The 72,089-nt window shown below is 40.7% G+C and overlaps 1 protein-coding gene across 1 annotated transcript; it reads right to left on the bottom strand.

Moving 5' to 3' along the window:
• Nucleotides 1-15,126: 15,126 nt before the first annotated feature.
• Nucleotides 15,127-71,572, bottom strand: LOC108714595 (guanine nucleotide-binding protein G(i) subunit alpha-2). The gene is made up of 9 exons (XM_018258962.2): nt 71,230-71,572; nt 32,840-32,882; nt 31,182-31,323; nt 28,211-28,371; nt 21,062-21,190; nt 19,668-19,797; nt 17,898-18,051; nt 17,558-17,755; nt 15,127-15,747 (listed from the first exon to the last, which is right to left on the bottom strand). Exons 1-8 carry the CDS (start codon nt 71,345-71,347, stop codon nt 17,565-17,567), a joined length of 1,068 nt encoding a protein of 355 aa, XP_018114451.1. The 5' UTR covers nt 71,348-71,572; the 3' UTR covers nt 15,127-15,747; nt 17,558-17,564.
• Between the last annotated feature and the right edge of the window lie 517 nt (nt 71,573-72,089).

The raw sequence follows: 72,089 nt of genomic DNA, 5'->3' as shown, positions 1-72,089 counted from the left end.
GCACAAAGTAAACTCTACTGGTATTTAGAGAATAGAGCTGGAACCTGTGCATCTCAGCTGTTGCCAAGCTCCTCTCATCCCCTCTTTAGGGGTGGCAAGTAGCAGAGGCTGCTCTGGGTTGACTTTGCACTAAGAGGGGACTTTGCACTAAGTACAAAGATTTTGGCAGCATGATGCAACCTACAACAGTATATATATGGGGTTATTGAAGGATGAGCAGTAGGAGCCCTAACTGGTCTCATCTGACCATAAAAATCCCTACCACATTGCAAATTCATATCATTAGTTTGGCTTTTTAAATATTTTTTGACACCCTTATGTTTTACAGGTGACTTGATTGTGGCAAGGATATTAACCAGGTCACTTGGTTCCACTTGGAGTTTTACACGTATCACTTTTTTTTAAGGAATGAGTAAAAGACCATCTTCTTTGACCTGAGTGCCATATTGGAGTGTTTTGGCATAGGTGCAGGAGTGATTGAACTTCTCAGTGAAGTTACTGATTTCTCTCTTTATTCCCACCCACTTCTTGTGATTTCATCTCATGTTATATGTCATGGAGCAGGGGTCCCAAAACTTTTTTTCCCACAAACCACATTTAAATATGTAACACCCTTTTGGCAACCCCCCAGGTGCCAAGGTTGAACATTCTTACCAAACACCATTGCAGATCATGAGTCCCCTTTGCAAGGTGAAAGGGCACTGGCAAATTCTTCTCTGGCAGTGCCTCCACCTAATGGGATTCTGGAATGCACCTGCGGGTGGCCCCATTTGGAAAAACATTCAACAGACACTTTGCTTTATAAAAATATCAACTTTAAAATAATGAAAGTGCGGATTAAAGGGTAATTGAAACTGTTATAGTACAATTATGCATTCAAATAGCATGACCCACTACCCTGGGAACCCTGTAACAGTCCAGTCCTGGCCCTCCATACCAGGCAAAGTCCTGCACTATTCCATTGGTGAATACAGAGTCTCAGTCCCTTATCCCCAATGAGCACAATTGGTCCCAGGTAGTGCTAGTGCCCAAATATCTCCCCTCACTGGACCAGGTACTTACTCCCACGTGGCACGCATCAAAAAAGCCTGTGTCCCAAACTGAAAACATGCTGGATCCTCTCTTTTTCTACATTCTCCTGGGCACCACTCATCCTGGGGATTCACACAGATAGGTAGGCTCATCCAGAGCTGGAGCAGGCATCCACAGAGATGAAATCCATTCCATGAAGCACATGCAGCTTGCTTTATCCTCCAAACATAGCTCCCAGCACTGTCCATAGCGCAAGCACACTGTTGCTAAATCCGTAGCTGAACTGTAGCTCCCAGCATTGTCTATAGTTCGAGCATCAGAGTCCAGATTTGGGAATCAGGAGCTTCAGACCCTCCTGGTCTAGCTCCCAGGCATGGGGCTGCCACACCCCAGCCTCAGAGGCCTCCTGCCTCTGCATCTTGACGGCTGAAATCACTCTCTACTAGGTGAAGTATTACCCAACAGTAAGACAGTAATGGCTCTCCTGTTTATAGTAAAGTGGTGCAGCAGTGACACCTAGTGACATCCTCTGGTATCTGCCATGCTGCACAGGCACAAGGGCTCTTGCCCCTGCCAAAACTCTAGGAAACCCTGTAGCTCAAGTCCAAGCAGGGAATTTCCAGACATGTGGTTTCAGACTGTGGGGATTAACTTCTACGGGTCCCTACAAATATAAATACATGCATGAAAACAGTTCCTGGGGCTGTCAGAAATGGGATGTGATTGGCTACTGGTAGCCCCTGTGTGGACTGGCAGCATATAGGAGACTCTGTTTGGCAGTACATCTGGTTTTTATGCAACCAAAACTGAACTGTTATTATATTTACAACAAAAATTAAAATACCATTTATAGTTATTAAAAATACGTCATTTCTTATAGAATGAAAATTTATTTAAAAATATAGCCATACAAACTGACCACATTAGGCTGATCCCATCAATTTTGGCTCTAGGCAATCAATTAGATCACACAGGAGTAGGGTTGCCAACTTTTCTGGAAAAAAATACCGACCTTCCTATATTCTTGCCATTTTTTCTTGTTAATAACATTGGCATCAAGCATCATTTTTACCAGCCAGGCTGGTAAAATACCGGTCAGGTGGCAACCCTACATGGGAGCCTGGACTGCTCCCATGGACATCTGCAATCCTCACCCAAGGGTTTTTTCCAGGCAAACTGATATGTGAGCCGTGTGTCATTTTGGTCACACACCCAGGTCAGTATTTATAGACTTGATCACCGGGGCCGCACCAATAAGGCTTGTTAAGAAACTAGCCTCAGGCTGTTAAAAAGATCCCGCTGCCTGGTAACTTTAAGAGCCGAATTTCTGTTTTTCAAACTGGAAGACCTACAACTGATTAAGCAGTTTTGAGCGCTGATAAGAGAAAAGCAATCCTTTTGAGGTGTTTTTATTATCCATATTTGATCATGGGTACCCATATGATGGCTGAGCTGCTCCACTGTGATAAATATAGCTGACGGCAAGCTGCATTACAAATTATAAAGATTGGTACAGACCGCCTTTATGTGATCTATTTTGCTAGAACACATTAGCCAACTCTCTAATGTAGAAATGCTATCTCAGGTTGGGTTGTGTTTGCTTTCCCTTGTTTCCTTTAGTCTGAAGTTCTGAACCCAGTAGAAAAAAAGACATGTCTGTTTACTTGTTACGATTTCTTGGGGGATATCAGTTTCCTTTTATCTCTAGTGGAAGGAAGATTTTATCGGGAAACATTCACTCTCCAAGTGTTGTTTACCCAGTTGAAACTGCTTTTTCCGGAACCTCATGTAAGATGACTTGTACAATTTTCTTGTTACAAAGAATCCTGGTGCATTCACAGTTGGGCCTGTGTATTTCCACCTGTATTGATGCCTTTCATTAAAGGTACGTGTCCAAACCCAAACCCTGCACATCTGTGTGGTCGCCATTGCATCTGCCCTGCCTCTTCTGCTGAATTGTGTGCAAGTGCAACACTGGGGAATCCTGGAGCTAATTCCACCCTGAACATGTCGGCAAATCCCAGGTTCCGACAATGACTTGCATAGCAGACACAGCACACTTGCATCAAAAGAATCACATGCAAACTTCATTTTAACTCTGGGAATATTAACTGCAACTTGCACTTGCGTGCACTTGTATTCATTTTGACCATTGGGTGCAAGTTGGTGATGTGTGGGTCAGAAAAAAACTCAACCGGCACCTGACCCTAACAAAACCCTAACCCACATCTGACACTAACCCACAAAATGTTGCCATTGTAGGACTCCTTGCCAAACCTGTACCCACATCTTCTCTCTCTGTACGATATTTCTGTGTGTCTCTGGTTCCAAGACAGGGAATCTTTGGGAGCAGTGGGGGAGTGTACTTCCCCAGTCTGACCTGCAACCAACCCTAAGGCTAAGGCCACACTAGGCGATAGCGCCGCGATTTGACTCGCGGTGACTTTTCGCCGCGACTTTTAAGCCGCAATCGCTGGGGAAACTTTTGTGCTGGCGTCTATGGGGAATCGCGAAAAATCGCCAGCGTAAAAACACACGCGGCGATCTTTTTTCTATTGTCGCTCGAAATCGCCTAGCGAGGCAATTTCGAGCGACAGTAGAGAAAAGATCGCCGCGTGTGTTTTTACGCTGGCGATTTTTCGCGATTCCCCATAGACGCCAGCGCAAAAGTTTCCCCAGCGATTGCGGCTTAAAAGTCGTGGCGAAAAGTCGCCGCGAGTCAAATCGCGGCGCTATCGCCTAGTGTGGCCTTAGCCTTAACCTCGAATTGATTGGGTTTGGAGCACAAACCACCGATAAAAACCCAAAAATCATGAAGGCTATAAACATCTTCAAATGGTTCAAGGGACCTTTGCCATTGATTTCTACATGACCTTGACAGGTTTTAGTGGGTGTATTTTCGTATTTAAACTTTTTGCAGCTTCGAGGCATAATAAATCTTGAAAGATTCGAGTTTCTTTTTATGCTGAAAAATTTAAATATTTACTGAAACTACCCTCAAAAAAACTAAAATTTTTCAGGAAACACACAACTCGACCTTTGATAAACAGCCTCCCAATCTCTGCATTATCTGAATGATTGGTTTCACTTTGGAAACTGTAGAAATGTGTTTGAATGGAACCCTCTTTGTAGAAGAATCTGTGAACTGTTTGGTTCAAGTAACCTGAAAGAGGTGGTGTCTCTAAGTGGCTTTATGATGGCATTGTGTTTGCTCACAGCAGTTTCACATTACGCTTTGTCTTGGATTCCTATTGTTGTAGTAACGAAGATCGTAAGTCACTGTCTGAATACTTTGGTTAAATGCTAATCATCTGAATTTAATTGTTATCATTGGGGATATACAAGGCTTTGAGTGTTCCAGTGGAACTGAGACTCAGCCAGTGCAATGTGAAGCTCAATATCCGGGCAAAATATTGTATCAACGTGTATAACTGAGTCATCTCAAAAGATCATAGAAATGTATTAGACAGACAAAGAAAACAGTGTTAAGCACATCCTTTTAATTAAACTGCCGGACCCAGATTTGTGGGAAGGACACAAAGACCCAGGTCTAGGGTGGCAGAATTCTAGGGCTTTGCACTCCATGTTTGCAGCTCAACTTGACCAGCAGTGATGGATTATTCAAATAGCTACACAATCTCCTGCCATACCCAACTGCTGGTTGTTGGGTATGAAGCTGAAAGGGGGGTGGGGTGAACAGGGAAGTATGTACAGTTGGGTAACGGGGAGTAGTGTGGGGAGTGTGCAGTGGTGTTGTATTTTTGTGTACAGTAGCCTGGTGGGTTGTAGTTCCACTACAATGTAATGGGAGAGCTTCCATTTAGCAAAGGCCCTGACCCTGTGTGTAAGTCGCAGTGTGGCCCATGCTTATATCGTTAGCTGGTCACTTTAACCAATGGTGGTCAAAATTGCCCAAATAGGTGCTACATCAGTTAAAAAATTCAGCTAGGCCCAAACAGGCTGGATCAGCCAAGTACCACTGTCTGTGCATGTGCACCACTGCTGGGCTCAGCATTAAAGATACCTAGATACCTTTAAAAAAAAATTATTTTTTGAAATATCAAGGCAGCTATCTAGCAGTAGGTGCCAGTGGCCATTCAGAGTCTTGGCGCGATCCGCACCACGGTTTTTAAAAAACACTGACCGCCTCGTAAATACACTAGCGTCAGGTGCCATTACCTAAGCTTGAAACCGCTAACGTATTTACGCAGTGGTCGGCTTTTTTAAAAATAACGTGGAAAAACCGAAAAAAATTGGTGGTACCCTAGAAGGGGAGGCATGTGGAAAGTGTAGCCTAGGGGCCTCTCATGACCTTAATCAGCCACTGTTTATAAGGATATAATTTAAAGGATATTCATGGCTCTTGTGTATTATAATGTAATTTAGTACTTTACATGCTTACTTGTTTTATGTACGATACTATAGACTGCCATCATACATCATACATCATACAATACTCATAGGCTGGCTTTGATAGAACTAGAATGAATACATTTGTTTCCCTGTACTGATCCTGGCATAAAAAATATTAGCATTACATTTACTCTTCTTGAGTGTTACTGAACTGAAACGGCTTCATAAGAAATTCTTTGTAAGTTTCTTGCCTTTCATAGAACTGGTAAGAAGAAAAATGGTGCCAAAAATCAGAACAATTAATGAAGATAATATTACAGGTATGGGAATCCGGAAATCTAGGGACCTGGGAATTTCCCAATCGGGTTTTTTCCCCCGTAATTTGTATCACCATACCTTAAGGCCACTAAAAACATATAAAGGAAATATAAACCTTTACAATAAATGAATGTAAAAGTCATCAGAGTGCTCTTCTAAGCACTTTTGCAATTTGCAGTTATTCTTATTTTGAAGATAACAAAACAAATAATGTAAAATTGTTCAAAGCTCCCTTCTAAGCATTTTAGTCTAACCTTACCTTATTTACCTTACTTTATTTACTAGATATTTGCCATTTACACACGAATGTAATACATTTAAAAACAATAGCGCCGCCTGCTGTTCATTTGGGCCTGGTCGGACACTTTCTACAAAATGAAATTAGTGAGAAAAGTAAAGCCTTGTGATGTCGATATGGTCAGAATATTGAGTTAATGAGAAGAGTCAAGTCTCTCTGGTCAGTTCTAAGCAGAGCAACATTAGGGAGGTTATTTACTAAGCTCTGAATGCCTGAAAAATTCTTTGTGTTATAATAGGCTTAAAAAAAAAATCACGAATTTTTCGGAAATGTATTAAACCCCGAGGGCTAAAAAGCCCGAATATAAAACCACGGCATCTCAAACCTGTCGCGCTTGCATAAAAGTCAATGGGAACAGTCATTGATTTTTGGTTGTGTCAGGGGTTTCGGGCAAATTGTGAAATTTTGAGCTTTTCCTGCAAAGGTAATTTTCGGGAAAATGTAATAATAAATAAGCGTGGAAAACCCGAGCGGGTTAGATTGGAGTTTGTAGCAGCCGATATTGAGATCAATTTGGACCTTGATAAATAACCCCCTAGGTTTCTACCTACTGTGTCCAGTCAACTGAGATGAACAGCAGATGGCGCTGTTGTTGCAAATTCACAACACAAACAGTGTAAAAACTGATATCCCTTGAAAACTGGGGGGGGGGAAAGCAATTTTACATTTTATTGTAAAGCCACTCTTTTACATTTTCTATAACCACCCACACATAAAACTCTAAATAAATCGCAGCCTTTTATGTATTTTACACTAAGGGAACTCAAACAACACAACACATGTGTATTACATGTTCAGAAGGGAAGCAAGAGCCCCCATAATAGTCACTACATTGTTTTATAATCAGTCTAATGTAATCGGTATCAGTAACAAGGCAATAATCAGTTTCATGTCTGATCTGTGATTCTTTGGCATAGACTAGTGCAGAGTGACCCCTGCTGGCTATGATATCAAAATATAACTATGATACAGAAATACATCAACTATATACAGGAAGGTAAAATATGAACAGGCGTGGGATCCATTATCCGGAAACCCGTTATCCAGAGAGCTACGAATTACAGAAACGCCGTCTCCCATAGACTCCATTTTATCCAAATAATTTAAATGTTTAAAAATTATTTCCTTTTTCTCTGTAATAATAAAACAGTACCTTGTACTTGATCCCAACTAAGATATAATTAATCCTTATTAAAAGCAAAACCAGCCTATTGGGTTTATTTAATGTTTACCTGATTTTCTAGAAGACAAGATATGAAGATCCAAATTATGGAAGGATCCTGGAAAACCCCAGGTCCTGAGCATTCTCATAACAGGTCCCATACCTGTATTATCCTTTATATGGTCGCAATCCCTCTGACGCTCATGTATTTAATGGGGAGAGATCGCAGAAAGACAAGTTATTATTCTTATTGAGGTGGTCATTCATCTGGCTATATAGACAAACTAGGGATAAATTATTCCATATAGACGCGCTGCCGGGCCCCCCTCCGTACACCCGGAACCGCTTGAGCTGCCGGGGAGGCCCTGAGGGGGTGCAGGCCCTGGCCCAATCGCACCCCCTGCTTCCCCGGTAGTTACGCCACTGTGCCTTTCTTAAAGGAACAGTAACACCAAAAGGTGAAAGTGTTTTAAAGTAATGTAAATATCACGTGATGTTGCCCTGCACTGGTAAAACTGATGTGTTTGCTTCAGAAACACGACTATAGTTCATATAAACAAGCTGCTGTGTAGCAATGGTGGAAATTTAAAAAAGGCTATATGGCACAGGATAAATAGTGGATAACAGATACCACCATTATGTTCTACAGAGCTTATCTGCTGTGTAACCGGAGCCTTTTCTCCTTTGACTGGCTGCCCCCATTGCTACACAGAAGCTTATTTATATAAACAATAGTAGTGTTCATGAAGCAAACACAGCAGTTTTACCAGTGCAGTGCAACACAGCACTATATTTTTATTACTTTAAAACACTTTAATTTTTTGATGTTACTGTTCCTTTAACATTGTCCCGTCCTGTCCCTATAACATTATTGTGGACCACACTGTTTCTAAAGATGTGGGAAACTTTATTTTTATTGGTTTAAATTATTTTTGTAACAATGAAAAAACGTCTATATGGCACAGGTTAAATAGTGGATAACAGATAACACCATTATGTTCTACAGAGCTTATCTTCTGTGTAACCTGAACCTTTTCTCCTTTGAATGGCTGCCCCCATTGCTATACAGCAGCTTTTTTATATAAACAATTGTAGCATTTCTGAAGCAAACACAGCAGTTTTAGTAATGCAGGGCAACACAGTATTATATTTTTATTACTTTAAAACACTTTTTTTTTTAATATTACTGTTCCTTTAAACTGCATTGTGTTCTCCAATGCATTGTATGCATTTGCAGCACATCGCTGCGACATATGCTGGCGCCATATAAATAAATATTAATAATAATTGTATACGTCTGCCTAAATGAAACACTCTGCAAATCCAGCCCATCAGCAGCCGTATGTATAACATGTAGCTCGGAAACCATTGTGAAGTTATTGTATAAGAATTGTGTAACATGTAATTCCTTCCCTCTTTATCAAACGACACTGGTTCCCAAGTGTACTAAACTTATACTGTTCTGTTCCTATATACTGTAGGAGATGGCCCGTTAATGTGTACACTTTGTTAATCCTGCCATAATCCCAGTTATTTTTGTGTTTGGGGAGGCTAATTGAAGTCATTTTCAACACAGATTCCTTTATACTATCCCAGGGTCAGTTCCACATATAATAACCCAGAACACAATGCAGGAGAAATGCAGTGGCAGTGAAATGTGTAATATCTCAGAACATGACAAGTGAAATGCAGTGCCAGTTCCGTGTGTAATGTCTGTAGGATGAAGGGCAGGATAAAGACAGGGCTTCATTATCCCTGGAGACACTTCAGGATAACTACAGATCAATAAATGTGTAATATGTGTCCAGGAACTCTGTAGTCCACTCCCTCAGCCGGTTTTGGTTGATCCGTTCCCCTTTGGATGTAGCAGTAATTGTATTTTGTAAGTGAACCAGCACTAAAAAAGCTCAGGGATAGACAGAGAATAATAAGGTAATAATATAAAGTGTAGTAGTTTTTATTCTATAAAACACCCTTCTGTGGGGTCATGCTCATTAAGGGAAGCAGTGGCGGAACTACCGGGGGAGCCAGGGCCCGCACCCCCTCAGGGCCCCCCGGCAGTCCGTTCGCCTCTGAAAACGCGGCCAAATGCGGCCGTATGGAGGGGACGGGGCCCGGCTGCGCATCATGCACCAGGGCCCGGCCCGCCCCCCCTCTAGGATCGCTACTGAAGGGAAGTGCTCTTTTCCTTCACCTACAGGGTCGATTTATCCTTTAAAGGAGAACTAAACCCCCCGCGTTGTTAAGTCCCCAGTGGCCCCCTCCCTGCCTCTTACCCCAGAATTCTGTTCCCTTTTGAAATAGCACATGCAGTGAGCGCAGCGGATCTCACGGGCGCCATTTTCTTCTCTTCGGTAATCTTTGTGTCTTTGGCAATTCCCGTCTCATTCCGAGCATGCGCAGTTGTCGCGAACCGGAAGATTTCTCCCACCGCACATGCGCCATTATGCCGCTCACTTCACGAAGATTGCGTCCGTGAGCTCCGCTGCGCTCACTCTGCATGCGCGGTCACTATTTCAAGAGGGGACAGAATTCTGGGGTAAGACTGTGCAGGGGGAGACAGGAAAGGGGGCCAACGGAGGGAGGCCAGTGGGGATTTAACATTGCAAGGGTTTAGTTCTCCTTTAACCAATTGTTTAAAAACAGTGACACCTCCTAGGGTTTGAAAGTGGATACTCACAAACGTTTAAAAATCTATTAGTGTTAATATAAACTTGCTCCACAGTTGCAGGATAACTACAGTGCCAGCTTCATGTTTAATACCTCCACCATGTTTGTGAAGTGGTGTTTGTTTGGGGAGGCTAACCTTCCAAAGTCCCCATTAAAATCCACTCATACATAATTCTGGCATATGCATGGCCCAAAAGCTCTGCACCACTATCCAAAGCAAAATCCTCTTTATCCCTGCTATCCCATCATGCTATCCATTCTAAGTGAATGAACACAGACCAGTCAATCCACACGGTCTCCTTTTTCGCTTGTTTTAAAGGAGAACTAAACCCTAAAAATGAATATGGCTAAAAATGCCATATTTTATACACTGAACTTATTGCATCAACCTAAAGCTTCAGCTTGTCAATAGCAGCAATGATCCAGGATTTCAAACTTGTCACAGGGGGTCACCATCTTGGAAAGTGTCTGTGACACTCACATGCTCAGTGGGCTCTGAGCAGCTGTTGAGAAGCTAAACTTAGGGGTTGTAGCAAATTATCAAGCAGAAAATGGGGTTGGTCTGTAATATAAGATGATGCTACAGGGCTGATTATTAAATTCTGATGCTAATTGCACTGGTTTCTGTGCTGCCATGTAGTAATTATCTGTATTAATTACTATTCATCCTTATATTGTGACATTTCTATTCTATGTGTACTGTATATTGTGAGTGGGTCCCTAAGCTCAGTAAGTGACAGCAACACAGAGCATGTGCAGTGAATCAGAAGAAAAGAAGATGGGGAGCTACTGGGGCATCTTTGGAGACACAGATCTTTACTGCTAAAGGGCTGTGGTTGCCTTGGGCTGGTACAGAAGCACAAAACATAATGTACAACATTTCTAGCTACTTCTTTAGTTAAGTTTTAGTTCTTAAAAAGCAGAATTCCCCCCCGCCCACTCCCAACCAATCGGGAACACCACTAAAACATCGGGACATATATTCTTTTATAGAACAAAAATATATGCCACAAGGGGAAGCTTGGCAGCTCCAGCTTTATATGCAGATATTTAATTGGACACTTTGGGGGTTATTTACTATACCTCAAATTTATCTTTTTGAGTCAAAAATTCAAATTTTTTCCGAGATTTATTATACTCCAATGCTGCAAAAGCCCAAATCTGAAAAACCACCATCTCAGACCTGTTGAGGTCCTGTATAAGTCAAAGGGAGAGGCACCAATTTTAATTTGAAGTTATCGTGGTTTGCGCTGGGTTTAGCCCTGTAATGTGAAGAAAAAAATTGAGCGATAAGAGAAAAAAAGTCAGAAAAAGTTGTACTATTCAAGTTTTCACTCAATTTTATTGGGTTTTTATCCTGATTCTATTGATTTGAGTTTATAATTAATAAATAAGGTCAAATCAGGCATGGGAGTTTGGTCATGGTTTTTTTAATAAAATAATGAGATAAATTCAGAGTTTAGTAAATAACCCCCTTTGTGTAAAATAAATGATTCACTTTTATGCCCCTTAGTTCTAGTGTTAAAATCAAAGTCAGCGACTCGGTTAGATTTCCCGAATGCTCGGAATTACGGGATGGTTGTCTCCAATAGACTCCATTTTATCCAAATACTCCAAATTTTTTTAAAAAAAATCCTATTTCATTGTAATAATAAATAGTACCTTGTACTTGTTTCCAAGTAAGATATAATGAATTCTTATTAGAGACAAAGCAATCCTTTTGGGTTTATTTAATGTTTCCATGATTTTTTTTAGTAGACTTAAGGTATGAAGATAATGAAGATCCAAATGACAGAAATATCGGTTATCTGGAAAAGCCCAGTTCCCGAGCATTCTGGATAACAGGTCCGATACCTATACAGGTGCCATTGCAGTGTTGATAATTAAAAGGTGAAACAATGAAGCTGTAGAGATGAGGAATCCCACTGTCATGTTCTCCAGGGTGTGGGCGGAGGAAAAGGAACGACGGACAAGTAAAAACACACAGTCACAGAACCAGAGGCAATTTCTACATTTTATTATTTAAATTGTGAACCATTTTAGAGAAAAAAGAACTAGTGAGAAAAGATACAGGCTGCGGTCCTCGCGAGGGAGTTAAAAAGCAGTTTACATGAGGCGCCACCCATCACAACAGGACAAAGGCTAAGCTTTTTTCCCACCGACCTAATCTGGGAATGATTGGCTTAACAAAGGCAAGTCTACCTGCTGTTCCTCTGCCTCGGCGGGCACTGTTCCCATGGATATGTATCACCTTTGCTCTGTTTAATCTACATGTTCCCTGGGTGTGTGTGTGTTTTATTTCTCAAGCTCCCTGAACCACCCCCCCCCAAAAAAAATCCATAGGATGTCTCACAATACAATGTAAGAGTTAAAAGGGGCTCTGCGTCCTTGTTGATACCTTAAGGGGTAAATTTATCAAAGAGTGAAGTTCCGCCACTAGAGTGAAATTCCGCAGCTCTCCATTGATTTCTATGGGATTTTGAAAGGCGTATTTATCAATGGGTGAAAGTGAAAGTTCATCCTTTGATAAATACGCCTATAAAAATCCCATAGAAATGAATGGAGAGTGGCGGAATTTCACTCTAGTGGCGGAACTTCACTATTAACTTCACTCTTTGATAAATATACCCCTTAGGGTCAGGGCACACGCTCAGATTCGGGGAGATTAGTCGCCCAGCGACAAATCTCCTCTTCTTCGCGGTGACTAATCTCCCGAACTGCCTCCAGCCGGATAGAATGTAAATCCCAGACGGGATGGCACTAGGAGTGCTTCGTTTTCCAAAGTCACCCTGCAGTTTCCTCATAAGGCAATTTCGTGCCACTTCTGAAACGAAGCGCTCCAAGTGCTATCCCGCCAGTGATTTACATTCTAGCCGGTGGGAGGCAATTCGGGGAGATTAGTCGCCTGAAGAAGAGGAGATTTGTCGCTGGGCGACTAATCTCCCGAATCCGAGCGCGTGCCCTGACCCTAAAGCATGTAATAGGCATTAGTTTAATACATTCTATTTTTTTTTTAGGTTTGCAATAAGCTAATGATAACTGTAAGAAAAAGCCATAAACAAAAGACAGTCGATGGAGCAAAGATCAGTTAAAGCTCCCTAGTGAGTTCTACTCTGTCTGCCTAAGGCTATTTCGCATGGACGGGATAATTAGACAAAGTATATAAATATACAATTAACACAATTAAATGTGCCACTTACACTGCCTGAGATTTGCTGCTGTGCTTATTAGGTGTGTGTACCACGGAGCTCTATGGTATTTGGTCTTTGACTAGCGCTGGCAGTTGGTATATACTCTTTGTCTTTATAGAAGACACAGTCCATGTATTAATCTGGCATCGGGAGAGATGTTAGGAACAGAACATGCCAGAATAATTACAGCTAAATCAGGCACTGAATGCATGTGCTTTTATAGAGATCAATACAAATCAGTATATATGAGAATTTGTTGCAGGGAGCTACCGCTTTAAGAAATTATAAATCAAACCTATTGGGCCTATGTTGTTGCCATACATTATGCAGACTTTCTCTGCAGGACAAACTATCCAATGATGGGAAAGGTAAAGGCCTGTGGGCTATTTTGGATGGGTGAGGACCACGGACCTGCCATTGCCCCCCCCCCTCGCCAATATCTTTCATTTGGGACCTGCCAAATCAAATGGGGTTTTCTCACTTGAAGGAAGGGGTTGGGGGACAGTAAGCGGGGCTCAACGTTACATTTTCATTGTTACAAAAATAATTTAAACCAATAAAAATAAAGTTTCCCACATCTTTAGAAACAGTGCGGTCCACGATAATGTTACAGGGACAGGACGGGACAATGTTAAAGGAACAGTAACATCAAAAAATTTAAGTGTTTTAACGTAATACAAATATAATGCAGTGTTGCCCTGCACTGGTAAAACTGCTGTGTTTGCTTCAGAACCACTACTATTGTTTATATAAATAAGCTGCTGTGTAGCAATGGGGCAGCGATTCAAAGGAGAAAAGGCTCAGGTTACACAGTGGATAGCAGATAAGCTCTGTAGAACATAATGGTGTTATCTGTTATCCACTATTTAACCTGTGCCATATAGTCTTTTTTAAATTTCCACCATTGCTACACAGCAGCTTGTTTATATGAACTATAGTAGTGTTTCTGAAGCAAACACATCAGTTTTACCAGTGCAGAGCAACACTACATGATATTTTCATTACTTTAAAGCTAATTTTTTTGGCGTTACTGTTCCTTTAACTCCTTTGCTGCCACAAAATCACAGCAGTTTATGTTGGCAGGCGGAAGTGCTTATGGGAGAGGATAGAATGAGAGTGTGGAGCCATGGGGTATTTAGAGGCTGCAGAAGAACGGAGATGGGAGAATAAGTAGGAAAGAAAGAGGAGTAGGAGAAGAAGAAAGGGTTAATAAAGAGTGTAATATTAATGAGTTTCTGTACTGAGCTAAAGTTACAATAATTAATAAAACAAAATATAAAAACACACAGATCAGCCAAAGGCACAAAAAGCTACCGGTGGAAACCTTCTGGGGGGACCTTTCACATCCCCCCCCCCACTTTCCCAGGTAGAAGGTTCCACCCCCAGCTAATTATTCTAGTTATCATGGTTTCCTTATTAATAACTATGAAGATTTTCATTCATCCAGGTCATGGTATATCTAGTAAAAGTAATTCTAAAACAACTGGACTTGCTGATGTTTCACTACTCATCCGAGCAGCTTCTTCAGTTCAATGTTGAACGGAAGAAGCTGCTCGGATGGGTAGTGAAACGTCTTCAATGGTTTCACGGCAAGTCCAGTTGTTTCAGAATTACTTTTACTAGATTTCCTTACTCATATTTTTTTCTCTCTCGGAAAAGGAATGTGAATCAGAAGGAAAAGGTTTAACCCTTTGTTGCCGGTAATGAACCTTTTCCTGCTCTTTCATGTAGCATTAGGGCAAAAACAAAAATGGAATGCTGCAGACAAAAGACGCTGAGCTGGAGTCTACCCGGGTGGTCAGTAATTAAAGGGATACTGTCATGGGAAAACATTTTTTTTCAAAACGCATGAGTTAATAGTGCTGCTCCAGCAGATGTCTGCACTGAAATCCAATTCACATGACTGGGGGCAGCTGGGAAACGGACAATATGTCTAGCCCCATGTCAGATTTCAAAATTTAATTTAAAAGTATCTGCTCTTTTGAAAAATGGATTTCAGTGCAGAATTCTGCTGAAACAGCACTATTAACTGATACATTTTGAAAAAACATGTTTTCCCATGACAGTATCCCTTTAAGTAGAATGTTATGAAGGTAGGAATGCTGGTGGCCAAAGGCTTTATTGTACTGGACTACTGAAGGTCCAACAAGCAAGCCATAGCTATAGAATCAGACGGGGGGATCCTTTGCCGCTGGTTGGTCCTGCAGATGAAGTCTTTGTAACCAAGGAGCTAGTAATCACCATTAACCACTTGCATGCACGCGCACACACGTGCATCACAAATCAGAGGCTGGTGCTTTTATATACGCAACATGAACTTGTCCAAAACAGCCCTTGGTTTAAAGGGTGCGGGTATCCAGAACGGACACTTGAATTGCCCACCCGGTAAATAGCATTGACTGCTGGGATTCAGGAATGATTCAGGATGGACTTGGACTTCCTCAAAGACACAGGAAGCTTCCGCCGAAATGCTTTCCCCCCTGGTGGCACCGGAAATGTTCCAGGTTTATAAAAAGTGAAAACTGGTAAGAACTGTACACTGTCCAGCACACGGCCTGAGAAGCACAGCTTTTGAAAGAGTATTGCTCCATTCAGCACACTTTGATCCAGCAGGAGAAAGGTAAAATTACAAAATGCAACAAACTTGGGATAAAAACTGTAAAATCCACAGACGCCTGGAAGGTGCTTCCCTCCCCCAATATGCACACATCACTGGCTCAGCCCTGCGGAGACAGAAAATGGTGATTATAAGCACAACGCTGATTAGAATCCCACACCTTGAGGGTTAATCCTAACAGTGTTTTGGGGTTTTTCTACATGGAGTGTGTATTAACCCTTTCTTGGTGAGGGCTTTCCATAACAAAAGATAAATTCAAATTGTCTGAATGTTGTTTAAATTATTTTTAGTTACAATTTTAGGGGTTGTTCCTTAAAGGGTTTGTTCGCCTTTAAATTAACTTTTAGTATGACAGAGAGAGCCATATTCTGAGACAATTTGCAATTGGTTATCATTTTATATTATTTGTGGTTTTTGAGTCATTTATCTTTTTATTTAGCAGCTCTCCAGTTTCAGCAAGTTTCAGAGTCAAAAATACCCTAGCAACCATGCAATGATTTGAACAAGAGATTGCAATATGAATAGGAGAGGATCTGAATTGAAAGATGAGTAATAAAAAGAATTTTGTAACATTATAGAGCATTTGTTAGATGGGGTCAGTGACCCCCACTTGAAAGCTGGAAAGAATCAGAAGAAGAAGAAGGCAAATCATTCAAAAAGTATAACAGATAAAAAATGAAGGCCAGTTGCTAAGTTGCTTAGAGTCATTCTATAACATAGTAAAAGTTAACTTAAAGGTGAACCACCCCTTTAAGTAACTTTTTGTTAGGGATGCACCGAATCCAGGATTCGTTTCGGGATTCGGCCTTTTTCAGCAGGCTTCAGATTCAGCTGAATCCTTCTACCCAGCCGAACTGAATCAAAATCCTAATTTGCATATGCAAATTAGGGGTGGGGAGGGAAACTTTGAGACTTTTTGTCACAAATCAAGGAAGTAAAAATGTTTTTCCTTACCCACCCCTAATTTGCTCAGTGCATCCCTACTTTTTGTATAGTGTAGTCAGAAATATTCTAAGTCCATCTGCAATTGGCTTTTGCATCATTTAATTTCCAAGCCTGATAACTGCAGAATAAAAACATGTCAACTGGTTGCTAGGGCATAATTACCCATTCAACCATGCAGCAGTTTGGAAGATGAATAGGAGCAGGCCCGAAAAGCAATAAAATGTAAGAAGAACAATGAAATTAAGCCTGGAATTAAGTCAAGATGTTTTTGTTGCCAGGGTCAGTTGGCCCATCTTTAAATTATTAACAGTTCATGTAGAGGCAAAGTTCCTGTTTAAAAGAGTAAGTTCACTTTTGAATCATAGTTTTAGGATGGCCTGTTCCTAGCAATTAGTTTTAATTTTTTACACATGATTTGCATTCCTCTTCTGCTTTTTTTCTGCTAGCAGTTTGGTTGTTGCAAACTTGCAGAGTTGCTAATGGAAAAAAACCACAAAAATAAAAGACCAACTGCTAATTGTCTAAACACGTGTGCCAGTCAGTCCTATTGGTATATATTAGAGATGCACTGGATCCACTATTTTGGATTCAGCCGAACCCCCGAATCCTTTGCAAAAAAGATTCGACCGAATCCCGAATCAAATTTGCATATGCAAATTAGGGGTGGGAAGGGGAAAACATTTTTTACTTCCTTGTTTTGTGACAAAAAGTCACGCAATTTCCCTCCCCACCCCTAATTTGCATATGCAAATTAGTATTCGGATCGACCAGGCAGAAGGATTCAGCCGAATCCGAATCCTGCTGAAAAAAGCCGAATTCTGCCCGAATCCCAAACCAAATCCTGGATTTGGTGCATCCTTAGTATATATATATATATATATATATATATATATATATATATATATATATATATATATATATATATATACTATATATAGTACTATACTATATATATGCCTAGTATAAAATACCTGTTCGTTAGAAGAGGCCACAGTCCTTCAGGTTGTTCTTGATGATAACGTCCGTCACAGCATCAAAGACAAACTGTACATTTTTTGTGTCGGTGGCACACGTGAAATGTGTATAGATCTCCTTTGTGTCACGTCTCTTGTTTAAATCCTCAAACTTAGTCTGGATGTAACTAGCAGCCTCATCGTACTGATTGGCACCTGAAGGGGATACAGAAAAAAAAAAGGAGTGAGGAACAAAGCATGAAAGATGGGAGGAGGAAATCAGAGTAGTAACAGAGAGAAATGTAATAAATGAAAGGAAAGAGCATCATATTGTTGAGAGCAAACCCCAACCACTCACCAGAGTACTCAGGGAAGCAGATACTGAGAGGGCTGTGGGGGATCTTCTCCTCAAAGAGATCCTTTTTGTTGAGGAAGAGGATGATGGAAGTCTCAGTGAACCATTTGTTGTTACAGATGCTGTCAAATAATTTCATGCTCTCGTGCATCCGATTCTGGAAGGCGAAAGTGCATGGGATTAGTATCAAACAATAAATGTAATTCTAAGTTATTTAAAATGTATTTGCTATTAGGAGCAGTGTTTGCTTATCCATTTTTCCACTCCTGCCTCTGACTTCTTAAACAACGTTGCAAAAGTCAGCTCCTGCAGCAGATAGATACAGATAGGTCTGGTAATCTTGTGCTACATTGTCAGAACCCGCTGCCGGGCGGGGAACAGAAAAGGACAGACGGATGATGGTTTTACCGAAAATGACATTTACAAATAAATGTTGCAATTAATTTGTATTGGAGAGTTGCTGAAAATGTTATGTTCTTTCTGTAGGCACAATTTTATTTTTGGGTTAACAACTTTAAAAACCAGTGATAGCCAAAAAACTTCGGCAGACCTATTAGAAATAAATATGTTAAGTACAGACAAGCTGGACAGTTTATAGATTTAAAGCAGATATTCCAATACAAAAAAGTGGGTTTTCTCTTTTATTTTTACATCAATAATGACAATATTGTCATGTTGTTGCAGCCATATAGCATGGGATTATATGCCTATGGTGTCATATTCCAACAGCTCCACCTTCCAGCCACTGCCAACAGGAGCACAGCAGCTTGTTTTATTGTGCAATGACTTCTCTGCTCCTTATGCCGCCATAACAGTCAATGCATAACATCTGAACGAAAGTCATGAAGTGTTCCAGATGCACCATGTGAATAATACTTGCAATTGGAATCCAAGGGGATACCTGTGCCCCACCCATGTGCCACCCCTTGTATTGAAATCGGTGTGTCAGACAGTGGCAGGCACAAAAGAGCAGGGGCAAGGTGAATGTGGAGTTTGTGGACACTAAACATGGTGCTCTGTACCAGTTTTTTGCACTTTCCCCAAACTCCAATCAATAAGCCTTCAAGTTTAAAGGGATACTGTCATGGGAAAAAATGTTTTTTTTTCAAAATGCATCAGTTATAAGTGCTGCTCCAGACTTCTGCACCGAAATCCGTTACTCAAAAGAGCAAACAGATTTTTTTATATTTAATTTTGAAATCTGACATGGGGCTAGACATATTGTCATGTGACTTGTGCTCTGATAAACTTTAGTCAATCTTTACTGCTGTACTGCAAGTTGGAATATCACCCCTCCCTTTCCCCCCAGCAGCCCATCAGTAGAACAATGGGAAGGTAACCGATAGCAGTTCCCTAACACAAGATCACAGCAGCCTGGTAGAACAATGCTCAGTAGTAAAATCCATGTCCCACTATGACACATTCAGTTACATTGAGTAGGAGAAACAACAGCCTGCCAGAAAGCAGTTCCGTCCAAAAGTGCTGGCTCTTTCTGAAAGCACATGACCAGGCAAAATAACCTGAGATGGCGCCTACACACCAATATTACAACTAAAAAAAAAATACACTTGTTGGTTCAGGAATTAAATTTTATATAATACAGTGAATTATTTGCAGTGTAAATAGTGTAATTTAAAAATAAAAACTACATCATAAAAACCATGACAGAATCCCTTTAATGTTATAACATATGACTGCTACATGCTATAGAGGATTTGGACACAAAAAAGTAAGGCAAACCTATAACGTAAAGACCACAAAATGTATTCTTACCATTTCTTCATCCTCTGCCAACACCAGGTCGTAGGCACTGAGCGCCACACAAAAAATAATTGCAGTCACTCCCTCAAAGCAGTGGATCCATTTCTTTCGCTCAGATCGCTGTCCCCCCACATCAAACATTCTGGAAAGATCAAAGAGAGTCTGCTCCAATTTTTGTGCAATTATTTCCTAACAAAGTTTCTTCCTTAGGAATTGACATAACCAATGAGAGTGACATCACATTTCACTACTTAGGCAAAGACGGTGCAGCGGACTTGCACAGAGGATCTACAAGGCTGGAGAATTTGTTTTTAAGGAATATGGATTTATGGTATGGGAGTCCCAGTTACCCAGGTAGAGCTTAGAAAGGGATCAGAAGGAGATGGAGAAAAGGAAAACCCAGATTATAAAAAAGATAAGGTGTTATCAATGAATTTGCATCTGTGACCAGTGAACCACATAGTAGCAGTCTTAAACTGGCCATAGACGCAAAGATCCGATCGAGGATTCGTACGATTTTCGGACCGTGTGTGGAGAGTCCTGACATTTTTCGTCCGGCGGAGATCGGTCGTTTGGTTGATCGGACAGGTTAAAAGTCGGCTGCTGATAATTTCTCTGCGTGTATTGCCGATCGTACGATCTTCAGAGGGAGACTGTTACCAGCCTTTGTCGGACATAACTTTCGTACGATTGCTGTCAGGGGCAGAACATCGGCTGATCTGTTCTTTTATTATTTTATTTGATCTGAATGCTTTGTGGCAGGTCAGGAGATGGGGAAGTCAGATCGTTCAAGAATTCGAACAATCAAATCTTTGCATCTATGGCCAGCCTTAGGGTCATGCAGAAACTCTTTCTGCTGAAAAACACAAGCCTAGAATCAGTTCCACACGCCTAGAATCAGTTCCTGGTGCAGGCAAGGTAGGGGGCTGCTATGTAACCTGGGACTTGTCTCCTTTTTTTCCAGTTTGAATGGCTGCCCCCATGGCAACTTGTTTATATAAACTATAGTTGTCTTCCTGGAGCAACCACACAGCTTTTACCAGTGCAGAACAACAGTATATTATATGTTAATTACTTAAAACACTTTAATTTTTTGGTGTTACTGTTCCTTTCATTTTAGGATTATGTTCAAGAGCTGCCAAGATGATCACAGTTCATCTTCCATAAAATATGCTATTTTTAACAGCAATAAATGTTAACACCATCAGTCAGATGGCACCTATAGAACATAATGTCCAGTAACAACCCTAGGGTTTACTTATTATTTTACCACCAGGGACCAAGCTCCTGAGGCTACAGGCAGTAGTATAGTATGTTCCTTACAGTCATTGGAGTGTGAGTTTCTCACAATTTAATTTCCCCCACAAAGAGTATGAATTGTTCAGATAAGCACTGAATCTACATACTTGAAGTGCAGGTCTTTGAAGGTGAAGTGCGTCTCCACAATTCCAGTAGTTTTCACCCGTGTCCTCAGAACATCTTGCTGAGTGGGAACATAATCAGACCGAGCAATGCGCTCCAGATCGTTGAGATAACTATGGTGGGAAGAAAATTAAATTTGGTTATACAATCAATAAGCACCGAGAGAAGCCCATACAAGCATATACGAGTAGGAGTTTTTAGGACCGTACTTCATTCTACTAGTTTTGCGGATCCATTTTTCCATATTAAGCTTTTCGACCAAATCTTTGCCTGATTTAGCTCCCCGCATTCTGGGACAAATTGGGCTGATCCAAACTTTTGGCATCGGGGCCAACAATTTGATAATAATAATGGGCACATTGCAGGTCTGTCAGGAGAGGACCTTATCAAAGCACCAATACAATCCCCATTCAACTTGATTTTTAAACCTGCCCAACGCGATATTTGGCGGATTTCTGGCAAGCTTAAGGTTGGCCATACAGATCCTGATTGAATGGGTATGTTTATGGTGGCCCAGTGGTCCCTACCAACATCCATGTACTAAGGCTGTAGGTCAGATTGAGAGGAATCTGCAGGTACCAGTCCAGGCCCCAACTTGTTTGGGGTTCAACTGAGAAAACTAGTTGCATCTGGCAGTGTATGGTGCTTCGGCAGATAAAAAAAAGTTAAGAGGAACCAAAATAATATTCTGATTGTTCTGGCTGCCCTCCTATTGGAACAATAGCCTGTGTATTAGCCTACCAGGTTCTTTGGGAAGGGCTATATCAACACGTACATGTAACAAAACAGGCAAATGGTTTGCTAAGGAGGGCAGTTTGGTTACAAGCAATGAGTACTGGTAGCTGCACTGGTACTCATCCACTTGTATGGCTAGATATATATATACTTTCTAATAAAATCAGGATGAATCAAGGGGATACACCAACCCATTTACACAAATCTGATCCCAATTCATTGAGAAACCTGGTTATTTGGTTCCAAACACAAGGGTAGATGTGGGCCAACCTTAATCCTTTTAAAGGAGAACTAAAGCTTAACTAAAGAAGTAGGCTATAAATATTGTACATTATGTTTTGGGGTTCTTTACCAGCCCAAGGCAACCATAACCCTTTAGCATTGAAGATCTGTGTCTCCAAAGATGCCCCCGTAGCTCCCCATCTTCTTTTCTGCTGATTCACTGCACATGCTCTGTACATGCTCTGTACTGCTGTCACTTACTGAGTTTAGGGGCCCACTCACAATATACAGTACTCATAGAATATAAATGTCACAATATAAGGCTGATTAGTAATTAATACAGATAATTAATTAGTCAGTGCAGAAACCAGTGCAAATAGCATCAAAATTTAATAATCAGCCCTGTAGCATCAGCTTATATTACAGGCCAACCTCATTTTCGGCTTGATAATTAGTGACGACCCCTAAGCTTAGTTTCTCAACAGCTGCTCAGAGCCCACTGAGCATGTGAGTGTCACAGACACTTTCCAAGATGGTGACCCCCTGTGACAAGTTTGAAGTCCTGGATCATTGCTGCTATTGAGAAACAAACTTTAGGCTGGTGCAATAAATTCAGCAAATACAGTAGAATATGGCATCTTTAGCCATATTCATTTTTAGGGTTTAGTTCTCCTTTAACCTTCCAGTCAAGGATCATTCCTGACCCACATTTCTAATTTTTAAACATTTTACTAGTTCTAAACAAAGTCAACAAGCCCTGTTCGGTTTGAATGATGGAGCTATGTATGTTTCAGTTACAAAGGCAAATGCAATGTGCATATTGGATAATGTAGGTGCTGGTGTGAGAAGCCTCAGTAAATAATGCAATTATACACACAAGCACTAGAATACTGTATGTAAACAATTAAGGAAATAATTAGAGCAATGTTCTCTGGGGCCATCACTGCCTAACAAGGTCCTGACTGTACAGTCCCTAAGCAGGTGAATCTGCAGGTACCAGTCCAGGCCCCAACCTGTTTGGCATTCAACTGGGAATACAATTTGCATCAGAGTATCAAAGTCCCCAATGAGCCAATCACTTACTACCGTGCTAATTAATATTGATTTACCCTTGTTAGGGGTTCTAATGAGGGAATTATGCAGCTGCTATCTGACTTTCTCACAAATGAAGCTGGAAAAAAAATGTTGTTAAGTACTTAGCGCATTAATTTACAAACGAGACCTTGGGGATCATCTGAGCACTATTACCAGCTGCCTAAAACTCTCCTATAGTTCTAAGGTTTCCTGTAAACTGGCATTTAAAGAGCTCTGGATGTAGGGGTTTAAGAGCTGACCACGTACATAACTGGATATTAGGCAACCATTTGGCTTTATCTGCTTGTGTATTAGCGGCTTTAGGTTGCACAAGTGTTGGCAGTTGCCAAAAATTATTTGCAAAATCCCCAATGGCTCTAGAGGGGGAATCAAGCAAGAGCACAGCCATTACAACATCAGCTCTTATGAGTAAGGGTCCAAAAGTTAAAAGCCATGGGGTTCAGAGTGATTCGCCATTCATCAATATTCCTCCTATCGTACAGAATGATAATTTAAAGGAGCTACTCAGTATACAGGAATGGAAACCAGTTATCCAGAAAGGCCGTCTCCCATAGACTCAATTTTATCCACATAATCTAATTTTTTAAAAGTGATTTCCTTTTGCTCTGTAATAATAAAACAGTACCTTGTACTTGATCCCAACTAAGATCCTGATTGGAAGCCTATTGGGGTTATTTCAAATTTACAAGAAGCCAGAAACAGAATATTTCCCACGGCACATGGTCTTTATCAAGTTACTGTCTCCTCTACATGTTGCTAAATTGGAGTATTTGTGTGGATCATCCCTGAAAGCACTGATTGTTATCACAAGGAAAGCAAGTAGCGGAAGACAATGAACCACAACACAAATAAAGACTAGCACTTCTAGAGAAGTATTTGCTTACATTTATGCCAGGGTTATTGACTTCTGTTATGGACCAAAGAATAGGTCGCCTATTCAAAAGGATTACTGCAATCTGATATTTTCCCTAACAAATTAACAAATACAAACCCACATTCTTGATCCTATAATAAAAAAGGTAATAAATTATGATACATGCTAAAAATTTGAGAGGTATGACAGTAAATAGCCACCAGAGGGTGCTGTAACAAAGTAGCTGGTAAACCACTACCCCAGGTCCCAAGCATTCTGGATAACAGGTCCCATACCTGTATTCTGAATTACAAGCACTCTAAATAAATGCTATGGGTGAGCTTTTGTACCCTGCTAGTGCTCTAACACTTGCATCCACCGTGCCTGTAAATAACTCTGAATAGTGATAACCCTTTCAAATAATACAGAATTAAACAGAATATTTCCCACTGCACATGGTCTTTATTAATCAAGTTACCGCCTCCTCTACATGTTGCCAAGTTGGAGTACTTGAGGCAGCAAAGAATATAATTGCAAGTGATTTATGAGCAAGTGATTTCATTGGCTTAACAAAGGTAATTGTAGAAACATAAACTGAGATTTTACAACAGGTAGAAAAAGGGCAAGTGTGAGTATTTTTCCATGCTGCTGTACTCTGTTTATAACTCACAGAAAGTATGCAAAAATATATATTCCATTGCATCAATGGGGGGGGGGGGAATTTGCAAATTTACATTGAGTTGATTTTTTTATATAAGCGGTTTGAAGGCAGAATAGACAGAAGGATCCCCTTACATGTAGCTCTACAAACAAAGCTGCCAATGCAAAACTCTGCTTTACATGCCACTTAAGCATCATTTATTAATTTTGTTATTTTATGCACCCAAATAGGACGTGCAAGATTTGCATTGTGAGAAGGGAGTTATGAGAAGGGAGTTCACTGAGGACACATAAAACCCTGGAAATATTGCAATTTCATTTGTATTTTATTATTTTATGGATCCCCACCCTTAAAGATTGTAAGTCCTTCTGGGCAGGACCATAATTACATAATTATTTTACTGCATTGGTTTGTCTGTAAGTCAGTACCACCGAATAAATATATATTAATATTATATATATATATATATATATATATATATATATATATATATATGAGATCCATTATCCAAAAAACTGTTATCTATAAATCTCTGAATTACAGCAAGGCCATCTCCCATAGACTGCAGTTTAATCAAATAATTTACTTTTCTCTTTCATAAAGAAACAATTACTTGTACTTGATCCCAACTAAGACATAATTAAATCCTTATCGGAGGTGAAACAATCCTATTGGGTTTATTTAATGTTTAAACTAATTTTAAGCAGACAATGTATGGAGAGCCAAATTATGGAAAGATCCCTTCATCTGAAAACCTCAGGTCCTGAACATTCTGAATAATACCTGTAATAATAATCATAACAATAAGCAATCAGGGGTTTGGACAAATTATTTCAGCAGGTTTTGGGTTGTAAACCTGTTTTAGATTATCAGCACAAGCAATTTAGAGGAATTACCAATAGAAATTGAAATACGGAGAATATATTTTGATCTAGGCCACTAAATTTGAAGCTAAGGGCTCGTTATTCAGACTAATTTCCCAAAATCTAAATGTAGAAGATCCCTTTGTCTCCTTGAGCTGGCTGATGCTTTCCATTTATGTGCAAGGGAAGGGTTAACGTGTATGTTTACAGATGAAAGTACCCATGACGTGTCTGCAAGTAGGAAAGCAGCCCATGCAAATCCACATTTAAATACCTCTACCTCCATCCAGCTGTACACCTGTGTACACAAAAAGGCTATGGGTAGCGGCCAGGACACCTGCCTCCTTTTAGACTGAACTTCAATATTTAACAAGTGTTAAGAGTTTGATTATAACCACAAAACCATAAATATGTGAGTCTGCATTTGCTGAAATCATCCCTGAAAGCACTGATTGTCTTTAGAAGGAAAGCAAGTAGCAGAAGACAATGAACCGCAACACAAATAAAGACTATCACTTCTAGAGAGGCATTTGCTTACATTGATGCCAGGGTTCTGTTACGGACCAAATAATGGGTCAAAAGGATTACTGCAATCTGATATTTTCCCCTACAAATTAACAAATACAAACCCACATTCTTGATCCTATAACAAAAATGGTAATATATTCTGCTACTAAAAATATGTGAGATATGATAGTAAATAGCCACCAGAGGGTGCTGCTGCTGTAACAAAGTAGCTGGTAAACCACTAAACACATTTTTATGACCGAACTTCCTGCCAGTGTTTTATGTCGTATGTAATTCTCTCAGGTTTGGAATACATAGTTATATAGCAAGTTAGAAAAATAACATGTCCATCAAGTTCAAACCCATTTGAAGCCTCTCCAATTTGTCTCAGAGGGGAAAAAAAATCCTTCCTGACTCCAAAATGGCAATCGGACTAGTCCCTGGATCAACTTGTACTATAGGCTATTTCCCATAACCCTGTATTCCCTCACTTGCTAAAAAGCCATCCAACCCCTTCTTAAAGCTATCTAATGTATCAGCCTGTACAACTGATTCAGGGAGAGAATTCCACATCTTCACGGCTCTCACTGTCAAAAAAACCCTTCCAAATAACTTCTTTACTTCTACATTAATCCACATAGGGTGATTCTTAGAGCTTCTACATTTACTCCACAAGGGAATAAATTGAGAACAGCAATGATTTAATAATATTTTAAATGGCAACCATTTCTGTTCTGTGTTTTAGCTGAAAACATAATGTCCCAATCAATGCTCTGAAGGGCAGCCCTCAAGGCAAAAAAATGAGCTTTTCTGAAATTCATGATTTTTGTTGCCCCAGTATATATTTGTCTTTTGCACCAGACATTAAATGATATAACATTATGGTCACTATTACCCAGGGGTTCAATGACTTGCACATTTGCTATAAGTTCTGGGTCATTTGAGATCACTAGATCCAGAATACCATTTTTTCTGGTTGGCTCCTCAACAACCTGTGCAACAAGTTTATAAACGTGTTCCTTTAACTGATCTGGCAGTACTGTTGCTCCAGTGAATATCTGGGTAATTAAAATCACCCATTATCATTACTTTACCCAAACTAGCAGCCATTTCTATTTGCATCAGGAGCTTAGCCTCCTCCTCCTCACTTACATCAGGGGGTCTATAGTGACTCCTACAATTAATTTGCTGGACTCTTTACAATTGGTGAAGAACTCTACCCATAAGATTCTGCCCCCTCATTTTCTTTCCATCTCCTTTATATAAATACTGCCTAACAAACAGACATACCCCTCCTCCTTTTTGAATGCCTCTGTCCCTCCGAAACAAAGTATAGCCACTGATATTAACTGCCCAGTAGACATTCATAGCTCATTACAATAGACAGTCATAGCTCATTATAATGTTCAAGGATCAATAAACTCGTAAGCCTCTTGTTCTGGAATTGGGACACTGGCAACTTAATTTAAAAAATAACGTCAATTGATTGTGAACCAGTCCTGTGAGGTCGAGCTTAAAGCTCTTGCTTTTAAAAAGTAATAAAGTTTAGGAGTATATCCAGATGTTCTGTAAAATATAATGGTTCTACATAAAGGATAGTAATAGTAGAATATATCTGCTGACAGGTGAGGTGAGGCTGGCCTTGAATGGGGTGTACGCTGTACAGCTGTTCCCAGTCTAAGCCTTAGGCTATGGGTTCTTGCATATATTCTCTGCAGATGGAGACATTTTGGGACTGAAAAAGTACCAGTAACTGCACTGTCACCCATTTCACATTCCATGGGAGGTGGCAGTAACAGTTTTATAGATCCATGTCTGGTTAAAATACGCCAGTATGCTCTATACAGCCTCAGGGCATTACAAATCTTATGTCTGACCGTCCATCAAGCTTAGTTGCATTTAGATGCAATGAAAAATTCAGGAGCATTATTCGCTGCTGAACAAAACCCACACTATATATCTAAGATACAGTCTGAGCTCAGCTATGTGGGAATGATAAACAGCTGCAGTTGTGTTGCTGCAAAGCTAAACACACAGATACAGTGCAGTGGGTACCAACTCCGGCCTCTCATTCCCCTAATGGCCTCACAGCTATGATTACCAGGATGAATATCATTGTCTCCTTTGAAACACAATGCCACTGTTGTAAAGCACATCAGAAAGGGATGAACATAAAACCATGGATGACACTACTTACTATGCGGCGGAATCATTGAGCTGATATTCGCGGGATCGGCTAAAGCAGGCTTGCACCCCTGGGTCGGCCCAGAGTCTGCGAATAACCCCAGACAGGTCTTCCGGGAGTATACCCTGTTCTTCTGCAGTGCTGGAGAGAGCAAATAACTGCCTTGCATCGTCCTGTGGGTAAAGAGCAGCAGGGTTCATTGAAACAATTGAAGATATTATGAAAGAGTAACAGTAGTAATAGACTTCCAAGAACAAACTCCTACCAGGGGCGAAACTCTGAATGCTTATAATTAATTTTCACACTGAGGGGCAGATTTATTGAAAATTCGAATTCTCAAATTTTTTTTATGGTCAAAACTCTCAAAATCAAATTGTGAATAGTCCAAAATGTATCAAACCATGGTGGCCCTTTAAAAATTCAAATTTGACTATTCGCCGCCATGTTTATGGAAGAGGTCTAGCGACCATTGTGAAGCTGTTACTAGCCTTCCTGACATTCAAGTTTTTTGGGAGAAAAAAACAAGATTCGAGTTTAGTCTAATTAGATTTTCTTTCAGATCAGTAATATTCGTTCGAGTTTTAGATATTCAATTTTTATAATAGATAACCCCGCCCCCAATCGGATTTCGAGTATATTCAAATTTATTAGAATTCCAAATTCGACCTTTGATAAATGTGCCTCTATGTTGCAGTAAGAGACAGATTAAAAACCTGTGCTTAAGCTGGCCATAGACTCAAAGATCCGATGATACGAATCTTCGATTCGTATGATTTTCGGACCGTGTGTGGAGAGTCCCGGCATGTTAAAAGATTTCTGTCGGCTGCCGATAATTTCTCTGCATGTATTACCGATTGTACGATTTTCAGTGGGAGACTGTCACCAGCTTTGTCTGACATAACTTTTGAACGATTGCTGTCAGGGGCAGAACATCGGCTTATCTGTTCTTTTACTACTTTATTTAAACTGATTAGGTCTAGGTTAGGTCTATGGCAAGCTTTAGAGTGCAGCGTACTACAGCAGCTCAGTATCATGATACAGCCAAATCATCATTAAATATTGCTGCCTACTCATCATCAATGTTAGATACATAAACATTGTTATATACAAACCAAGCTGGTTTGTATATATATATCAATCATTTATTTTGTTCACCATGGAAAAGAGAAGATCATAGATGGAGCCAGCACTTGGGCACCACGGATTACTCTAATAAGGGTGCTGCCTCACAGATGCTGGGTGTCAATTAGATTACACTGGCCCTCTGTGCAGCTTGATCAGCTAATTGACTCTCCTATCAGATCATGTCTGTGTCACCCTGTGCTAGGAGGCTTCAGGGACAAGGAAACAGCTAATCCACAGCTTGCCTTGTAAAGTGGGTACGTCACTGTTCTGCACCACAGCATGTGAATGGACAGATGCTAATGGGTTAAACCCGCAAGTCTTAATAAGTCACTGGTACAGGTTCAGCACAGTATTGTTACAGTGTCTATGAATGGTGTTGTTGCCCACATGATGTTACTGAGCCCAGTCTGCCCAAAATATACCTACTGTGAGGCTGTACAGATTCCAGCACGGTTCTGCACAATCTATTTTCCTAACCATATAAGGGGTGAATGGTGGCATATATGATAAATTGAGGGGCTTCATGCCCTGGAGGGTAGAAATTGAAGGATTCTCGGAACACAAGAATGTATATCCAGGCACTTCAATGTATGTTAATACATAATAGGGGTCATTTAAAGCTGCAAGCACAGTTGTGTCATTTGCGTGTAAAACCTTTACTCGGTAAAGGTACTTGAGTCAAAAGTTGTTCTTTGCACTTTGTATAGTTGCGCTCACCAACCGGAGTTGGAAAACTTTCAGTGCAACCGTGTCTGAATTACATCTATTGCATAACAATTATGTTAATTTCAACACATCGGCTGCAGATGCATCAGTCATGCCCCCCACCGCCACGATGACGCCACTGGAATTCTGTATAAAAAAACATGCTGATTGCATTCAAGTTTCACTTTGCGCATTGCACTTGCGGTCATAAATGACCCCTAATATATAGCATTACTCTACCTTTTATTTTATTGGGGCAAGTTTTACCTTTTTTATTTAGAACTGTGTAATTTTAAAGTGGCGGAACAAGGGTCTATGTAAGTAGCAGTCTCGGGCCTTCCCAACCAATCTATGGCCAAATATCGTACAGACAACCTTGCATTAGGCATGGACCACATTGGTGCCAAACAAGTGACTCTCTAAGTGTATTGCCAGCTCAAGTCTAAAGGCACATGAGGCTGTGCATCAGCTTTTTGCAGTCTGTGTTTTCTTAAAGAAGAAGGAAAGGTACTGAGGCAGTTTATTGCCAATAGATTAGTCACAATAGTGCAAGCTATAACATTGCATTTATTCTGCAGAATGCTTTACAAGACCTGAGTAAACAGCTCTAGAAGCTCTGTTTGTTTAGGATATCAGCTGCCATATTAGCTTGGTGTGACATCACTTCCTGTCTGAGTCTCTCCCTGCTCACTCATAGCTCTGGGCTCAGATTACAGCAGGGAGGGGAGAAAGGAGGGGGAGAGGGAGAGAGAACAAACTGAGCATGCTCAAGCCCTAGCCCTGGAGGTTTAAGCTGAAGTCTGATACAGAAACCAATGTGTACACAATAGAAGGAAAGAAATGCAGTGTTTCTTTTGATTACTTTTTATATCGACATTTCTGATAAAGCTTACTTAGTTTTAACCTTTCCTTTTCCTTTAACAGGCAAAGCCAATGTGCAGACTAGAAAAGGATGATGCACAGCCCTATGTGCCATTAACCTTACTTTATTTATCTGTTAAGTAAATGAGCCACCTGTTCCACCTAAGAAACCTATGTGATCTGAATATACACATCTGAGATGTGCTTACACATAGAACTTAGTTATGTCTGTGCGGGATGGAAGATAGAATAGCAGCTCATATACATACATGTAGAAATATATAACACATACCGCCCTGGCAGGGTCTCCAAAGTCAATCTTGAGGTTGCCCATGGCCTTAATAATTGCCATAATGGACTGGATGGTGTTACTGAAGACCACAGCCCGATACTGGCGGCACTCTTCTTCAGAATAGCCATCCTCGTGAATGATCCTGCAGAAACACAGTTATATTAGGAGGCTAATATATCATAGTTACATGTGCAAGAACTGTCTCCAAGCAGCAAAGCCTGCGTTGGCTCTGGGTGCAACAGAGAAATGATGTATTATATGCTCAGTGTCTGGGCGCCTGCACCTCATATACGGTAACAACCTCTATATACAAACACTGCAACATGACGGGTATGTATACATAATTCCCAGTGCCAAATCTATCAAGATAAACTAATGTATTGAGTTAAGATGCTGACAGATTAATCATTTATGTATCTAGTTTATGTATCTAGTTCTATGATCTTAGCCAGCGTCTAATGATCTTCTGAATGCCAAGACTTGGGACCACTAAACATCACTATGGACAGAGCAGGTCCAATGAAATTATTCTGTTTCAATTTAGATCAGAATGACCTGATTGGAAGGTGTGTCCGTGGTTTATATTTATACTGATCAAATGCATAGGAGGATGTGAACATTGCCTGTAGCCCAGTATGGAATTTGATAGTTCAGACCAGGCGTTCTGGGGGGAGCCCAAGATACTGAATCTCTGAAAGCTACAGGCAATATCAATTAATTTTAGAGTAATTCCATTAAATATCCAATCGTTCCGAATTCTGCAGGATTCTATTTCGATCCTTAATAAATCTGCCCCCTGGTCTGGTGTAATACAATATGCAAGACTCACAGGGGTATATTTATGAAAGAGTGAAGTTAGAGGTCGCCAAAGTCCTCTAGATTCAGGTTCCGACACTCTCCATTCATTTCTATGGGTTTTTGAAAGGCGTAGCTATCAAAGGATGAACTTTTACCCATTGATAAATAGTCTTTAAAAAATCTCATAGAAATTGTTGGTAATATGAAACTGCAACCAAGTTTTTTTTTTTTTTTTTTGCTGTAATCACAATTAGCTAGGTCAGTTATTTTAGAACAGTACATTGGGGCACTTTTGTGGATTTATTTACCACTGTGGAGCCACTAGTAATGTTACATCCCAGAAAGCTGCAGGTAGTAAGTGAGTGCTAAGTGCAGCATGTTGCTTCATTTCCCAATGGGCCATTAGAATAAGGGTTGTGTACAGGTGTTCCCTAGTGCTGAATAACTTGCAGATCTTTTTTATTGCTAAGGTGCAAACAGGGATGGATTTACATACTGAGCGCCCCTAAGCCCACCTCAGCTTGTTTCCTAGGTTCCCCTCCTTTGAGACGTGAACATTTCCATCATCAGGAAAATTTTTGAGATGTGAACATTTCCATCATCATTTTAAATTGTTTATAATTTTCCAGAGTACAGAAAAAGAAACACAGGAATAAAGTCCAGAAATAAATAAGTTACATGGCATGTTTTAACATACAATCTTCATAAGCTTATTCTTGATTAGCTGGTGTCCCGTTTTTACCCTCCTTTTAAGTAAAGTTATTTTACTAAAGCAGGTTTAGTCATTGACCTATGGTAATAGGCTGAGTTTCCTGATAAAGCCAATAAAAACATAAATATTGTACAAAGTGGGTTCTTACTTCATCTGCTTGACAATTGTGCTCTTTCCCGATTCACCTGCACCTGATTGAACACAAAGGAAAGCGTAGGTTAGAACAGTCCATTTACCACCATAATTGTATGCAGGTAAGGCTGTGACACAGACACAACTGGACGCAATGGATAACTCTATTACCTCTAAATGTAAGGCTTAGGCTGGTCAGATTAAAGTGTCATGCAGGGCTGTAACTAGGGGTAGGCAGAGTAGGCACGTGCCTAGGGCACAAAGCTAGGGGGGCACCAGGCACGCACCTTCTCTGCTTCTCCTACACCCTAGTCTGGTTCCCGCACGCAGCTCTAGCCGGTGTGTGCGTTTTTTTTGTGCACATGCATGCTGTTCCATTTGAGGTGCATTGTTCTTTTGCGCATGCACGCCCGTGGGGTGCTACGACCGGCTAGGTCACCTCGGGCGCCTGTCCTGGTTGGCCCAGCACTAGTGTCATGGGCCACCTTGTTGGGGGTTACTACAGGCAGGGGCGGATTAACACATTGGCTAGGCTAGGCTGAATCAGCATGGTACCGCTGGCTGTTCATGTGCACCACTGCTGGTCTCAGCATTAAAGATAACTTTAAATACGCCGTGTAAATATGCTAGCATCATGTGCCATTGCCTAAGCTTGAAACCGCAAGGGTATTTACACGGTGGTCGGCTTTTTTTTTTAAAAAAAAACAAACGTAGTGCAGACAACGCCGAAAAAAATGTGCTACCCTAGAAGGGTGGCCTGTGTTAAGTGTAGCCTAGGGTCCTCACATGTCCTTAATCCGCCACGGACTACAGGTATGGGACTGGTTATCCAGAATACTTGGGACCTGAGGTTTTCTGGATAATGTATGTTTCCATAATTTGGATCTTCATACCTTAAGTCTACTAGAAAATCATTTAAACATTAAATAAACCCAATAGGCTGGTTTTGCTTCCAATAAGGATTAATTATATCTTAATTGGGATTGAGTACATGGTACTGTTTTATTATTACAGATAAAAAGGAAATCAAATTTATAAAAGTTTGGATTATTTGTATAAAATGGAGTCTATAGGAGACGGCCTTTTCAGTAATTCTGAGCTTTCTGGATAATGGGTTTCCAGATAACAGATCCCATACCTGCACTATGATGCAAGCTGAGGCAAACGAATTGTTCTTGGACAGGAAAAAGTTAAAAGATGCCGTGTGCAAGGCACAGTTAACCCAAGGTAAGATCATAAATACTATTCATAATACACAATGTCATGGCCACAGAGCTAGAGCATGTATTTCTCACTGTTGCTATAAGAACACACTAAGGTTTGCCATGCATGAAGATATTAAAGAAGCAGAGATTAGTACGTGATCAGGCACAGTAAAGGTCTTTCTCTAGCTCAAAGTTGAAGAAGAGGGTAAGAACACTGAGCTAATTAGGCAGCCACACAAAAGACAAATCTGTTTTATAGAGAGAATGTTTTACATTTCCCAGGCAGGACAGTGTGTGTTACAGTTAAAGGGATACTGTCATGGGACAAAAATATTTTTTTCAAAACGCATCAGTTAATTGTGCTGCTCCAGCACAATTCTGCACTAAAATCTGTTTCTCAAAAGAGCAAACAGATGTTTTTATATTTAATTTTGAAATCTGACATGGGGCTAGACATATTGTCAATTTCCCAGCTGCTCCACGTCATGTGACTTATACTCTGATAAACTTCAGTCACACTTTACTACTATACTGCAAGTTGAAATGATATCACCTCCCCACCCCTCAGCAGCCTAACAGCAGACCAATGGGAAGGTAACCAGATAACAGCTTTCTGATACAAGATAACAGCCCCCTGGTAGAACAGCACTTAATAGTAAAATCCAGGTCCCACTGAGACACATTCAGTTACATTGAGTATGAGACATAGCAGCCTATCAGAAAGCAGTTCCATCCTAAAGTGCTGGCTCTTTCTGAAAGCACATGACCAGGCAAAATGACCTGAGATGGCTTCTACACACCAATATTACAACTAAATAAATACACTTGTTGGTTTATGAATGAAATTAAATATTGTTGAGTGAATTATATACAGTGTAAACAGTGTAATTTAGAAATAAAAAATACATCATAAAAATCATGACAGAATCCTTTTGCGAATCGAGTTCCTTAATCTTTTTCTCGTGGGACCCAGATTTAGTCTGGGAGTACGCTTCACAACCCAATACATGTCGTAGAATTAATTACATACCTGTCTAAACCCTATAGAATAGTAGGGCTGGATATGTCCCCACCGGTCGCCATTGGACAGCACTGATCTACCTCCGAAAGAAACGTTCATGTACAGCCCCTTTAAATCTCTGTCTATACTCATCTTTCTCATATATAAAATGAAACATTGCTCTAAATAAAAAAGAATAGGCCATATGCTAGTAATAAAAGCCAGAGTCAGGAAACTGCTTGGGGGAAAAAGGTTCTAAGCTAATGACTTTCATGTGTAATTTGGTGGAATGATAGAATATAAAGCACCACTAGAAATTATTAGCTGCCTCAATGGTTTCATTGAAGCCCTGAGATGTATTTCCACTGCATGATAAATGATAATGGGCTTCCATCATGTATGTATCTAGAAAGCAACCCTTGTATTTAGTACCATTTTACAGAAGAGGTCTGGTAAACATCCAAGTGACCTTTTGTCCTTTTATACGTTAATAAAAAACAACTTATTTGACTTAAGGTTAGTATGTTAGAAAGTGTGTCCTTTTTTTTTTTACTTCTTTTGACCATTTTCAAACTGTTACCTACACTTTGTCACAATTATCTGATCATCTAAGACGGCAAGTGATAATCTGATTAGGTAAAAACCTTTATCACTGCAGTATCATTTCTCCAAGCCATTTATCATAACTGCACAGCCCAATAAACCGCCAACTTAATTTGCCGGCAGCTTATATCTGCTCGTGTATGGGGGCCTTAAAGGGATTCTGTCATGATTTTTACGATGTCGTCTTTATTTCTAAATTACACTGTTTACACTGCAAATAATTCACTCTACAATATAAAATGTCATTCCTGAACCAGCTAGTGTATTTTTTTAGTTGTAATATTGGTGTGTAGGTGCATCTCAGGTCATTTTGCCTGGTCATGTGCTTTCAGAAAGAGCCAGCACTTTAGGATGGAACTGCTTTCTGGCAGGCTGCTGTTTCTCCTACTCAATGTAACTGAATGTGTCTCAGTGGGACCTGGATTTTACTATTGAGTGCTGTTCTTATATCTACCAGGCAGCTGTTATCTTGTGTCAGGCAGCTGCTATCTGGTTGCATTCCCATTGTTCTGTTAAGATTTCTGGGGGGAAAGGGAAGGGTGATATCACTCCAACTTGCAGTACAGCAGTAAAAACTGAAGTTTATCAGAGCACAAGTCACATGACTGGGGGCAGCTGGGAAACTGACAATATGTCTAGCCCCATGTCAAATTTCAAAATTAAATATAAAAAAAAAATCTGTTTGCTCTTTTGAGAAACCGATTTCAATGCAGAATTCTGCTGGAGCAGCACTATTAACTAATTTATTTTGATTTTTTTTTCCCATGACAGTATCCCTTTTAGAAGTTGAAAAGCACCAACGTGTTCAAGAATGGTTCACCTTTAAGTTCACTTTTAGTATGTTATATAATGGCCAGTTCTAAGCAACTTTTCAATTGGTCTTCATTCTTTTTTTTTTTTTTTTATAGTTTTTTTAATTATTTGCTTTCTTCTCTTCCTTCTCTTTCCAGCTTTCAAACGGAGGTCACTGAACCCATCTAAAAATAACAAATGCTCTGTAAGGCTACAAATGTATTGCTGTTGCTACTTTTTATTACTCATCTTTCTATTCACACTCTCTTCAATTCATATTTCAGTCTCTTATTCAAATCAAGGCATGGCTGCTAGGGTCATTTGGACCCTAGCAACCAGATTGCTGAAACTGGAGAGCTGTTGAATAAAAGGCTACATTTTTGCATCTACTAGTGGTATTAGAATAGTAAATAGGCCCAGAGTATTTTTCTTTCTTTTTTTTCAGCATGGGTAGATTCGGAAATCCAGCCAAAGTCGAAGAAAATGGATGACACAGGACACTAAAAAGCCTTGTGTGTGTCAGAAGCCTGTCTGTTACTCACTGACCCAACCTTCTCATAGCAAAGCACAGAGATAGGAAAAAAACAGGCCTGCCTGCCAAGTTCTTGAAACTGTGTACATTTTTCCAAGCAGCAGTTTTATAACAGCTCGGCCTCACGAGAGAACCTACTACTGAAAACCCTCAATGTTTTATCATGAATCAGAGGTTACAATAATCGTTCTAATACAGCCTCGACTGCAGCAGGAACACTACTAAAAAATATGCTACAAAAAGGAATTATAAAGAGAGGGTAATTATGTATTATACTATTGTAGATTAGAATTGTGTATCTGTAGAACAGTACTCTATGGCATGGAATTCTACTGCAAGAGACAAATGAAAGTTAATGGTACGAAGGAAACTGTGAAGTAAATACATGTACTGCACTGTAATTTAAAAATATATCAATTCTATAAAGGTAAAAACATTATGTGGGCGTTGGCTGTGAATATGAACATAGCAGTCATTTGTATCACATTATTAAAAATACAAAAGCAAAAAAATTTTGATACATTTTACTGTTACATTTAAACGCCTGGAAAATAATTTTTTTCTTAAGCAATATTGCGAAAAGCCGTCCCTTTCTTTCACCTGCTACAGCCAAGATGCTCATGCATGCTCTCATCCTATCCCAATTAGACTACTGTAACCTTCTACTAACTGGCCTCCCTAACTCCCATCTCTCCCCTCTACAGTCTGTATTAAACACTGTTGCAAGAATTATCCTCCTCTCCAAAAGACCCTCCCCTACTGAAGTCCTTATCATGGCTTCCTATAAAACAGAGAGTAACTTATAAACTCCTCCTCATAACCTTCAAAGCCCTTCATTCCTCAGCACCTAATTACATCTCATCTCTTGTCCCTCTATATGTTCCTGGCCAAAAACCTCCGCTTGGTTGCACCCCCCACTACTACTGCTGTTTCCCGCATCAAACCCTTCTGTTTTGCTGCTCCTTATAATTGGAATGCCATTCCTGAATATTTCTAGAGAGAATCCTCCCTCAATGCCTTCGGATCTAAACCAAAAGGGGTATATTTATCAAAGAGTGAAGTTAGAGGTCGCCACAGTCCTCTAGAGTCCGCCAATCTCCATTCATTTCGATGGGTGTTTTAAAAGAGTATTTATCAATGGGTGAAAGTTCATCTTTTGATACATCCACCTTTCAAAATCCCTTAGAAATGAATGGAGAGTGGCACTCTAGAGCAGTGACCCCCAACCAGTAGCTCGTGAGCAACATGTTGCTTTCCAACCCCTTGGATGTTGCTCCCAGTGGCCTAAAAGCAGGGGCTTATTTTTGAATTCCAGGCTTGGAGGCAAGTTTTGGTTACATAAAAACCAGATGTACTGCCAAATATAGCCTCCTGTAGGCTGCCAGTCCACATAGGGGCTACCAATAGCCAATCACTGCCCTTATTTGGTACCCCAGGAACTTGTTTCATGCTTGTGTTGCTCTCCAGCTCTTTCTACATTTGAATGTTGCTCACGGGTGAAAAAGGTTGGGCACCCCTGCTCTAGAGGACTGTGGTGATCTCTAACTTCACTCTGATAAATATACCCCAAAGACTACCTCTTGGGGCACCTGGATAACACTTGAACTTGGGAAATGGCACATATTTGAGTGTAATGTAGTGTCACCCATTGTAACTTACAGCACTTAATATCCATATGATTTATTTCTGTGTGTTACCCTCCAATTTATACTGTAAGCTCTACAGAGCAGGGACCTCCATCCTTTTGCCTCCTTGACAATAAGCACTTAATATGTATTATAACTATACTTTATATTTATGTGTATTGTATTTTTATACTTATTTGTACTTATTATTGTAATGATAACCCCTAGAGGAGCGCTATACAAATTAGGGATGCTCCGAATCCACTATTTTTGATTCGGCCGAATCCCAGAATCCTTGGTGAAAGAATTGGCTGAATACCGAACCGAATCTGAATCCTAATTTGCATATTCAAATTAGGTGCAGTAAAGGAAAAAGTAGAAATAAATTCTTCGTTTGTGACGAAAAGTCATGTGATTTGCCTATCCGCCCCTAATTTAAATATGCAAATTAGGATTCAGATTCGGTTTAGCCAGTCTCAAGGATTCAGCCGAATCTGAATCATGCTGAAAAAGGCCAAATCCTGGCTGAATCCCGAGCCGAATCTTGGATTTGTTGCATCCCTAATACAAATAAAAATTATACATACATACATACATACATAATCAGATTTAGGGCCTACACCTGGAGCATTTGTAAAAACTAATTGCCCTTTATATATGTTTTTTAACAGGTTGGTTGAGGGGGAAGGTGGATCCTAATCAATATGACTGAAGATCACTTGGTACAGAGATGTTCATATGGCAACAAAGCACAAGTTGGGTTATTGAGTTACAGAACAGTAAGATAAGAATCTAACAATGGAATTCCAGAAGCATACATACTACACGTAGGGCTATGGCATATGACACCGTTATTTGTGTCGGCAAACCCACCACTTTGCACCCGTCAATCGATTGCCACTGACATGAAAGTGAAGCGGCGCAGGTCACTCTACACAGGGCATTATCGCTGAAAATCAGATGGCGGAATAGCAGTCAGTGCATGATCCAAACAGCAGCATCAGCCACATAATAGTATCATAAAACTGCAATTATATGGTCATTCCTCCTACAAGGAGCAAGTCTTATGTTACTTACCATATAGATCAGGGTTACTGGTTGGCCTATTTTTCAGCCCTTACTTTGGGTCATTTGAGTCTCTCCTGACACCTACAGAGTAATGGCCTGATATCACTAATTGCTAACTAACTGCTAATTAGGTTTATGGTAAGGGACTTGGGTGGCGGCTGTTTTTCTCAGTGTATTTTCTCCTAGGAAAAGAACACACCGGCACATCATGGGTAATGCTAGCAGGAAAAGCCTTGCTCGTTTCTTGCGGATGCAACGTTTCGGGGACATAACCCTTTTGTCAAGCGTGCTTGACATAGGGGTTACGCCCCGAAACGTTGTATCTGCTTGACAAAGGGGTTATGCCCTGAAACGTTGCATCCGCAATAAACGAGCAAGGCTTTTCCTGCTAGCATTACCCATGATGTGTCGGTGTGTGTTCTTTTCCTACGTTGTATTTGAGGCAGCCAATTCCTCTAACGATGAGCACCTGGGATTTACGTTTATCTGGATGGCCAGGGTGTGCGAGGGTCATCTTTCCCTTCTCCATTGTATTTTGTCCTCCCAGCAAGGCAGATCTTTTTTTTTTTAAAGAGCCTTCACACTATAGAATCTTCACACTATAAACCAGACATATACATATGGTGACAGTATAAAAATATATGACCCTGTATGCCTCCTAAGGTATTTGGAAGAGCCTTGGTGGAAAACCAGATAGTAAAAAATTTCAGCTGATTAAAGCAAAAAGAAGAATTTCTAATCTTGGTCAGTACAGTGCTGATCAATAACAGTGAAAAGTGGGTGATCTGATACATGTTAAAAATATCAATTGTTGGCTAAAAATACATTCATGGATGTAGCAGAAGCCGGATAAATTACACTGATCAATGTGATCTTTTTGCCCTTTCTCTTTTAATATATATTTATATGTTTATATATAGAGATATCAGTGAATGGAGTGCTATTGATTGGCGGCTGCTTCCAACACTCTCCTGTGCATGAGAAGGAGAAGAAATGCAAGAAGATCACGTGTTGCTCCTACAGAAATAACCATGATTATAACCACAATATACCCCAAGCTGGTGCTCCTGCTTGCTGAAAACTACACTGGCCTGGGGTATCAGGTAAGTGATTATAATCAATGGGGGTTGACTAACATCTGGCACCCCAAGTGATTTCACTTTTCCCTTAAGAAAGTATGATGCATGCATAATGTATTAGATTGTAAGCTCTAATGAGCCGGGCCCTCTACCTCTTTGTTGATCAGCATTTGTGTGCTTGATGTATAACCTTTTCTACTGCATGGAACTGCAGAATGTGCTGAACTGTACATGCTGCCACTTTATAAATATGTGTTTATAATAATGGGATTGGTGACAGAACTTCCTGGGGAGCAGGGGGGTGCAACTCATGCGGCATCAGCACAGCTGCAATGAGGAGCGTTGGTCCATAAGGAGAGAAGGAGGGGGATCAGTGCAAATTTTTGCAGCTGTTCTTAGTTTATCTTAGACCACTGGGATGATGGTTTATTATTTTATGTGTGTGTGTAAATATATATCAGAAGGAGGCTCGCACTCACAGGTCTTACAAAGAAATAATGGTGTTTATTAGTCAAAAATAAGAATTAACATTATTATAAACACCGTTATTTCTTTGTAAGACCTGTGAGTGCGAGCCTCCTATCCAGACAGACATATATATATATATATATACACACACACACACACACACACACAAATACAAGTCCTCTGCAATCAACCCATTATCAATATATTTAAGACAGAGACATTTTGTGCTGCTACTGAAAAATGCCTTACCCTTTAAAGAAAACAGGGATTATTTGTCCATATATTGCAATATGTTTAAGCTGGCCAACTACGTCATCCCATATCTGGCCAGTCCTACGCTCAATTTTCTTCTGATTCATTAAGAAAAATTGAGCATAGGACTGGGATATGGGATGACTATAACGTAGTTGGCCAGCTTAAATATATTGCAACTACAGGGTTGTTCACCTTTGAGATGACTTTTAGTATAATGTAGAGAGTAATATTCTGAGATAATTTGCAATTTGTTTTCATTTTTTATTATTGAAGGTTTTTGAGTTATTTAGCTTTTTATTCAGCAGCTCTTCTATACGCAATCTGGTAACTAGGGCTCTAATGACCCTAGCAACCATGCATTGATTTGAATTAGAGACTGGAATATGAATAGGAGAGGCCTGAACAATAACAATACATTTGTAGCTTTACAGAGCATTTGTTTTTTTTTCGAAGGGGAAAGCGACGCCCATTTGAAAGCTGCAAAGAATCAGAAAAAGACAGATAACTATAAAACCATAAAAAAATAAATAATGAAAATCAATTGAAAAGTTGTTTAGAATTGGTCCTTCTATAATATAATAAAAGTTACTTTAAAGGTGAACCACCAACATTTGATCTTTCCCCAAAAAGTCTTAAACAGTTAAAAGAAGACAGAGGAGTGGGGAGGAAACATGTTTAAAATCTTGAGAGTGGCCGAAACCACCAGGCAGCCACCTCCCAGAATGTGACACTGCTGGGGAAGTAATGAGCAGCAATGTCATGTAACGAAGAAGAGGATGTCAGTGTAACAATGCAGGATGTGTGAGCCCATAAACAGACAGCCCTCCCTCACCGAACCCCTCGGTCTTATGCAATAAACCAAAACGCTCTATTTTATGCCGTTTTACTGGATTCCGAGGTTTATGAACTCCGTCCTCTTATGCGCTGTGTAAATAAAGAGAGACGGATTTGATGTGATTACTGCCTGTGTGAGTTCGACAAAAAAACAACCAAACAAGATTTTTTTTTAGAGGAACAGACTTTCCAGTTATTTGTCTCTAGTATTTCTTAATAATTGTTTATTTGCAACGCAAAGGGACACCTCTCTTTTTAACCTGGAGGTCTATGTTTTAATGCAGTGAGGCTGTATGACGTAGAGACTCATATTCTGAGACAATTTGCAATTATTTTTTATTACTCGTTATTTAGCTTTATATTCAGCAGCTCTTCAAGTTGCATTTTAAGCAATCTGGTTGCTAAGGGTCCAAATTACCCTAGCAACCATTCACTGGTTTGAATAAGAGACTGGAATATGAATAGGGGAGGACCTGAATAGAAACATGAGTAATAAAAAAAAAAAAAAAAGAGCAATAATAGAACATTTGTAGTTTTACAAGGCATTTGTTTTTAGATGGGGACAGTGACCTCGTTTGAAAACTGGAAAGAATCAGAAGAAAATGGCAAAGAATTAAAAAAAAAAAAACACTAAAAATAAATCACGAAGACCAATTGAAATTTAGACATTTTATAACATACTAAAAGTTAACTGAAAGGTGAAGCACCCCTTTAAGGAGCGAGGGCAGGAAGCAGAGGTCCTTCCTGAGCCGCACCCTGTTAACTGCAGCCTGCACACAAACTGGGTGGAGAAAAAGAGATACGAGGAGGGGTGTCAGAATATCGAGACGTCTGCCACTTCTGCAAAAATCTAAACACAAAGTCAAGTCAAGACTGGGGTTTATTAACACCACCAATTCAGTTTCACGTTTAAGGCTTAATGGTCACATGGTCACTGTACCCCAGATATGTTCAACAGCTTTCAATCAACAACGGACATCCAGCACAAGATATTTCTACTATTTAGTTACCCATATAAAATATAAAATGAATGTGTTGGCAATAGGAGAGCAATAAAAATCTTCAACTTTAAACGACTGCTCTTGTAAAACGAAAAAGTTGTAAATTGTGCCTCCAAACACCCTTATAAACTCCTTTGGCTCCAAGCAACCAATGCTCAGAAAGTGTATTTTATTGGGGATTCCCAGAAGTCCCCACTGTACTCTCTGATATGAAAAGATGGCCAGTAGCCACATGATCTTTTAAACATAATATTTTAGGGCAGGCACACGGGCAGATTCGGGGAGATTTAGTCACCTGGCGACTAATTTCCTCTTCTTCGGGGGCGACAATCTCCCCGAACTGCCTTCCACCTGCTATAATGAGAAAACGCCAGAAGGAAAAAACTTCTGGCGACTTCGGAAATCGAAGTGCTGCGAGTGCATTGCCACAGGCGATTTTTCATTTAACAAGGGAAGGCAGTTCGGGGAGATTGTCGCCCAGAAGAAGAGGCGATTAGTCTCCAGGTGACTAAATCTCCCCGAATCTGCCCGTGTGCCCCTGCCCTTAAAGTGGTTGTTCGCTTTTAAATTAACTTTTAGTATGATGTAGAGAGTGATATTCTGAGACAATTTGCAATTGGTTATTTTTGTTATTATCTGTGGTTTTTGAGTTGTTTCGCTTTTTATTCAGAAGCTTTCCAGTTTACAATTTCAGCAACTGGTTGCTAGGGTTCAAATTACCCTAGCAACCATGCATGGATTTGAATATGAGACTGGAATATGAATAGGAGAGGCCTGATAGAAAGAGGAGTAATAAAAAGTCGCAATAGCAACACATTTTTAGCCTTTCAGAGCATTTTTTTCTCAATGCCGGAAAGATTCAGAAGGCAGTGGCAAATAATTCAAAAACTATAAAAAAAAAAAAAAAAAAACGAAGGCCAGTTGAAGAGTTGCTTAGAATTAGCCATTCTATGATAAACTGGTGAACCACACCTTTCAAGAGACTGTTTGTGTTCACAAAACATGTTGTCTTTAAATAGTAAACCATGAAAAATGACTTATTTCAATTGCCTTTTTTTTACCAGCAATGTACTAATTAAAAATGAATTTGTTTTGACTTTCCTCCCCTCTCATGTTTCCTAGCATTAGCTCAGAAAACCTGACTCACTAGAGTATTTAATGCATTAGTTACCATCAGTCAGATACATAGTAGCATCAACAATCTGACACATAAGGGCAGAGACACACTTGAAGAAGTCGCCCCAAAGAAGAGATTTGTTGGCGGGCGACTAATCTCCCCAAATTGCCTCGTGTGTCTCTACCCTAAAGGTGGCCATACTCTATAACAGGGTTCCCCAATCTTTTATACTCGTGAGCCACCAGATTAAAATGTAAAAAGAGTTGGGTAGTAGTGATGTGCAGGTTGGGATTTCCCCGACCTGCACCCGAACCTAACCCGCCGTCCCTTAGCCCGCGCCCTCCCTCATCCGACTTCCAGGTTCCTTTTATGGACCCATGCTGCCCCGCTGATGATGTCACAAAAGGGGTGGGGCAAGCAGGCGCAACGTCTATAAAAGAAGAACCCAGAAGTCGGAAGCCGCCAACCCACGGGTTTCAGGCCGGCCCGCACCTCACTATTGGGGAGCAACACTAGAATGAAATAAGTTCCCTGGGGTGCCAAATAAGTGGTGTGATTGGCAATTTGGTAGCCCCTATGTGAACTGGCAGCCTATAGGATGCTCTGTTTGGTTTTTATACAACCAAAACTTGCCTCCAAGCCAGGAATTCAAAAATAAGCACCTGCTTTGAGGCCACTGGGAGCAACATCCAAGGGGTTGGTGAGCAATTTATTGCTCACGAGCAATTGGTTGGGAACCACTGCTCTATAAGTTCAGCTGTATGGCGAGGTTGAAAAACTAGTGAATCTTTCCTCAATATGCCCACCAAAGGCAGGCCGATATTGGGCTAATCAGATCTTTAGGCTCTAGGGCCAAACAACTAGATTACAATGGTGGCAATGGGCGCCGAAGAGACAAGGACCACATCATCTAGCCAATGCAGTTTTCGTTTGCAAGGGAAAATCAAACCTGTCCTATTGATATCTGGCCAGACATCGATCGGAGAGGCCTGTCCGAACGCCCTATACACAGGCAGATAAATTGACAAATCAGTCTAAAGGACAGAATGGCAGATCTTTTGGTTGGGAGGGAATGCCCTGAAGAGATGGAAGCGGCTGCCTCTATCATATGTATCAATTCATGTATCAAATTGTACCAGTTTAAAAACTGCTGTTGGGAAACAGGAGAGGGTAAAAATGTAACAAATTAATTTTTTGGAAGACAGATGGCAGTTTCACGCTGGCAAAAAAGGCTAATAATTCATAAACCGTAAAATTCAGGGATGCTTAGACTAAACCCCTCGGCAACCTACTGAAAACGTTATCAGCAGGCAAGTTCCCCTTTAATTTTTTCCCCTGTTTTTGTTACAAAATTACAGTAAATGCTGTACATCTTTCTGACCTAGTTTATGATGACGGTGACAATAATGCAATACTTGTGGTTTAGTTATATGAAGTTTGAGCGAGACACGTCCCTCTGTATATCTAATTTTGTTGCTGAATGCAGGGATACAGTAAAATAAAAGATGTATGTATTAACATACTGTGAAATTACAGTATATTCCTTGCTGTGTAACGGGCTCTCAAATTGGGCCTCAATGAAGTGGTTCCCCGGACTGGTGTTTTTTTTTTAACACAAGGGGAGCACTGGCCAGGTATAAAAAGTAAACAACTGTATTCAATGGGGGATGTCTAACAAATTGTCATTCACAGTAAATGTCACTTTCCTTATCCTTTAATGGGTTTTATTTCAAGCACTGAGATAGTTTGAAGCCTGGAATAATTTGCTTTGAATCATTGAGCTCTGGACAGGCTAAGAAATCCAACAAAATATATTAAATGCAAAACTATTTGCTACAGAATGCACAGTAGTACTTTCCGTTCTTAAGTCAATCGGCAAGGGAACAGTAGGACTGTACTAAGTCATAATGTACTAAGTTCTGAATTAACATGGACTGTGTTCACAGAAATAGGAGGTGCCTTTCTCTGTACCACAGTTATTATTATTAACATGTATTTTTAGACGGCCAAAATATTGAGCAGCGCTGTAAAATAAATGTGTTTATACAAGGAAATATGCATAGAACATACAGAGTTCCATACATAATGAGCAGTACCAGTACAAAAAGTGAGGAATGCCCAGTTCAAAAGAGCTTACAATCTAAAGGCGAAGGGTATGAGACACAAGGTGTGGGAGTGGGCAAGATAAGAAATAAGCAGGTAAGAGATGTAGCATATAGTATTAAATTTGAGGGTAGACTTCTGTGGGATAACAAGGGTCATATTTATCATAGAGTGAAAACAAAGTTCACCGCAAACTCTAATTTCTAGGGGTATATTTAGCAAACAAACTCTATTTCTACATCTGATAAATATCCCATCAAAGTGAATAGAGAGCAGTGGAGGTCCCCTCTGGAGAACCCTAACCTATGCCCTTACACATACAGCTGCACGACCCAAACAGAACATGCAAGTATTAACCAGCAGCTGCAAATGACAAATCACTACGTGGCTTCAAAAGTTGCAGAGCTGCACATTTTCTTAGAAGGGATAGGAGAGTAATCTTTTTAAACCTGGACACAACTCTTTTCTTCCTCATTTCTATCTGAACTTCCTACTTTTCACTGCCTTGACTTATTTAAGGGAGGGGACTAATTATGAGTTAGTGTGCGGCACAAGAAAGATGCTGTTGTAAATTTAAAGTCATAATTCACACTGAATGTAACATGAGTGACATCTTTTCAATTATTTGCCTACCTATTCTACCTAAATGTTATCTAGTTGCTGGGGTCACTTACCCCAGGAACCAAAGATACTTTGCTCTGTGAGGCTACAATTCTATTGTCTGCAATTATATTATCTGCTATTCATTTTCCAGTCTCTCATTCACACCACTGCCTGGTTGCCAAGATAAGCAGGTAGCAACCAGAGAGCTGCAGAACAAAATGTTAAATAATTCCCCACACAAAAAAGTAAAATGAGAATGAATAGTAGATGTAATTGACATCTTACTTGGGGGGGGGGGGGTGCAAAGTACCATTAAGCTGAGGCTTAATTTATATATTTGTCCCCAAGGCCTATTAGCACTTTGAAGTAGGGATGCACCAAATTCAGGATTTGGTTAGGGATTCGACCTTTTTCAGCAGAATTCAGATTCAGCCGAACCAAATCCAAACCCAAATATTCACATGACTTTTCAGCACACAAACAACATTTTTTAGCTGTATAATGTGCGCACGGTTCTCTTTCCCCCTAATTTACATATGCAAATTAGGGGTCGGATTCAGTTCGGGATTCGCCCAAATCATTCACAAAGGATTTGGGATTCGGCCAAATCCTAAAAAAGTGGATTCGGTGCATCCCTACTTAGAAGTTAATTACAACTTTCCTGTTCCTAAAGCAGTTTTGAGTCTCAATAGAGGGGAGTATTGCAGGGCTAGGTGGGGAGGAAAAAGGCAGGGGTAAGTGCTAGGAACATTTATATAGGGACAGAGACACTATGGAAAGTGTTACTATCCCTTTAAGGTGAACTATCCCTTGAAGTCCAGAAATATAGCAATACAAACTCATGGGGAATGAATACAGGCCACTCATAAAAAATGACAATTGACACATTGTTTGCGTGTTTTTCAGATAACAACTGTGTAGGTATGTCCTACATGCTGCAGTTTCCAGAATCTACAATAGGAAGCAATCATCAACCACAAAGTTGCAAAGAAAAGTCCCCTGCACATCCACCACTTACAGTATTTTTAAGATATATACACAGGTTTTTATAATGTGAATTTGTGGTGGGTTTGTACCCACAGCTACATTTATGAGCACCAGCCACAAGGCTTCAACAGGTAAAATTCAGCTATAAAAAAAACCAGTCCAGGCTCATAAAAATGTTGTGATAGGTTTAATGATGCACTGAAGCCATCATTTTTTTTGTTTGGTTAAAAATACAAATCCCTTCAATAAAGACATGGCCCAACGCCCAACCAAATCTTAATTTGCATATTGACATTTGATACTCCTCCCAAACTGAATTATCTAATGAGATAATGCAAAAAGGGCAGAGATGGTGGATATGGTGCGCCCTTCAGGTGGCCATAGACTTAGAGATCCGCTCGTTTGGCGATGATGGGATCAGAATGCATCCGATACGGGTGGTTGGTCTGCCCACAGCTTTTATTGGCTCGTGTATGGGGGGGCCCTTTAGGCTATGGCCACACCATTCTCCACAGGCCTAGAATCCACTCTTTCACTGCTCCTTTCTCCTGTACTGCCTGCAGCCGGAAACATTACCTCTGCTTGGGTGCAGGAGACGCAATGGATTTCAGAGCGAAATGCGAAATCTCGAGTTTCGGCGCAAAATCTGCACCCAAGCAGAAGTAATGTTTTCAGGTGCAGGCAGAGCTGCAGAAGAGGAGAAGCGGGGGAGCGGATTCTAGACCTGCGTCAGATCCGTATGGTGTGGTCCTAGCCTTAAATATGTTGCCTTTTAACTGCAGGAGGCATATATAATGGTTTCGCATTAAAGTGGTTGTATACAGCCTTTTTCAACTTCAGTTCGATCAACAGGGCTTGTGCTGTACATACCTTTAAGGGTAAGGTCACACTGGGAGATTCGGAGAGACTTAGTCGCCTTGGCGACTAATTGCCTCTTCTTTGGGGGCAACTAATCTCCCCGAACTGCTTCCCCCTACTAGAATGAAAGATTGCCTGTGGCATGGCACTCATGATGCTTCGTTTTCCAAAGTCGCCTTAAGTTTCCTTGTGAGGCAACTTCGGAAAACGAAGCAATGCGAGTGCCATTCCACAGGCGATTTTGCATTCTAGCAGGCGGAAGCAGTTCGAGGAGATTAGTTGCCCTAACGAAGAGGCGATTAGTCGCCGGGCGACTAAATCTCCCCGAATCTCCCAGTGTTACCTTACTCTTACCTTTTTTGTTTAATTAAGAATTATCTATGGTTTTTGCTATTTCTGTCCTTAAAAAAGAAAAACAGTTTTTACTTTCTACTTCCTGTGCAATTTCCTGTTCTACTGGGTCACTGTTTGCAGAAGAGAAGCTGATAAAACAAAGTACCAATCAACAGATATGCCCCCAGTATAATGGGATGCTCCTCAGTACCAAGGCTGCAGTTTATGGTTTGTTTATACTCATTATCTCCCTTTGAACAAATAACCCTGTTTACAGGGAGAGGGGGGGAATGACTTTAGGGATATGAAAAATGCTTCTATTAATGCTCTTATAGCAAAGAAATCAGAAAATACTTCTTTTAATCAAAGGAATAGGCAGAATACATTTTCATTATCCTCAAAAGTCTTATTTATTGAGCTCATTGAGTGTACACTGCCTCTAAGTATATGTGTATTATTTTCCAAGTAAGGTTTTAACTTTTGCAATTGTTGCACAGTTGAATGTGCACGTTTTATATCATTATAATACACAAAAGCCGTGAATATCTTGTAAATTATATCCTTATAAACGGTGAGTAGTGATGTCATCAGTTATAAACGGTGAGTAGTGATGTAATTTCTGTCACATGACTCACTAAAATTTGTGTATTATAATTAATAAAGTACCCCCAGTTGTAAAATATGAGGATATTATAAGTAACCTCGGAGTTCCATGACCTGTATAAAAACACTCGGCCTTCGGCCTCGTGTTTTTATATGGTCATGAAACTCCTCGGTAACTTATAATATCCTTATATTTTACAAGAGGGGGTACTTTATTCACTATATCTTCACCATCATCACCAATTATCTGCATGAACAAATCCCTTCCAGGCATAAGCGAGCATCTCAAGATTATTTTTAGTGCATCAGTTCATACCTGCTCAGTATTATTAAGCGTCTACATATAGGACAACCCTGAGCTGAATCACATTTTTCATGTGGGGGCTGCCTAAATATGTACACGGAATATGCTAAAATATGGCATCTGTCATGTGCTGATTGGATATTAATGGATGGGATCTATTATTACTTGCAGAAAGCTCAAAAACATGGGAATGCTATTTCCCTTGCAGTCTATTTGAAGCAAACAATATTTCTTTTAACAATTTAACAATTTGAAGCAAACAATCTTGTTTTAATGATTTCCTTTTTTTTTAGTAAATAAAGTGTCAGGACATCAGGGAATGTGAGCGGCACCGATTCTATAACCAGATTTGTCTCAGTGTCCATTTAAAATGAATGACGTAGGAAGATACAGAAAGCTCTGTCTATATAAAATTTCGATGACCTACAAATTTGCGGATATTCCAAAGATAATGATACATATGATACAGTATACACAAGGATTTCAAAAAACTACAGGATTTCAGCCTGATGTTTCTTGTTCCAGTATCATATGGTATTGGAATGAAAACAATGGCTATTCTGTTCTTCTTATCATTTTTCTAGCACCGACACATTCATACATTATGTTTTAACTGATGATCCTTAGGTTACTATCTCTCTACTTATACTTACACGGAGTACAAAGAGAACAAAGCATAGCATGCCTGACTTGGTGACATGCCAGTGTTTCATACATCACAAGTTTCATGCAGCAATTCTGCACCTCAATCAACTTTGAACTGCAACTCTAGTATCCTCCTAGCAAAGGATATTTTTTCTCATGGGCTGTAAAGCACCCAAAGGTTCCAACCTGCTGTTAGACAGTAGGTCAAAATACAATAGCAGTCCATCTGTCAGTTACAGGCTTGGAGCTGCCGGCAGAACTGCACTGATCATATGCTTAGCACATATAATATATATATATAATATATATATATATATATATATATATATATATATATATATATATATATATATATATATATCTATATCTCTATCTCTATATCTCTATCTCTATATATATCTATATATATCTATATATATCTCTATCTCTCTATCTATATATATATATATATATCTGCATTTAGTGTGGTTAGATAGATGTGCCAATAAAGCATTTTGTCTTTTCACTAAGTACCCGTTAGAGATCAACAATGTTGGTATCTTTAGTAAAGCCATCAGTAATGGCCACAGTTTAACTGACCTGTTGTACCAAGAGACTGCTGCAATTTTGCTCTGGATCGACAGTATTGGATTAGTTATATGACATCCTAATTAGACTCCACTGGAAGATAAATTGCAAGTGCCACTTTATAGATTTGAGGAATTTGTTCCAATATATATTAAGCTGTCAGACCAACAGGCCTAAATCATTCTAGGTGACCACATAAGAATGCCCACCCTGCAGCAATCCAATTTATTAACCCATAGGTCATTGGGGAGTACTCAACGCATCTTTGAGCTGGCCTATGACCCAATAAACCATTAAATCCAACTAACAGCTGACTCAGGTTGTCATCAATTATTCTAAATATACAGACAATCCTGCATTTTAGCCAGTGCATGTGCATCCCACTCTGCTACAGACGTCTTTACTGCAATAACATTTTTGATTCCACAATAACCTTGCCTACACAATAGGTTAACAATTTAAAATGCATTCTAACACACTCATCTTTCCATAGCCTATTGTTATTAGGCCCATTTGCTGCAGGAACTACAGTATAAATGCTATAAATGGCCTAACCCCATCCGAGTCCGGCACAAAATACAAATGGAGCACTCTTTGACCAAATGGTGCTCTGGAATTCCAAACACAGGGTAGCATCTGTGAGTAACTCAATACTCCAATTTGGAACACAAACAGGTTATATTTTGCTTTTAAGGATTACAAAGGATTTGGGGCTGATAGATGGGGGATAGGTGTCAAGTGAACTACGCTTGATCGGTTTGCTTTTATACAGCAAACAATGCTCGTATTTCTGCACACAAGTGACAGCAACATTCTTCTGGGAAAAGTTCATCTTACACTTTATAAATGTGAAGTGTTGATGTGTAGCAGCACAAGTTATAGAAACAGTGTAAATTCATTATGAAGCTGATGTTACATTGAATAAATAAAACAATATGTGGGGGTATATGGTGAGTGAGTATGATGAGGAGCATCTCCTTGGCTTGGGAATATCGTGAGCTGCTCATACGAGTCTGTTTTGTCCTAAATAGTTGCTCTCATCCTTTCTGCAGAAACTGGTGGCCCAACAACTTTTATACTAACTGATATACATCAGATGCATCGTATACACAGACTGTGTCTTAACTACCACCCAAGGAACTGCAGGTCCCTCTTGCCTGTCCATTGTGATGCACAAACATCCCTTTTCCCCCCTGATCTAATTATTTACTTTTTAAGTTTTCCCCTATACATACTATTATGCCTTAAAGGTGTTGTTCACCTTTGAGATAACTTTTAGTATGATGTAGAGAGTGATAGTGAGATAATTTGCAATTGACTTTCATTTTTTATTATTTGTGGTTTTCGGGTTATTTCGCTTTTTATTCAGCAGCTCTTCAATTTACATTTTAAGAAATCTGGTAGCTAGGGTCCAAATTACCCTAGCAACCATGCGCTGATCTGAATAAGAGACTGGAATATGATAAGGAGTAGGCCCGAATAGAAAAATGAGTAATAAAAATTAGAAATAACAATACATTTGTAGCCTTACAGCCTTTTTAGAAGGGGTCAGCGACGCCCATTTGAAAGAAAGAAATAACACTATAAAAAATAAATAATTAAGACAAATTGAGAAGTTGCTTAGAACTGGCCATTCTATAACATACTAAAAGTTACCTTAAGGGCTCTTACTGACTAGCAGTTGTAGCTGCGCGTAGGCGCCGAACACAGGTTGAGACGCAACATGCTGCATTTTTCCTGCATTCGGCGCCTACACGCGCCTGTGTGAGTACAGCCCCATTGGAAAAAATGTAATGCATCTATTCCTGCGCTCCCCTGCGGCAGAACGCAAAAAAACGGAAAGCAGGGGAGCGCAGCTACAACCACTCGTCAGTAAGAGCCCTAAATGTGAACCACCCCTTTAAAGGAGAAGGAAAGGTTAAAACTAAGTAAGCCTTATCAGAAAGGTCCATCTAAATATACCAGTAAACCCCCAAAGTAATGTTGCTATGAGTCCCCTGTCAAAAGAAATACTGCATTTCTTTCCTTCTATTGTGTACACACGGGCTTCTGTATCAGACTTCCTGCCTTCAGCTTAAACCTCATTGCCCTGGGCAAGAGCATGCTCAGTTTGCTCCTCTCCCCCCACCCCTCCCTTCTCTACTGTAATCTGAGCCCAGAGCAGGGAGAGACTCAGGCAGGAAGTGATGTCACACCATGTTAATACTGCAGCTCCTATTCTAAACAAACAGAGTTTCTAGAGCTTTTTACTCAGGTATGGTAAAACATTCTACAGAATAAATATAGCATTCTAGCTTGCACTATTGCAGCTAATCTATTGGCAATAAAAGGCCTCCATAGCTTTCCTTCTCCTTTAAGAATTTGATATGTAATGAATCCACTGAACACCTGTAACTTCAAGCACTGCATTGGTGGTGCTGGCTGCGTCATCTGTGAATATATAGAGCCGCACACACTCAAATTATGCAGTTGGGGAGCTTACCCCATTTATTGCTTCACCAAAAGTATCAATGTTTTGGGGGGTGGGGTCGGAGACTCCCTCCCTTCGTCAGGATACTAAATACAGTGTAAAAAGCCATAAGTTCCATAGTCCTTCAGTTAGTCCATAATGTGATTTTAAGAATTTGATAGACAGAACTTTCAGCTATTACTGGTAAGGCAGAATTTCGCAATTTATTACAAAAAACTTGTAAAAAGTGGTGGAGCATTTTATGGCTGACACTTGGCTTCAGAGTAAGTGCCATCCAGAGATGCACCCTTTCTTATAGCCAACAGCTACAATAATTGGGGTAATTTCAGTTAATTAGGCAGATTAGAAATCTGACTGATGTTGATGTGGCTTCTTCCTTGACCACTATTATGCACCGATTGTTGGCCCTGACACACAAATATGTTCATATGAAGGGTGGAATGATTTTCAATTTCTATTTTCTACCATGGTGGTTCTGACTTTTTGAAATAATGTAGCAGAAGCCAGCTGTGAGAAAGCATGCAAGGCTGACTTCTGCTATACTGTTTTATGAGACAAAATAAACAGTGCAGAAAAGGCCAGACAAATAGTGATTGCATGCAGGAATAATTTATAACCACTGAAAAGGTTTAATGAATGTATAATGGAAATTTGCTTAGAATTAAATGTGACTTTTTTAAGGCAAAAATTCTTCTTTTACAAATTTAATCTAGTGATCTGTTGTTGGAAGCAGCTTCAGATTTGTATTTAGCTAATCTCTGAGTTCCTCCCTGCCCATGTGCATCCATTCTAACGGTAGCTGCTTCGATTCAATCTCCATTTCCTGCAATTCTGCTCTGAAAGTCAAAAAGGGAAGCGAGTGCTCGTGCAGGAAGGGGAGAGCCCACAGACTCACTGCCACCTTGTACTCGGCTTACAGCCTCCTGACATGATTAGCCGCTCTGGGCCGGAAGGGGGGAGGGAGTGAGGGCAGATGCAAATTGTGATATGGGGAGGACAAGTCACACGTACTATCCACAGCCCATACATCTGTCAAGAATAACAATCAGCCCAGCTCTGGCCAGGCGTGGAGTCAATGCATTGTATTGCAGCATGGCAATCGCTTCTGCACAAAAGAACAGGACTACTGTTACAAATCCTAATTAAACGTCGGACCACAACTGATTGCTAATATTATATCTCTAGTAAGCGAAGGGCCACATCAAGTGGGTGTGTGAGGGCCACTTTATGTCTAAAAGATTCTGCGTTGATACTGAAGAATACAGCAATATATAAGGGGGTAACAAACACTGTCACAACAGATAATGTAATTAATGTAACGCTCCTAAAACAGGTGATAGTATTAAAATCGCTAAGGTCAGATTTAATGATAAATCAGGGAAGTGGTAGAGAACCACAAGTCAGTAGAGACTAGAGAGAGAAATGCAACCCCCCAAATCACCAGTTTTTACACGTCTGGTAAGGTTTGCAATGAAGCCGAGATCACATGAAATCCAAGAAACACTAAAGGGCAAGCTACCCCAAAATACAAATGGGCCTAATAAAAGAAAACATCATTCTAAGCAACTTTCCCACCGGATAGAATGTAAATGTAAAACGCCGGCAGGGTGGCACTCGGATCGCTTCATTTTCCTCGTGAGGCAACTTCAGAAAATAAAGCGCTTTGAGTGCCATCCTGCCGGCGATTTACATTCTAGCCAGCGGGAAGGCAGGGAAAGGCAGTTCGGGGAGATTAGTCGCCCAAAGAAGAGGAGATTTGTCGCTGGGCGACTTATTTTTGGCAAATAAACAGACCTTCATGTGATTTGTCCACCAATACAGTGAGACAAATCAGGATGACCTTATCATTTGTCCCCCAGGTCAACAATTTTAATACAGATATCTGACCTGTTATCCAGAATGTGTGGGACCTGGGGATATATCTGTAAATTGGATCACTACTACTAATGCAACATTTGAATGTAATATAAACCAGGATTGTTTTGCCACCAATATGGATCCATGCAGCTTAGTTTCCATCAAGTCCAAGGGACTGTTGTATTATTACAGAGAAAAAGGAGTTCATTTTTCAAAATTAGAATTAGGTGCATAAAACTGAGCTTTATGGATAATGGGTTCCTGGATAAGGGATCCCATACCTGTTTAATGAGGTCCTAGAGGATCCTTTATCACATGAATGCATGGATGGGATTTTCTTACATGCCCAATTTTTGGCCACATACCAGTCAGACAGGCTGCAGGGAGGGATGCATTAAAGTCAGCAGCTTTTAGTGGACACTGTCCGATGCTCTAATCCAACTGAAGAAAGATAAGAGGAGGTGCGGTTCCTTTTTGCTTACTCAGATTAAATTTTCAAACATGTCCCCCTGCAATTAGACAGGATTGCAGGATGATCTGTGGAAACTGCCTCCAACCTGGCATATCTGGACAAATAGTAACAGTATAATAAAAGAAGAATTCAGTTGACTGCCTATTTATCCCTCACAACAGGCACTATTAGTGACACATGAACTGATGCCTAAAGGCCCCCCCCCATACACGGGCCGATAACAGCTGCCAACAGACGAGAGTCGGCAGCTTATTGGCCTTGTGTGGGGGCCCTCCGATGGACTTCCCCGATTGATATCTGGCCAAAAGTCGGCCAGATGTCGATCGGGCAGGGTAAAAAATACAGACGCATTGGGGCCGGATCTGTTCACTGATGTGGTCCCGTGATCCCGCCGTATTGCCTCCATTCTGATCTAATTGTTGGGCCCTAGGGCCCACGATCGGATCAGCCAATATCGCCCACCCCAATGTGGGCATATCGGGGAAAGATACGCTCATTTGGCGACATCAACAAACGAGTGTATCTCCCTGTTTATGGCCACATGGCAGTCTTTCAGATGCCTTTAAACCCCTTCTGACATTGCATGAAAGTGCCAGCACTGCAGGAGGATGGTTGACCACATACTCTGATAAGTGATATTTATATTAATAAAAAGGTCACCACTTGCCTATGATGGGCTCTTAGCCCGCAGACAGCATAAATGTGTCAGGAAACATCACTGCAGCCTCATCTTTAGATTAAAGGGGTTGTTCACCTTCCAAACACTTTTTCAGTTTAGTTTTTTTTTTTAAAGTTTTTAGATTGTGCTCCAGAAATAAAGACTTCTTTCAATCACTTTCCATTTTTTGCCCAACGCTAAAATCTAAGGTTAATGTCCCTCCCTGTCTCTGGTGTTTGAGTCTGGCAGTTCAGTAATTCAGGCGCACTCTAAACTGTTACAATTTGCTACATTTAGTTGTACATTTCTCAGCAGTGTCGCTGGAGTATTAGCAACTATTGTATCAATTCTAACAGCCGCCTGTAATGAAACTCAGGGATTCTGCTCAGCAAGGACAGAGAGACGAAATTAATCAACTAAATGTATCAATTTAGAACAGTTTAGAGAGCCCCCTCCCCCTCCCAGTGCTGCTTTAGGGTAAGGCCCCACGAGGAGATTCGGGGAGATTTTGTCGCCTGGCGACTAATCGCCTTATCTTTTGCGTGACTATCTCCCGGAACTGCCTCGGCGTTTTTCCCCAAAGGCTACAATGCAAAGTCGCCTGCGCTAATGCACAAGCGGCGATGCGTTTTCAATAGTCGCCCAAAGTTGCCTCACTCTACTGCCTCACGAGGAAACTTCAGGCGACTTCGGAAATCTGAAGCAATTCATATGCCATCCCACCGGCAAAAATATGAATTGCCATTTCAGGGGGAGATTAGTCGCCCGCAGTAGAGAAGATTTGTCGCTGGGCGACTAATCTCCCCGTGTGCCACCACCCTAAGGCTGTCTAAGAGGAGAACCTTAAATCAGATGTGGCCCTCCAAAGCATTTTTATAGCATTTATGCCTCAAAGTGGCACGGCACTGGTCTAGATAATAAACAGGGCCAATTACATTTGTTTTGGGCAAGCAGTATATATAACGGTTTTTGTACAGCAGAAAAGGAAACGTCCTGTATAAAGGCAACTAATGATATAGAGCATTAAAGAGTCATAAAGGCTACATCTAATGAACTGTAGAGCGGATGCAAGGCCTCATTTGTCCTATATTTTGCTGAAAAGGTACCTGACTTTCCTCTATTAAATCAGAGGCTGAAAATGGCTATGGCAGCAGACGCACATCAGAGAGGCTGTGTATCTGCAGTTGTGCAACAATACAACCCTGAGATCAAAAGGTTCCAAGAACCCGTCCCAGATCAGACACTAACAGACACATCAGAGGCTAAAACTCTCCCCCACCCAACTGGGTATGAGCCTGGCAGAATTGAGACGCCACCGGCTGCCAGGCTCACCACAATTACAGTGATCCGTAAATACAGGATAGTGCGATGTGGATGGGAGGAAAGGTGGGGCTGCGAGGAACTGGGATTTTTAGCCAGTCCGTTTCAGTGTGATTAACCCCATAATCTGGTTCATAAGTGATTCTCTCCTTGCAGACGCGTGACTTCCTCTTTATAAAGCATCCAAGTGATAATGGATCACACGGCAACAGCCTTTCTCTATTAACCCCTTTGATCACCACACTGCTCACAGGGGGATTCCCAGTGATATTCACTGCTTCTAAGAAAGGGTATTCGTGCTTCCATCTGCACCCAAGCTGTGACAGTGATCATCGATTCCCAGTACTGAAAGGTGTGGTTCACCTTTAGGGCAGAGACACACGGGTAGATTCGGGGAGATTACTTGCCTGGCGACAAATCTCCTCTTCTTAGGGGCGACTAATCTCCCGAACTGCCTTCCCGCCGGCTAGAATGAAAATCGCCGGCAGGATGCCACTCGGAGTGCTTCGTTTTTTGAAGTCGCCTCACAAGGAAACTTCGGGCGACTTCAGAGAACAAAGTGCTCCGAGCAACCAAAAAAAACACAAATAACAAAAAAATTAAAAGCAATTGCTAATTGTCTCAGAATATCACTCTTTACATCAGGGGTGTCCAACCTTTTGGCTTCTCTGGGCCACGTTGGAAAAAGAAAAATTGTCTGGGGCCACACATGAAATACACAAACACTTTTGATTTGTAAAATGAAAGAAAATACACAGAAAAGAACTACAATATCAGTTGGATAACCAGATGGAGCTATACATTGGAATATGAGACACCTGGATATTTAACATTACTAAATATTATTATTAATATTACTAAAGGCAATTGGCAGAGTCCCCCATCCTCCCTACTCCATAGGTCACCACATTGTTACAACCAAGTCTGTTCCTAACAAGACGACACACTGAGGTGGTTAATGTGTCTGGACTTAGAGAGCACAAAGTGTTATTTCACTATCATTTTCTCTGTATTTCCATACATTTATTTCTTCATTTCTTTTTTTCCCCTTTTCTTTCTCCTTCGAGCTGGGCCGCATTCATATCCATCCTGGGCCGCATTCGGCCCTCGGGTAGGTTGGACACCCCTGCTCTACATCATACTAAAAGTTAATTTAAAGGTGAACACCCCTTTGCCCGATTCCCATGAATTACACAAAGGCCTCTTTTTTTTTTTTGTGCGCTCTTACATAAATGCTCTGGGCGACGTTAACAAGACATAAGGGCTGTGCCATCATTCTTCGTATGAATAAATTCCTCTTCCTGAGCTGTGTCAATCTCCTGTCACTCTCTGTCTGTCCAGCACAGATTTCTAGAGGTCCTGTGGCGATTGTTAGCCTACTAGTGCCCGTTATTCTGCACATGGTGTGAATATGCCTGTAGCTGTAATTAAATATCAGCGTATAGGTCAACCCTTTACACTCTACACTCTCTGCAAATTTCTGTTTCGTGGATGCATATTCTCATACACTCATACAATTATAAGTAATGTGAGACGCAAACAGTAAATGTGTATATTTGCCCTAACAATGCCGGCCACAGCTGTTGTCACTTCTGTCTGCAGTGTCTGTCTATGGGTTTTCCTGTGGAGCAAATTTCCTGTTCTTTCAACAGTCAAATCTGTTGCTACTTGCACCTCAAAACTGTACACACAATCCATCACTTATACAGTCTTTACTCTGTAATCTTAATCCGTAATCTGTTATGTACAGATAACTCACTGTTAAAGGGGTTGTTCACCTTTAAGTTATCTTTGAGTATGATATAGAGAGCAATATTCTGAGGCATTCTACAATTGTTTTTCATTTTCTGTTATTTGTGTTTTTGTGGTATTTAGCTTTTTATTCAGCAGCTCTCCAGTTTGTAATTTCACAGTCTGGTTGCTAGGCTCCTAATTGCCCTAGCAACCATGCATTGATTCAGTAAAAATCCTGGAATATGAATAGAAGAGGGCCTGAATAGGAAGAAGAGTAATAAAAAGTAGCAATAACAGTACAGCCTTACCGAGCATTTGTTGTTTAGACGGGGTCAGAAGAACTTCAATTGAAAAATGCTTAAAATTGGCCATTCTATAACATAAATAAAAGCAACCATCCCTTTAATCTGGCATAATAACCAACATTAGAGTTATTAGGTCAACCACCATGAGGACAATGCAACCGATCACTAGCAAGGTTGACCTTCCCTTTGTCTTCCCCTTCGACCAACTCTCCTTCTGGCACATTTGCTGGCCCATAGCTTTGCTGCACAATTGGGCAGCCACACTGGGGACTTGCTCGGCAGGTCCTAGTGCAGTTAGATCATTTGCTCCGAGTAATGTGACTACTCAAGCAGAGCTGTGGGTCAGCAAACGTGCCCCCGCGGCCCATCAGGACACTGGGACGGCTCAGCACCCCTAACAATTTCCTTCCTTAGTGCTGGGCTTTTGATGTCTTCCCACAAATCTAGGCAGCATCATTATGAAAGTGAGGGGCTACCCCTTTTCCAAAATGGCCAATGACCTTATTTGCACACAGACCGTTCTTAGTCAACTAATCTTTGCACTTAGGCACTTGTCCATTTACACCCAAGTCCTGCCCCAATAAAGCAACAATCTGGCAAACTGTATTGATATTTGGAATATTTGGATACAGCACAATAAGTGTAAATTGGAATAGTTGGCAGTTTTAGGTGTAAGCTCCACTTGACTCATAAAAATAAGGACACGCCAATATCTTCTACTATCTATCTACTAGGTTTTGAGCACATCTTGAGGGATGTATACCCAACTATCTTCATTGTGTTTGTATAGTCTAGTTGTGCTTGTGTGGGTAGATACAAACAGGCTAACTGGCTCCTGTATGAACAGACCATAGTGGGTAAGAATGTGGCAGGGAAAACAGACTGTAAGCTCAACTGCACAGACTTCACCTAACCATGTCATGAGGGAGATAATTCTGTACCGACATGGAGCTGACTGATATCTCTGCACTGGAGCAGGGGCTGTTGCGACTACTGAACAAACTGTCCTATTTAATACGTTTTCTCAGTATAGGATCTTAATATTGCAAGGACTCTATGGCAGCAGAGTTAGCACCAAATGCAAAAAAGGAGCCTTTAACCGTTTTTCATTGTGTTTAGCATTGGTCTCTGTCCCCATGGGTATAAATCTGGCTGAATGGGATTATATTTCTTTATGCTTAGCTGTTGAGCTGGACTGATAGAGGCAGGTGATAGGTAAAAGGTCTGCTGGAGATTTTCTTTTCTTAAATGCCAGATATTTTACAGAAAAGCCTTTTACTGTCATCCCAGTTCCCACTGAGCCAGGAGAAAAGACAGGCTACTATCCTTGTGTGTTCATACATGTGGTTAAGTAGGGGACATGCCTTTGTTGTACATGCGTGTGGGAAATGCAGGTTCTGATGGTGCTTATGCTCTTAACAAAGGGAGGGTGGTCGTGCCATTTCCCGTGCTGTGCGTGAGAGGAAAGTGGCACAGAGCTGTGTCTGTGTAAGGGGGAGGATAAACTATCGCTGCCCATATTGAAGACTGAAGATGGTACCGTTTGCATGGTGTATGATTTTATGTGAGAGTGAGGCTAGTGCAGCCCATGCCATGTATATTCATGAGGATTGATAATGCTGGTACTATATTAAGGTAAACTCAACTTGGCCAGATGAGGAAATGCAATGTTACTCTAATTATTATTATTTAACATAAATAATAAATAAAGAAGTCCCTGATTATAGTAATTCTATGATGGGCTAGGACCGCAAAGTCAGGCTATGTATGCCCACAAGGATAGGTTGGCACTGCCTATGTTGGGTGAAGCTGGCACTGCCAGTGATATGTATGCTTATGAGGAAAGCGAAGACTGGCATTATGCTGAGTGAGACCAATAATGCTAGCTCAATGTATGCTCATGAAAATAGATAAGGCTAGTTCTGTGGCAAAAGAGGGAAGACAGCATTGCCAGTGTAAGTAAGTAATGTCTTAGCTGTATATTTACTTCTAAACAGGAATTCCCAACCTTTTTAATTCTTGCACCACTTTCAAAAGAGTTGGGGAGTAACATAAGCATGAAAATAGTTCCAGGGGGTGCAATATATATATATATATATATATATATATATATATATATATATATATATATATATATATATATATATATATATATATATATATATATATATATATATATTGCCACAGACATTGCCTATATACAAATACACAAATATGTACACCTTCCCTTTTAATCACTGCCATACATTATACTGCTGAAGTGAAGATAGGTGTGCTATTGATTTTCATCCTTTATGCCCAGTCTACCTGCAGAATAGACTTCTAACAGAACGGCAAGCTGATTTCAGTTGCTATTTAATGGTATCTTTGATGCAAAGTGTTAATCTAATCTTTTCCCCTAATTCTCCTCACTGGATTCTCCATAGCATTCAACATTTTGTTCCCATAGACGGGATGCCATTAACCCTTAGCTAGCAGGCACGTCCTTCCCATCACTGAAAGGCTGGACTTTGCTCTTAGGCAGAGCGGTTCTTGTTACTAAGTGCAGGCAGAGCGCTATTAAACCTGCTGCTAAGATAGAAATGAAAAGGATACAAACAGGGCCTAGATTAACAAGACAAATACTAATATGCATTTTTGGGGGGGTGGCTAAATATTAACCTGATGCTTTAAATCGGGACTGGCTGTCTGGAGACCTGCAGGGCAGGTATACACCACCAAATACTAGACCTCCAGAGGCAGCATATACTTTTTATCTAACATTATTACTTAAAATATTGACATCTATGACTTAAAATATTATGCCAACTACAGAAACACTGGGACAGCACTGCCTTGCCTGGTCCTGTGACAAGCAGTCACTTTATTTTTGGAAACAGTAAAAAAACATGCAAAAGTAATTGCTTCTGGTTTGCATAAATGCAAGTACAAGACCCTTTACTGGCACTTTAAGGGTTACGTGCAGTTTAGCCACTCCCACCCATTCCCTCTCCAAGTTCTGAGTTGAGCTTTGGCAGCGTGGGAAGAAATGAAGAATAAAAATAGTACATTCACTAAAGGGATTTTGGAGAATCCCGAGTGGTTGGAGAGAAATTTTCCAGCGCTGGTGAAGGTCAAAAAAAACCCAAGTGTTAAAATATGTAATATACTGTCCCAGCATTGGCTTGACAGGAACTGGAATTAATGAAAACAAATGTGGGCCAAGAGACACAGGAAGAAATAGAGAATGATATAGAAGCAGGTGTTATGGCTGCTGTATAGATACCAGTAACATTAAGTTCCTCAAGCCATGTTTCTGGGTGCGTAGAACAGCAGAGCACAGTTGCCCTTTAAATGAACAGTTCAGTATAAAAATAAAAACTAGGTAAACAGAAAGGCTGGCCTAATTTAGATAGTTAGGCAAAAATGTAATGCATAAAGGCTGGAGTGACTGGATGTGTAACATAATAGCCAGAACACTACTTCCTGCTTTGCAGCTCTCTTGGTTTCCACTGATTGGTTACCAGGCAGTAACCATCAGTGACTTGAGGAGGGTCATAACTGTTGCTTTTGAATCTGAGCTGTATACTAAGGATCAATTGCAAACTCACTGAACAGTTATATCCCATGTGGCCCCCTTTCAAGACGCTGACTAACTCAGCGTTAGAGAGCTACAAAGCAGGAAACTATGTTCTGTTCTGTTAGACATCCAGTCACTCTAGTTTTTATAGATTACATTTTTGGCTAACTAACTATATCAGTAAATTTTGCACAGCCTATCTATTTACCCAGTTTTTATTTTTATACTGCACTTTTTAAAGACAAGACACTGATTTCCAATGCAAGGAAAAGGGAACCTGCAGGGAAAGCATTAAAAAACAAATAACGATTGCTAGTGAATGCAGCTAGCTCACGGATGCCACTGACAGCCACAAAGAACACTCTAAGCTGCCCCCTCAGCGAGTGCTGCTATGTGCCAATGCCTAATTCAATGAACACTTGTTGTCCGCATCTGCAACAAGACAAAGCACCACTACACTAGAACTCCAGCTGAATTTTAACCATCCACTCGCTATTTATTTTAGAGATGCCAGTGAATCCAAAAACCTTTAGTTCACGTAGTGCTGCCATGTCACTTCACTCATATGTACATACATAGTGGTCACAGTGAGCTACAGGGGCTCAATTATTTTCTTCTTAGTTTTCAGTTTGTGTAAAAGTGGCCACAAACGGGCCGATAAAAGCTGCAAACTCTGTCCCTCCAGACTGAGTTAGCAAATTACTAACCCATGTAAGTAACAGGCCTGCCTGACCTACATCTCGCAAAAAATTGACCAGATATCAATTGGCCAGATTTGACAATCCCATTGGATGAGGAGAGCATCACTACATTATTAATTAATGCAGTCCTTGTCTAATGGGTCCCGTAGGCCACATTGGATGATCCAATTATTGGCCCTGGGGCCAACAAAAGGATCAGACAAAATGGCGCAGTATGAGGGTCCTTGCATTGTAGTCATGTAATAATTAATAGGCTGCCATATATATTGTGAAAATGCATGAAAACATTTAAATATTTTGGAACTCCACCCTAAAACTGTTTTTGACTCATGAAAGAAAATGCCATTCTAGCAACTTTAAAGTGGTTGTTCACCTTTAAATTAACTTTTAGTATAATATAGAGAAAATTATGAGACCATTTGCAACTGCTTTTCATTTTTTATTATTTGTGGTTTTTGAGTTATTTAGTTTTTTATTCAGCAGCTCTTCCGTTTGCAATTTCAGCAATCTGGTTTCTAGGTTCCAAATTACCCTAGCAACCATGCATTCATTTGAACAACAGAGGGAATATGATTAGGAGAGTGCCCGAATAGAAAGGAGTAATAAAAAGTAGCAATGACAACACATTTCTAGTCTTACGGATCATTCGTTTTTTTTAAGATGGGGTCAGTGTGTCAGAAGAAGAAGGCAAATTATTAAAAAAAACCATGAAAAGGAAAAAATGAAAGCCAATTGAAAATTGCTTAGAATTAGCCATTCTAGAACATGCTAAAAGTGAACTTAAAGGTGAACCACCCCTTTAACACACTTCAGTGGTTTTAATATAATGTCAGTTTAAAGCAACATTTATCTCTTTACTGTACTTTGGCTTTGATGCTTGAAACAATGTACAAAGCAGTAGCACATATAATATAAACAGCCAGACATGCTGCTTTCAACAGCAATTACATTTAAAAAGTAAAACTATTACTAATATGTTTTTCAGAGTTTTTTATAATTACATTTAAAAAACATTTTTAGGCGGAGTTCCACTTTAACAAGGCTCTGTAGCTTTGTACGACATCTCACATGTTGGAGGCAAATAATGCAATAGCAGGGATAGTCACACTTTTGTGTCCAGGTTATATGTAAGCAAATCAAGGGTTAACATTAAATCTTTTCATCCCCAAACTGGGTTACACTGCTAGGTGCCCCAGCGAAGTCTGGCGACGGGCACAGCTGTGTATAAACAGGCATTATTTTTAATGTAAATATTATTCTTACATGGGCCACACAATACTGCAAACACAGGATTTCCTCTTTATATTCCTTATACGGGGCTCAGTTTTCCCTAGACAAAACCATGTGATAACCCTTACACTGCCAGGAACATTCTGCATTCCAGTTTATTCTAATAAACCTGGGATGCAATTTGGACCCCATTTGCCAACGCAAACGCCAATTTGCACTCTGATATACCGCCTGCAAGTTGTGTCGGTAATTTGCATGTGTCAGTGGGGGGGGGCGTGAAACGCGTCATCAAATTGTGTTAGCATGTGAATCATTAGGTTCAAGCCAGTTGCATGTATAGGTCAACTTAAAGGGGGCCCTGCAAGTTATACAACCTAAAGGCAGGTGTTAATTCTAGGGATGCACCGAATCCACTATTTTGGGCCAAACTTCCGAATCCTTCGCAAAAGATTCTGTTGAATACCGAACCAAATCCTAATTTGCATATGCAAATTAGGGGTGGGAAGGGGAAAGCATTTTTACTTCATTGTTTTGTGACGCAATTTCCCTCCCGCCCCTAATTTGCATATGCAGATTAGGATTCTGATTCCGTTAGGCCGGGCAGAAGTATTCGGCCAAATCCTGGCCGAATCCTGTATTCGGTGCATCCCTAGGTAATTCCAGGGTGCTCTTGTTCTTGCATAGTGCAAGTATAGAGCATGCACCGATGCAAATAAAATTGTGACTAGAACGTGGATGAACGCAATTCTGCACTTGCATTTGTAAAAGACACACTTATTCGTAATGTAACTGGATTACTTAAAGGAGCAGTAACACCAAAAAAATAAAGTGCATTATAGTAATTACAATATAAGTAAATAGTTAAGAAGTAAATACAATATAATGCACTGCTCTCCTGCACTGGTAAGTGTTCTGCGTTTGCTTCAGAAAGACATATAGTTTGTATAAATAAGCTACTGTGTAGCCATGGGGCAGCCATTCAAGCTGGAAAAAAGGCACAGGTTAGAGCAGATAACAAACAAGCTCTGTCCAATACAATGGTATTTTATCTGTTACGTGCTGTGTAACCTGTGCCTTTTCTCCTTTTTAAGCTTGAATGGCTGCTCCCATGGCTACACAGCAGCTTATTTATATAAACTATATTAGTTTTTGTGACACAAACACAGCATTTAACAGTGCAGGACAGCAGTACATTATATTGTAATTATGCTTTGATTTTTTGGTGTCACTGCTCCTTTAAAGACTGGATGTATTGAGCAGAGTGGCGGTAGATGGTTTGCCTCTCGACTAGAAGTGGCTTTGAGTAAGGTAGTGCGGCATGCAGACAGTTAACAATAGCTGTAGAAAAGGGGAAGTGTGTAAAACAAGTTGACGTTTAGGATGTGGAAGATGAGGAGAAACAAATCAGGAAGCTGCCCATATCAAACCAGTCAGAAGTGCCCACTGGGTAGGATTTGAATTGTTCCTCACAATAAGGATTATCCGGGAATATGTGTTTGTGCAGTTCCCTGGCTACAGGCTTTTCTATGGGAGAGGAGCAAGTGTAGATTTAAAATAGCTGCTTCGTATTGAAATCCTTTTTGCTGTGCTGCCTAAGCATGCGCCCCTTAAAATGGCCAACTCTTCCGCTGTTAGAGTGCCCATCCCATCATGCTGTATGGCTTTCATTATATCTGCCAAGCCAATATCCCGGCATGGCATATTTATTATGCGAGACTTGTCAATTAGAGCAATCTCACACACACACATACAATTGGCAGATTGGATCCTGCAAGGTGAGGATGTGGGTTAGTGAGTGCCCAGATATGCAATAATGTAAGGAGGGAGGATGGGGTGGAGGCAGAGGAAGTGGTGGGGAAGCAGCTCAGAGATACTTTGCTGATTTCCACACAGGCTGCAGTGGAGACTGTTATACAATACAAGCACACTGGTGCGGATTTCCAATAATCAACGCTAAACTGGCCAATTGCAACCCATCTGCAATTCGTTTTGAACAGTCTACAAGCTAGCATCAAGTATATGGCATTTAAACCTTACAGTAAGGGTAACGGCAAATGGTGCAATTCCATGCATTATGCAAGAGGGCTTCAAAATGCTTATAATTGCCCCCCATTTATCCCTAAGGAGGCATTAGCCTGCATTTGTCAGCAATAATTGCCTGGCCTGTCAGTGCACCCAAGGGTGCAAGCAATTGCCATAGTAATGAATGGGGGGGGCAACTCCCAGCTTTTTGTTGCCCACTGAGCAGGAAACGGTGTGCCATAATCCTACAGGTCCATCTGCAGGCCACTCACCTTCCTAAATAAGAATATATTGGTAATAAAATATAATAATGTAATATGTTAGGAGTCACTTAGGAGCTTGGTGCAGACATAAGGGCCCAAGGCTGCAGGCCGAGGGTTTTTATAAAAAATATCCTTGTGTTTTGGTACCTTAATACATACAGTATGTTTCAATGGGTGCTGGTTATGGTCATGAAGCACTTTTTCTAATCGATTACATCACTTTGCCCTGTTTATATTGACATATTTTACAGGTTATCCTCTGATCTTTCATATTATAAGTCTATCACTAACTGGATGTACTACTTCCTGTGTGTCCCATCATTCATTCATCACTTGGACAATACAGGAAGCCAAGTGGCTCACATAGATTTATACCCCCATCACCTCTTTCTCAGTAACTCAATCTGTGCAAATATTTAGCCTTACCCAACCACCCAACACATACCCTCAGTTATCTTAAGAAAATATAAAATCCTTTTTCAGAGCAGTCTCTCTCTGTTTCTTTACTTCTTTTTCCAACTGCTACATTTTTCCATTATTTTTAAAGAAGGCTATACTAAATCAGCCTACGATAGTGTAACATTTTAACAATGATTTTATTCCAAATGGATACATAGTTTGTTGCCCCAGTGAGATAGCTTGGTTTTCCTGCAGGGCATGTTAGGGACCTATAAAGGTCAGTGAGCTGACAACATGCCAAAAACACTGCTGTTCTACACTTACTGTTCTACTAACTTATATGATCAAGGGGTCAGGGTTCTCTCCTGAAAATGGCCCAGAGTTCTCGCTTACAATTTATCTGCCTCTGCAGCAATAAACAGGAAAGGAAAGAGGAAATTGATGGAAGCACTTAGTAACCTGTTAGCTACTTACAACATTGTATTGTTCTATGAAAGCGATTAGAACACCCCTTCCAAAAAAACTGGGGGTGGGGTTCCAGTTAGGAAAAAGAAAATAAATGAAATGTTAGAGTGAGTGTAAATGAGGCTGCGGCCCCAAGGCCAATTATAAACCAATCTCAATACAGAAATAAAAGATAACCTATGAAAGTGGATTTCAAAATAGGAAGCCATTTGTAGTCAGTTACAATCAGTAAATGTGTTCCAAGCCTTAAAAGTGGTGATGCAAAAGGTACCCATAATCTTTGGTACAGCCACCTTTCTATTTTTCAGTTTATTCAGGCCGAGTGCAGGAAGTGAAATGGAGCTGCAGCTCATCTTCACTTCCTCATCTGCTGATGCATTATAGCACAGGCAGACTACGTTTTATAACCTGCCCAACTGACGAAGCAATATATAGCTATAGAACGTGACTATAAGGATGGTCAAGTAAACATACGTGTACTGAACATATAAATTAGCCTGTCTATATAGGGCAAATAAACTGTGCTTTAAGGAATTCAACGCAAACACATAAATGTACAAGTATGTGTTGAATACAGTTTCCCCAGTGAAGCCGCCTAGGTTCCCAAACAAGTAACACAATCTGTGCACTGATTATTGATCTGAAACCCTCTTTTTAAATATCATAGGAGGGATTTTCAGAGAAAATTATGTTAACCCACACAGCTGCTTGTATAATGGTACTATGGCAGAGCCAATGGTTGTGCATGCAGGGATTGTCTACAGAGGGCCACATAATGGATATTATTGCTATAGGATAAACAGGGTGATAATAAGGGAAATAAGTGATGTGATAGAGGTTATCGGGACTGGTACCAGAGACATAGGGGAAATAAGTGATGTGATAGAGGTTATCGGGACTGGGACCAGGGACATAAGGGAAATAAGTGATGTGATGGAGGTTATCGGGATTGGGACCAGGGACATAAGGGAAATAAGTGATGTGATGGAGGTTATCGGGATTGGGACCAGGGACATAAGGGAAATAAGTGATGTGATGGAGGTTATCGGGATTGGGACCAGGGACATAAGGGAAATAAGTGATATGATAGAGGTTATTTGGACAGGGACATAAGGGAAATAAGTGATGTGATAGAGGTTATCGGGATTAGGACAAGGGACATAAGAGAAATAAGTGATGTGATAGAGGTTATTGCGATTGGGACCAGGGACATAAGGGAAATAAGTGATGTGATAGAGGTTATTTGGACTGGGACCAGGGACATAAGGGAAATAAGTGGAGGTTATCGGCACTGGGACCAGGGACATAAGGGAAATAAGTGATATGATAGAGGTTATCAGGATTGGGACAAGGGACATAAGGGAAATAAGTGATATGATAGAGGTTATCGGGACTGGGACATAAGGGAAATAAGTGATGTGATAGAGGTTATTTGGACTGGGACCAGGGACATAAGGGAAATAAGTGGAGGTTATCGGCACTGGGACCAGGGACATAAGGGAAATAAGTGATATGATAGAGGTTATCAGGATTGGGACAAGGGACATAAGGGAAATAAGTGATATGATAGAGGTTATCGGGACTGGGACATAAGGGAAATAAGTGATGTTGTGTGACCAAGGACCTGTGGCCTTCTCAGAAACAATTCCCATCAACCCCATTCCACCCAAAAGCCGCCAGTTGTCAGTGAGTGGTATGCCGAGGGTTGCATTTTAACAATGGCTGGAGGACATCCCTGATGAGTAGAGTAAAATCTGTAGCAATTTTAAGGGGCCACGAGTAACTGGGGCCCAGGGCAAATGCCCCCTCTGCCTTACCACAAAGACCCTGTAAACAACACACACACTTGGTTGTACATGAAACATACAGAGATGGGAGTGAGTGGTTGTAAATGATCCAATTTAATTGCAGCGTAGACACCTATTCACACATAAGGAGGGACAGCAATCTGAGAGCCCTTTCTAGGACAATAAGTATAAAGACATATATGTGTGGCTTCCTGCAGAAGATCCATGGGGGGGTAGAAAATGACACAAATCAGGGATGTCCCAGCGCCTACAGCTGCAACCTGCTTGTCAGAGCGACTGAGGGAGTTGCAGTTCAACAACAGCTGGGAGGCTGCAAGCTGGACACGCCTGGGGCATATATTGAAGAAATAATTGGTTTATAGTATAATGTGCCCTTTGTACCTTTGTACAGATGTGATGCTAATGGTGGGGGGTCCAGGTCACATGTCCTACCCTAAAAGCTGCCCTGGTTCCCCTCAGCCCATGTGATGCAGCATACAATATACAGGACTAGCTATAGTATATATAGGTGTATATTAGTGGTACACACACGTCTGTAGCAAGTAGTAAGTAGATAGTTACCCAACAGCAGCAGTTTCACCTCCCTGGCCGCCTTCTCTCCATCCTCCCTCAGGTTTTTATCGATGTTTTTCGATCTCTCTGCTGCCGCTTTGTCTTCAGCGCTCACGGTGCAGCCCATGGCAGCGATATGTCGCGACACAGCCCCAGATAGTGCGATAGATCGCGAGCCACGGCCCCACCCGCCGCTTCTCCCGGGTACCTCCACGGCACAGGCTAGCCTGGAAATGTCCCCAAAGTCCCGACTAATGAAGCCCGAAGTGCAGCCCCCGTGCCACAGAGCGAGCGATATATATGAAACACTGCTCAGCTCTGCTCTGTGACTGAAAGGAAACTGGGACCCGCCCACATATGCCTCCCATTATCCATCCCAGAGACCGCCCTGGGCCTCCCACAGACAGACGTGGGAGGGGGTGTAGAGCTGAGGGGAGGGAGTGTAGACTCGGGCAGGGGAATTGATACAGCACAGGAGGGCAGCGGTTGGCTTAATGGGGTAAACACTTCGGGGAAAGGCTGTAAAGCGGGTGTGGGTATTGCAGAGTGATCACGTGTCCTGGCCCCTGTACCTCAGGATGACGATGTGGAACAAACACAATTGTACGTTATTTTATTGTGCGTCAAACCAGCTTGATGTCTGCGTGACACAATGTGGTGTGAGACACTCAAAGGGGTCGTTTATTTTAAGTTAATTACTGTGCAAATAACTGGCAAACGGCGCCCTTTTTAGCTCTTTGCGCACTGCCTTCCTTCAATGTAGTATTGCCTCAGGTTGGAGCACAGAGACCTGTTACTGCCCCCTTAAGGGCTATTCCACACGGGGAGATAGCGACGCGTTTGCGGTCGCGGCGACAAAGCGCCGCGAC

This window comes from Xenopus laevis, chromosome 4L (genome assembly GCF_017654675.1).
Source record: "Xenopus laevis strain J_2021 chromosome 4L, Xenopus_laevis_v10.1, whole genome shotgun sequence".
Classification (NCBI taxonomy): Eukaryota; Metazoa; Chordata; class Amphibia; order Anura; family Pipidae; genus Xenopus; species Xenopus laevis.
This window is presented reverse-complemented; position numbering and strand designations above follow the sequence as displayed.

Excerpts from the sequence above, each read along its gene's own strand:
- LOC108714595 (XM_018258962.2), bottom strand. The coding sequence starts at position 71,347 with ATGGGCTGCACCGTGAGCGCTGAAGACAAAGCGGCAGCAGAGAGATCG. Across the intron at positions 19,798-21,061 it reads TTCAAAGACCTGCACTTCAA|AATGTTTGATGTGGGGGGAC; the intron begins GTATGTAGATTC and ends TGATCTTTCCAG. Across the intron at positions 18,052-19,667 it reads TGGCAGAGGATGAAGAAATG|AATCGGATGCACGAGAGCAT; the intron begins GTAAGAATACAT and ends TTCGCCTTCCAG.